At 37.7% G+C, this 60948-nt stretch overlaps 5 protein-coding genes across 5 annotated transcripts; 3 read left to right on the top strand and 2 right to left on the bottom strand.

Annotated features, from left to right (window-relative positions):
* Positions 1-939: 939 nt before the first annotated feature.
* On the bottom strand, positions 940-26106 carry Vps15 (vacuolar protein sorting 15). The gene is made up of 28 exons (XM_073091940.1): positions 25800-26106; positions 24502-24682; positions 23941-24111; positions 22843-23031; positions 22335-22420; positions 21780-21989; positions 20560-21016; positions 19158-19350; positions 18514-18623; positions 17626-17734; positions 17132-17280; positions 14951-15094; positions 14400-14516; positions 13852-13986; positions 13242-13320; positions 12971-13047; positions 12376-12506; positions 11221-11315; positions 10505-10645; positions 9645-9720; positions 9124-9219; positions 8555-8677; positions 8052-8162; positions 6792-6958; positions 4087-4245; positions 3396-3556; positions 2555-2721; positions 940-1709 (listed from the first exon to the last, which is right to left on the bottom strand). The coding sequence occupies exons 1-28, from the start codon at positions 25889-25891 to the stop codon at positions 1502-1504; spliced, it is 4134 nt and encodes a 1377-aa protein (XP_072948041.1). The 5' UTR covers positions 25892-26106; the 3' UTR covers positions 940-1501.
* A 297-nt stretch (positions 26107-26403) lies between these two features.
* LOC140756342 (stromal membrane-associated protein 1) lies at positions 26404-37783 on the top strand. Its single transcript, XM_073091810.1, has 5 exons — positions 26404-26625; positions 31277-31407; positions 31794-31972; positions 32306-32414; positions 32620-37783. Exons 1-5 carry the CDS (start codon positions 26508-26510, stop codon positions 33328-33330), a joined length of 1248 nt encoding a protein of 415 aa, XP_072947911.1. The 5' UTR covers positions 26404-26507; the 3' UTR covers positions 33331-37783.
* A 719-nt stretch (positions 37784-38502) lies between these two features.
* On the top strand, positions 38503-48865 carry LOC140756681 (sister chromatid cohesion protein DCC1). Its single transcript, XM_073092239.1, has 5 exons — positions 38503-38624; positions 46044-46234; positions 46746-47554; positions 47933-48096; positions 48695-48865. The coding sequence occupies exons 1-5, from the start codon at positions 38614-38616 to the stop codon at positions 48798-48800; spliced, it is 1281 nt and encodes a 426-aa protein (XP_072948340.1). The 5' UTR covers positions 38503-38613; the 3' UTR covers positions 48801-48865.
* On the top strand, positions 38677-41375 carry LOC140756680 (protein DENND6A). The gene has a single exon (XM_073092238.1). The coding sequence runs from the start codon at positions 38918-38920 to the stop codon at positions 40595-40597; it is 1680 nt and encodes a 559-aa protein (XP_072948339.1). The 5' UTR covers positions 38677-38917; the 3' UTR covers positions 40598-41375.
* Tim23 (translocase of inner mitochondrial membrane 23) lies at positions 43173-45779 on the bottom strand. The gene is made up of 3 exons (XM_073092240.1): positions 45433-45779; positions 44770-44877; positions 43173-43682 (listed from the first exon to the last, which is right to left on the bottom strand). Exons 1-3 carry the CDS (start codon positions 45644-45646, stop codon positions 43423-43425), a joined length of 582 nt encoding a protein of 193 aa, XP_072948341.1. The 5' UTR covers positions 45647-45779; the 3' UTR covers positions 43173-43422.
* Positions 48866-60948: the final 12083 nt, after the last annotated feature.

The raw sequence follows: 60948 nt of genomic DNA, 5'->3' as shown, positions 1-60948 counted from the left end.
TATGAACTTACATTTATGTGTAGGTAATTTTAACATGAACATTTATAATTCCCCGGTATATAGCGAACTGAATCTTTTAATAGTACCTAAATATTATACTTTATAACACTAACAAGTATACAACAAACTAAAATAAATAATATTTAACAAACCCTTTTATGGTTTTATGTCTATTTTCTATATATTTTTTATCTTCGTGTTAGTTACCGTACTCCTCCGAAACTGCTTTACCGATTTCCACCAAATTTTATATATATAGTCAGTAGGTCTGAGAATCGGCTACTATCTATTTTTCATACCTCTAAGTGATAAGGATTGTTCACCCTTTTATGTATATGGCAACACAACGTTTGCCGGGTCAGCCAGAAATGTAATAACTCTATTCCTAGAGTCGCACCATGAATTTTTATCAACATATTTGATTAGATTCGTGATTGACTAATGTAGATGTACGCAAAGTATAGTATAGTATAGTATAAAACTCATAAGGTATTTCCTACCGCTTTTTATACGCCTTTATATGTATAAAAAATAACAAACAAAAAAGAGATCAAACAATACATTAACATTAACCAATTCATTATAAAATATTTGTTTTTATATAGTAACATATAATTTTCTTATTCTCAATAATGATTATAATGGAACATTTTTTAATAAAAATCAAAGCAAATGGCCGTCCGATTTTATAAACGTCTTATTGAAAATTAATGGCAGTTCTGTCCTCAATCCAATTCCAGATCACTAGACACACTACTATAAACTGCAAAGTCTGCTATGATGTAATCGATACAAATGTATGGACTCCAATATGTGGCGACTTCCCGCTACACGTATTCTGAATCACGCTATCGGAGTTTTCTCAACATCTTGCATATATACACAAGCTTTAGAAATTTGGAGCGTGGCGGCTCCCCGGCCTCACCTAGCCCACCTATCGGGACATCTCCCATTGCCAAAAATATTAAAGAAAAACACTATAGTTATAACTATAAACAATTTAAACACTATATACATATTACATACAATACAAAGTATTAATTACATAATAAATTTATACCATACAGTTATATAGTAAATAACAGTTGTATACCAATGGTATAATTTCTGTTCGATTTTCCAATTCTAGAGATGCGTTTTCACTTCGATAATATCACTTTAGCAGTGACGGAAAATGTTCAAACTAAATGTTTAATGTTTCATTAGTTTTTAGTGTTGCTATCCATGAGTCGTTTAAGTCTCCTATATCAAGTTAGAACAAACATACTGTTGTAATAATCAGAAATATGTACGACGATGGTGCGTGCCTCCGAAGGATTTAACCTTTATGAGATTTAACAATAATATAATAATTTTCTAAGAACGACTATTCGCAACTTGTCAAGAGATGGCGCCACAACTGTCTTAAACACGCTATCGAAGTTTTCTTAACATCTTGCATAAACCGAACCGAGTCTATCCGAGTATGTCTTTTCCTTAGTATGATCGTCTCGTCCTTTGTTTACTTCCAGACATTAATCACACCGTCCGCGGACGAGCTGACCAGGTAGCACTTGTTCGCCTCCACGACGGTCACATCCGTGATCGGTGCGGTGTGATAGAAGCTCCGTGACTCCACCAGGCGGTACACGTTATCTTCTATCGTCGGCGCGTTTTGATTAGGTTTGCAGCACTCTTGAATTACTGTTGTTCCGTCTATTATTCTGCTTCTGAAATTAAAAAAAAATCAACATCAGTGTTAGGCGATGACAATAGTCTCGGATGGGTGACCTCTGAAGAGGTTTGAGCGCGGTTCCGTGTTACCCTACCCTCTTTATTAGTGCTTGATCCCCCCAAAGTGTTTTTACAGTATATAAATAGCAAATTAACATATAGTCCCACTAATGCTGGCTATTGTCACCCATTAACATCTGTAATTAATCCCGGATAAGTCTTACTCATAGTCATGCGTTGCTACTTTTGAGCGCACAAATTTGCAGCTCTTAACACTGCTGTAAAAGGCAGGAATAGGTGGTTTGGTGGTGCCTCCGGACCTTCGGGGTCACACCATCAAACGTTTTGACTACATTCAACTTTAAGGGCATTTTCTATTTTGCATCTCTCTTGCAGTTGAGAAAAAAGACCCGATTCACCGGTAAAGTCCCTCCCCCGGGAACCCTGTCTTATCCTTGATATCCTGTAAATACAGGCAGTTTTGGCCCAGTAGTAAAACTTTTCCTTACCCTCTCACTTCCTCCCCTGACCTGTACTTGACCCCCTACAAGTGGCCCAGTAGTAAGACCTCTCCTTACCAACCTCCCATCAGCCCATCTCCACGCCTGTACTTGAATCCCTGCACGTAATCCAGTTAAAACATCTGTTTCACAACATAACAGTTGTGTACATCTATGTGTGTTTATGTACTTCTTATATGTTAGCTGTCTTTATTTCTAATTGAAATTCCATGTTATTATTTTTGGCCTGTGTTATCTATAAGTTTTGTTGCATGTAATTTTGTTAATGAAGCAATAAATAAATAAATAAAACCTCCCCTTATCCCCTCACCCCCCCTCACCTGTACTTGACCCCCTGCAGCAGGTCCCCAGGCGCCTGCAGCACCACGTACGAGTCCTCGGGGTGCTGCAGGTCCCAGTAGCGCAGCCGCTGGTCCGAGCCGCCCGTGATCAGGAAGCGGGCTCCATCACGAGTGCCACAGTACGCCGAGCTTATGTAGTGGGAGGCCTGGGGATATTTCATGTTATACTATAAAATTCAATACGATACAAGTAGTTTTTGTGTAATAAATACTTTCAAAATCTTAGACCTAGGCTTTGCATATAGGGCAGTCGTATTTGACTAGTTACTTTTAATATGTAGAAGTAGGTAAGATGGTGCCTACGAAGTCCAACCTATTATTCATCAGTTTTTTTGTGTACTTTGAATTAGACCCGATGTTCATATTTATAAGTAAGCCAATGGTCGTAACACAGTTTGTTTTGTGACGTCAACTTGCTGCTTTATTACGCACTCCGCAGCAATGATCCGGTTTAAACCGGTTCAATGCTTGCACGCGTTCCTCCGCACCTATCCACTTTGTTACGCGTCGCACGACTCCGCTGTAACCGGATTACTCCGGATCTAGTTTATAACGCTACGGGCCGTTCGCCCAGTTGTAGTCGGATTACGCTGGATCCAGCACATGATGTGATGTCACCGGCTCGCACCGGATGGTGCGTGACGTCACACGGGTGGTACGTGCACTGCGTGCTCTCCACGCATCGGGCGGGCGTGACGTTACAGCCCCCCCCCCCCCGCAGTACACGTAAAGCTCGCTCCACATCTTCGCGAGAATCTTCTGCGGCGACTTAGTCGCGGGCCAGAGCGCGTGCGTGTGACGTCACGCGGGCGGTACGTACCGGCGCGGCGTAGTGCAGCGGCTGCGGCGAGTTGGTCGCGGGCCAGAGCGCGTGTGTGCGCTGTGTGCTCTCCACGCACCAGGCGGCCGCGTCGCGAGCGCCGAGCGCCCACACGCGCCCCGCCGCGCCGCCCCAGCCGACCACGCGGCGGACACGCTCCGCTGTAAAAAACCGGTTTATACCGGATTAATATCGCAGTACACGTACACGCGCGCACGCTTCGCAGGCAGGTAGGAACCAGATTATACTGTTGCTAGGAACCGGATTGCAACAGATTAGTGTTAAATGCTCGTAACGCACGCGCGTTGTACAAACCGGATAAAATTAAATTCATGTTGAAAATCTTATGAAAAGTGCTGCAAGCGTGTGTTAAACGAATAAGATTACTTTTACTAGATTTTGCTTAATGATCGAAATTTGACTATTGGTCATTACAGATAATTTGATTATTTTTAAATAACATTAAAGCTCAAATCAAATACCTAAAAACCAAAAAAGAAAATCGATTGACTAACAAAAGAGAAAATGGTTTTTAAGTTTGGCTATAACGCATTTTTATACCTACCCTATCTCGAAATTTAAGAATTTTTCGATTTGATACGATTCATATCAAAACACGCTCAAAAATTTCTCACATGCATAAATAAGCACATACACTTTTTGATTTTTTCATTCAATCCCCTTTACTCACAGTTAGGATGCCTCAACGTCGCTATGGGCAGCTGGAAGCGCAGGTCCCAGGCGCACACGGCGCCGCCAGACGTGCCGGCCGCTAAGTAGCCCGCCGCGTTCGCGTAGAGGCATGTGAAAACGCCTAATTTCAGATCGCCTTGGAGTTTCCATGCGTTACCTGGAATGTATGTGGTTGTAAGATACGTGTCGAATTGTGTGACTGTTTCGAAGTGTCGTAAATTTAATTTAGCAAGCTAATATACCGATGACAGCCCGTGCTAACGACAGCACCTACCTTAGCCGTTTATAGTGGGTATTAAAGCTTGGAATGGTTATAAAGTTCAGCACAAATAATACAATGCAATAGATTTATTGAATGACATCCAAATATCATAAATTAAATAAAAATGTAAATAGATGTTTCCCCGTATTATCCTTCATTTTACTCCTCTGCCGCCACTGTGACCGTTATAAATACGACGCCCTATATTCCTCCCATCTCCGCCACGCATCTATTGCGCACACTTCCAAGTCTCCTGCAGTCGACATTGCAATAGCAATACATACATATGACGTTCCGTTGTCCTCCGCCGTCCCCTCGACATAAAAACACACGTCATCACCGACACACACACACACACACACACACATGTGCCACTAAGCGCAGCGTGGTGTGGTGTCGGAGTGCACCCGACCCCTCCGTAGCGTAGTGTAGGTGTAGCGTGTCAACGGCACCGCGCAGCCGCTGTCCCCCTGTTCCCTACCCCCCGTACCCACGCATTACGCGAATATCCCCCATACCCCTCGCACACCCAACCGGCGCGCGCGTTGTCCCACCGACCGAGGCGCACGCAGGTCCCCCCGATCCCCCGCACACCCACCCAGCGCGCGCAGGTCCCCCCGACCCCCGCACACCCACCCGACCCCCGCTGGTCCCCGACCCCGCCCCCGCACACCCACCCGGCGCGCGCAGGTCCCAGCCGACGAGCGCGCCGGCGAGCGTGGCGTACGAGATGACGCCCGCGTGCACGCCCGCCGCGCTCGCCAGCGCCGCGCACCCCCCGACCCCCGCCCCCGCACACCCACCCGGCGCGCGCAGGTCCCAGCCGACGAGCGCGCCGGCGAGCGTGGCGTACGAGATGACGCCCGCGTGCACGCCCGCCGCGCTCGCCAGCGCCGCGCACCCCCCGACCCCCGCCCCCGCACACCCACCCGGCGCGCGCAGGTCCCAGCCGACGAGCGCGCCGGCGAGCGTGGCGTACGAGATGACGCCCGCGTGCACGCCCGCCGCGCTCGCCAGCGCCGCGCACCCCCCGACCCCCGCCCCCGCACACCCACCCGGCGCGCGCAGGTCCCAGCCGACGAGCGCGCCGGCGAGCGTGGCGTACGAGATGACGCCCGCGTGCACGCCCGCCGCGCTCGCCAGCGCCGCGCACCCCCCGACCCCCGCCCCCGCACACCCACCCGGCGCGCGCAGGTCCCAGCCGACGAGCGCGCCGGCGAGCGTGGCGTACGAGATGACGCCCGCGTGCACGCCCGCCGCGCTCGCCAGCGCCGCGCACCCCCCGACCCCCGCCCCCGCACACCCACCCGGCGCGCGCAGGTCCCAGCCGACGAGCGCGCCGGCGAGCGTGGCGTACGAGATGACGCCCGCGTGCACGCCCGCCGCGCTCGCCAGCGCCGCGCACCCCCCGACCCCCGCCCCCGCACACCCACCCGGCGCGCGCAGGTCCCAGCCGACGAGCGCGCCGGCGAGCGTGGCGTACGAGATGACGCCCGCGTGCACGCCCGCCGCGCTCGCCAGCGCCGCGCACCCCCCGACCCCCGCCCCCGCACACCCACCCGGCGCGCGCAGGTCCCAGCCGACGAGCGCGCCGGCGAGCGTGGCGTACGAGATGACGCCCGCGTGCACGCCCGCCGCGCTCGCCAGCGCCGCGCACCCCCCGACCCCCGCCCCCGCACACCCACCCGGCGCGCGCAGGTCCCAGCCGACGAGCGCGCCGGCGAGCGTGGCGTACGAGATGACGCCCGCGTGCACGCCCGCCGCGCTCGCCAGCGCCGCGCACCCCCCGACCCCCGCCCCCGCACACCCACCCGGCGCGCGCAGGTCCCAGCCGACGAGCGCGCCGGCGAGCGTGGCGTACGAGATGACGCCCGCGTGCACGCCCGCCGCGCTCGCCAGCGCCGCGCACCCCCCGACCCCCGCCCCCGCACACCCACCCGGCGCGCGCAGGTCCCAGCCGACGAGCGCGCCGGCGAGCGTGGCGTACGAGATGACGCCCGCGTGCACGCCCGCCGCGCTCGCCAGCGCCGCGCACCCCCCGACCCCCGCCCCCGCACACCCACCCGGCGCGCGCAGGTCCCAGCCGACGAGCGCGCCGGCGAGCGTGGCGTACGAGATGACGCCCGCGTGCACGCCCGCCGCGCTCGCCAGCGCCGCGCACCCCCCGACCCCCGCCCCCGCACACCCACCCGGCGCGCGCAGGTCCCAGCCGACGAGCGCGCCGGCGAGCGTGGCGTACGAGATGACGCCCGCGTGCACGCCCGCCGCGCTCGCCAGCGCCGCGCACCCCCCGACCCCCGCCCCCGCACACCCACCCGGCGCGCGCAGGTCCCAGCCGACGAGCGCGCCGGCGAGCGTGGCGTACGAGATGACGCCCGCGTGCACGCCCGCCGCGCTCGCCAGCGCCGCGCACCCCCCGACCCCCGCCCCCGCACACCCACCCGGCGCGCGCAGGTCCCAGCCGACGAGCGCGCCGGCGAGCGTGGCGTACGAGATGACGCCCGCGTGCACGCCCGCCGCGCTCGCCAGCGCCGCGCAGCCGCCCTCCGCGCGCGGCTCCAGCTGCCGGCACTGCGACAGCGACATGCGCGACGAGCCGCTGTCCAACCTGACATAAACAGATAAGTATAGATATATCACCGCATTGTAATTGAAGGAAACCATTAAATGACTTGACTGACTACAACATGACAGTTATTCAACAGCTGACAGAATCGTCAGCCATTGAATAATGCCGACATGCGCAGTTAAGACACGAAATCGAAGAAAAAGTGCGAAGAAATATCGTTTCATTCGTAAATGATCTAAAAACTACATTTTTTTATATTATATTCATACACGAAAATAATTGACAGTGTCAATTGTCAAAAGGTTACATTTGCTTGTTAGGAGCGAGTAATCTTTACTAATCTATGCCCTGACATGCATAGATAATGAAAGAGTTATACGCGCTCCACGTTCACGCGAGAAGTTCTCACCGAGAATCACGCGAGAATGTGGAGCGGGCTTTACAAAATGAGGAAAGTGCTACAATGATATGGACAGGACACTCCGATGACGGGCCGCCGCCGCGATGCATCATATGCATCGGCTCTTTCGACAAAACGTGTATTATAGCGCTGCGCTAAGGCATCAGCGCTAGAAGTAAATCCTGACGCCGCTAAATTTCATTATACTGAGTTAGTAGTAAGCGCTACATAAACTGCGTATGCGCGTACTTCTTTCTTTTAATTACGTTAGTACGTAAATCTATAAAATAATACAACGGCAACAAGAACGCCTAGCGCCGCGACAGCCGTACGCGCTCTCTGTGACCGTTCATTACTAACTCAGTACTACACAATTCGGCGCTAATCTGTGGCGTCAGGATTTCCTTCTAGCGTTAACGCCTAACGCGGCGCTCAAATATGCGATCCGCCTCGATGCCGCTTCCAGCCGGCATCGATATGGCGCTCGTCTTTTATTTATCTTATATATAAAATTCTCGTGTCACGATGTTAGTTACCGTACTCCTCCGAAACTGCTTTAACGATTTTCACCAAATTTTATATGCATATTTAGTAGGTCTGAGAATCGGCTACTATCTATTTTTAATACCCTAAATGATAAGGTTTGTTCGCCCTAAACATGTTTTTATTTATATGGCAACACAACGTTTGCTGGGTCAGCTAGTATATGAATATATAAAGACGAGCACATACCTTAATACAAATATGGAGCCCTCCTGAGTGGCCGCGACGAACGATTGCCCTCCTTCGCACGCCGCTAGCGATATAACTGGACCTGCGCTCCTATTGTACATTGATTTTGACCTGAAAATAAGTTAAAACACTAGATAACGTTCTTACAAGTATTGTAAGCTTATGAGATAACGCGATAAAAGAATGAATGAATATAAATTAGTGAATGAATGTACAGAACAATGAATGAATGAATGATTGACTTTTATATAAATGACTTTAGAATGAATAGTTTCATAAAAAAAAACATGACAACGAATGAACGCTTGAATGAATGATTGAATGAGTATGTAAATAAATAAACAAATGCATGAATAAATGATCCACAAATGCATGTGATCAGCATCGTGGCGACTACCAAATACACTCGAATACATTAATTACACGCTTGTACTCACGTCTAATCGTCTGTATTCGGCGCGTATTTAAAAGTTTCATAAATCAACAAGTGTACGAGAACATACTTGTTAACGTAGGCGTGTCCCTGTAAGCGAGATGCGTCCCACAGCCTCACAGTACCGTCGTCGGAGCACGAGCCGAACAGACTCTTGTGTGCCGGTAGACGGACTAGCTGGTTTACACGAGCCCTGTAAATAAAACAAAAATATAGTTTTTAGGATTTCGTAGGGTAAAAACGTAACCCTATTAGTTTTTAAGGTTCCGTACCAAAAGGGTAAAAACGGAACCCTATTACTTAGCAGCCACTATCTGGCCGTCTATCTGTCTGTCACAGGGCTCTGTCCCCTGAATCGTAATAGATAGACACTTGATATTTTCACAGAATATGTATAACAATGGCCACTATAACAACAAATACTAAAAATAAAAAATAAATGGGGTTCGCCATAGGAGGTAACACACATTGTGCGTTCATATTCAACGATAAAATAGGTAGACACTTCAAATTTTCTGAATGCACTTCACTTCACTTCTATGGCTGCCATGATAACAAATACTAAAAATAAAAAAGAAATGAAAATTTTCAACCACCAATACTTTTTTTTATTGTTTTAGAGTAGCAGACGAGGATTACTTGTGTTCATGTAGATAGGCCAGCAGCTGGTTTCCCGGTCTCCACGATACGGGCGGTTGGACATCCTCGCTCGCTTCTAAATTGTCGTCGTGAGTTCTGTAAAAACACACATTATTTATTACAAACACATTATCTAAAGTACGAGTATATACTGGTTCTCTTGCAGTTTCCATACCCAAAGAGTAAAAACTAAACCCTATTGCTAAGTCTCAGCTTAATAGAGAAGTGGCAGAAGAGCTTATATTCCACCTGATGGTAAGTGGCTACTGCCGCTCGTGGATATATGTAATCAACCGCAGATAAAATAAGATTTCTACCTGAGATCGGTCACAGACGCGCCGCTACACCTGAGGACTAAGCTAGAACCCCTCGGAAAAGTATGTCTCCCTTACCACACCCTTCAAACCAGAACACAGTAGCGCTTAACACTACTGTTATAAGCGAAATACGTATGGCGGTGGTGCCGCCGGAGTTGAACCAGAACTCGCTTCTAACATCTTCAAGATTATTCAGGAACGTACCTTAATGATTTCTGGAATTTCTGTTGCATACGCGCTGTTAAATTCCTCAGTTCAACCCGACAGGGAGCCATGCTATCTGTAAACGAAATATATATTGTTAATGTATTTGAATAAAAATAATATTAATTAATATTTTATTGTTGAAAGATAATTTTAAGTATAAGTTTTTTTACATCTTGTGATCAATGTAAAGTGCTTAACTAGGTAGAGTCCGCGCGAAACTAGTAGTCCGCTCTGAATATAGAAATGAGTCGCGTCGCAACAACAAATTGTAGATATTAGCGGGACGAAGACAGCGCGGGTCCCCCGGCACCCTCCGCTGCCCGCTCTCGCCCGCGGGTACATAGCGTTAGTGTGCTCTTGCGTTGTTACGAAGTATAAGCTTGTAGTTATATTCGTCCGCATTTGCTGCTTAATACATCTGCGCACAACTACTTGAAAGGAAAGCGGATTAGAAGATTGGTGCAGACTGTGCATACCTACGTACACATCTATTAATGTAAATAATGGTACGTAAATGGGGAAATGTCGCTGATGTTGATGTGAGCATGAGTGACTCTGACTGTGTGTGTGCGTATGAATGCTTATATAAATGCGAGGTATCTGTGTGTGTGTGAACCCACGCGCGTGTGTGTGTACCCACGCGCGTGTGTGTGTGACTGACGTGTGTGAGTGTGTGCGAGTGTATCAGGAGTATGAGTGTAGGAGCACATGCTGACTGTGACATTGATATAGAATATACATTAAGATTGCCAGCCGTGTAACTCTCTGTGTACGCATGTGTATGTATGCCGTGCGTGCGTTTTGTATGTGTGTGTGCATATACGTATGTGTGTATGTATGTCCCTGTGTGCGCTCACACTGCACGTAGCTGGCGCTGTGTCCGAGCTGCGAGTGCGCGGGCGCGGCGGCGGCGTGCGTCGCGCTCGTCGCACCCAGCGCCGGGTTCGGGGCCGGGCCGGGCACGCCGGGGGACGCCGACTGGGAGGTTGACTCGGAGGCTGCCAATAGTAAGGATATTTTGTTTCTTTATTTATTTAAAAAAATAAAGATGCATATAACAGACAATAAATATTACTGATATTAAGAAAATATTTCTCATTTTCTATATTCTATCTATTTCTGATGTGAAATATATGGAATGCATTCACCATCCCTGTCTTCGGTGAGAATTTATTTAATTATAATTATTATGTAAAACTATCTAAATATTGAATATTTGTTTTCAACAATAACGACAACAATAATAACAAAGGAATGACAAAGTTTCTTTTTTGTATTCTTCTCAAAAAATCCTTTCATTTAATATCCACATTATGGGAGTGCATAAAAATAGTAAATTCGCCATCTTAAAACATTCCCCATATAAGATTTAAAATAACATCACTAATCACGCAATCACAACCAAACGTGTATGCAAAATTTAACTTAATCAGTTGAGATTTAACCCGCAATACATAAGATCTAACAAAATATATTAAATAAAAGTGTATTAAAAGTTTACCCTTTAATAACAAGACAAATTAAATATAATCTTGTACAAATTAAGGGTTATAAAAAATAAAACAAATATTACCTTTAATAGCAACCGGATCATGTGATTGTCCGAACATGTGTTGCCATTCCGTGTTCATGTGCGTTTCGTGGGAGAGCGACGTCTTATGGGTTCTTCTGGGAAAATACAAATTTTTAATGTAATACCACATAAATAAAATTATTTACAATCGAAATTTTGAATTAAGTAGAAGTAAACTGTTTAATAAAAGATTTTTGTTAGGTGCAAATGGTAGATTTTACACGATTCCTCACGTTTTTTTTTTCATAGATAAACTAGCTGACCCGGCAAACGTTGTGTTGCCATATAAATAAAAAAATGTTAAGGGTGAACAACCCTAATCACTTAGGGGTATGAAAAATAGATAGTAACCGATTCTCAGACCTACTGAATATGCATATAAAATTTGGTAAAAATCGGTAAAGCCGTTTCGGAGGAGTACGGTAACTAACATTGTGACACAAGAATTTTATATATAAGATTAATTGAATATTGAAGTTCACTGCAGGACACGAGTCCCACAGTTGACGGAGGTCTCTAACACACTCCATTTCCACACCAAAACGATGTACACAATGAGTTTCAACGCATACTCCATCACATTACTCTATAGTCCGATTCATAATTAGGTGTCCAAAATGTAAACAAAGGTGTTGACCTATCAAGAAAATATGTGTCAAATGGCAGTGTCTTATTTTTGACAATATTAAATTAATACATCGATAATAAAATAATAATCTAAATAAATTAAACCCAATTCACATTTTCCAATATTTATATTAACTCAATTTAATTTTATACAGTAAAAATAATAAAAAACAAGATTTAGGAGAGAAAATTAAATTCTGATAATGGTCACACAATCGGCATCCAAAACATTTTATGTGCCGCCATTTTTAAGTTTCGTAGTTGATATTATTCATTTTCGTGATCGTGATCGAACTCGAATTTTTTCTAGTTTTCTTAGCGGGTTTTTTTTTAATTGTGTGCAGTTATTAAGTTTTTGTTTTATGTTGAATTTTGTGAAATTTTTCTTTTCTTGTTAATTTGTTAAGGTTTGCAATACCTGTAATTGAATTTTGACAATGACATTTCTTTGTTTACATTTTGGACACCTAATTATGAATCAGACTATAGAATATTATTGATATATAACAAAGGGTGTCAACTCCTCACCTATTCTGTGTAGACGTATACAATTTGTCAGCGAGGTTGTGTGTGATGGCATCAGCCCCGGCGTCCAATTGCACCGACTTGGATATCCCGCCCCCCGCTAGTATTAGCCGCCCGGGCGCGTCTGTTATATGCTGTAGATAATATAAGGAACATTAGATAAATGTTTTCTCGGCAAATAACAATTTACTGTAAAATTACATTTTTAAATAGGCACTGATTCCTTACGGGTAAGTTTCTCACACTAGAGATTATTTATATTTTATATTTATATTGTCTAAACTTCCTTTTTATTTTATTTTATTTTTTCTATTATATTCTATTCTATTCTATTCTATTCAACTCTACTCTACTCTACTTTACTTTATTTTAACAACTGTAAAAAAAGGAGGTTCTGTATTCGACCGCTATGTATGTATGTATTTATGAATGTATGTAAGCATGTACATCTGCGAATTTTTCAAACACTACTAATCCCATTTGGACGTTGTTTTAGTTTTAGCTTATTTATTTATAAGATAATCTATGAATAGTCTTATTTATTATAGTTGGGCCGGTTTTGATTAGATTTATTTATTCGGTAGATCATTCCACTAACCTGTGTAGCTGAGCTCTGTATCTTGATGAGATGTGCGCTCATCGCTAACAGCTGATTCTCCACGTGTTCTGTCATACCTACAAAAATACAGGTGGTTGATTATTGAAAAAAAAAATATTTACATACATGAAAAATTATTTGTTATCATCATAGAATCATCAAAAAAAAAGCAAATTTATATATTTTCGTATAAAGTCAGTCAGTCAGTTTATGTATAATATTAACTACTATTATATTATTGTAAGACCGCTTTTTTAATTTTAATAGTTACCGTCTGAGGCTAATCTCCTGAACAGATTTTTCAGTTGTTGTCCCATTTCAGAGTAAACTGGTGCCATTCCTTGTTTTACCTGAAAATAAAATTGTTAGAGTAATGGATAAATTCCTTTTAAAGATAAAGCAGTAGAGTATATCAATATATGGTATACAAACCGTAAACTTAGTATGGTGCAACTGGAAACCTATTTCTACTACTCACATATGAGGCCACCTATTTCTGCCTAATAACAGCAGTGTTGGGCGCTGCTCTGTTCCAGTTTGAAGGGTGTAGTAAGGAAGACATACTTTTCCGGACGTTCCAGCTTAGTCCTCAGGGGTAGCGGCGCATCTGTGGCCGACCTCAGGTAGGAATATTTGATCCTATCTGGAATTGATTACAGATGTCCATGGGCAGCAGTAGCCACTTACCATCAGGCGGACTGCATGCTCCTCTGCTACTACTATATTTTATAAAAAAAAGTGATAATTAATTTCTAATAAACACGTAACTTTGAAAAATCAGACCTCAGACCCTTCGATCAAGAGGCCGAGTTTCTTAACCATTAGGCTATCACTGCTTTTTAACGATTAATGATCTCTACCATGACATAAACAGTCAATACCCTAAGCCGAGCGCTCCGTCTCTCCCTCAGCGTCTGGACCAGCCGGTCTACATCACCATGCCTCAGCACTGCGTCGAGCACCTTTCTCGGAATGGGTTCTGCGAGACTCTCCAGCAGGAGCTCTGCTCTCTCCACCTGGGAAATTCAATACTTATCTTATCTAAATACTTAAAAATTAAATCTAAGCTATTGTTGTGTGGGATGCACTAATAGTATAATATATTTTATTTTTATTGAACGAAATTTCATTAAATGAAAATTAAACAATTGGTGGATTCGCAAATCTCTAAACAAAGACGCCTTTAGAGTTAAAAATTGGAAAATATGTGATATATGACTACCGTTCAATTTCGACCACTGGACGAATTTCTTAAGAAAAAATATTGTAACTGGCAATCAAATTATTTAAATTCCGTAATGTATAAAGAGTGTTTTATATTTATTTGGTTACTTATTTATTTAAATTCAAACAAAGTCACTACGGGTCTCTACTCTGCGAGGAAATCTCGGGGTTATTAAATTATTTAATTTATAAAAATACAACCAACCTGTATGAGCTTGTGCTTAAGGTGTGGCCACACTAAAGGTAGGATTTTGCAGTTCACATCGATCGGGTTGAGGAGGCTCGCCACACACGATACTAAGCCGCAAACCTCGTGCCTGATCTAGAAAATCATATGATAAAGAATAAAAAGATATATTAAAGTATAGAGAATTGCGGTAATCGCGTAAAACAATCTCGATTTGGATAAAAACTAAAGCTGTATTTCTTTTAAACATATTCTAGGTGGCAATCAATTTTGGGAGGTGTTTTTTTTTTACAAACACGACAGATAAAAATCGAAACCATGAACTAAGCTAGTTAATATTGTAAATTTTACAGAAAAAAAAGGTATTTGACATGATACGTAACGTTTTGTGTAATATAATATCGTACCAGTCATTTTGTATTACTTTTTGTTTAGTCCTAAGAACTTTCAGGATTCAAAACTAAGATAAATATCATTACTTTATCAAAACTAAATCAAAACACCCTCAAAAACAAAAACAAAAAACAATATTTTCAACACTAAATTAGGTATAATCTTTGATATCCTACCCACAAATTAGGATGCGCGAGATATACAGCGCTTTCAGCGACCAGATCACAAAGCGATTGTTTCGGCAACAAACCCAGCTCCGCTAAACTGCTCGTGGCACGTAGTGCTTTAGCTATTATCCACTCCGATTGGTCTGTTAGTCCCTGGGAACAGAACATTTACTAAGCAATTAAAGTACATGCACATAATTTGTTTTTGTTGTTAATAAACTGCCACTAATTTACAAATAAATATACCTTTGTTATTCAATTGAAAATACAGGATTTCAGCAGGTTAGGGTCTGCGCTTACTGCCTGCAAGACACGGCAACAGACGTTTTATGCGACGAATAGAATTACAGTATGAATATTACGTTGAAATTAGAATGTACGACATATCTTTGTCGTATTCATACAGCCAAATTGCTATTCTATTAACCTTACAAAAATCCCTGCTCTGCCGTGTGGGCAATGAGTGTAAGCCCTTCGGTGCTTAACCCTATACTTGGTAGAGAATTTTATCCTAAAAAAATTATACTTTTGCTACTTCCCTGCGTTAATTGGGTTACAAGGATATTAGGAAAAATAAAATAAAAAATCTCTGAATTTCAGTTTTCAGAATATAGTATGTGTCTTTAAGTGCACACTGCCAGGTTCACAAGAAAAAAATATGTGTCTTTAAATGCACACCGCCAAGTACTCACTAAACTAAGAAATAATTAAAAAATATAAAAAAAATATCATACATTTTGAAAATACTAAAGATAAAAGTCTCGGAAGTTATGACATGTCAACAAGTTTTGAGATATTTTAGTTGAGTTGAGAGATTAGAAGACCTCCTCCCAAAAAAAGGCTGTTCTCACATAAAGCGACTCAAAAATTTTTGAGTGGCAATAATTTTTGTTAACCGCTGTTCCCATGATGAAACAGCAACCAGGAATTGCAAACGAAGATGTCCAAGATCTGTGAAGACAACACTAACGATGGCCTATCATATTTGTACGCTATAAAGCGACTTGTCTGTTTAGACCTTCATCTATGTTTCCGTTAGAATGTTGTATTAAATTTAAGCATGGGATTGGACTTTATTACACTTGTTTGAAGGATGTGGTAAGAAGATATACTTTTCCGAGGCATTTCAGCTTAGTCTTCAGGGCTAGTGGCGCATCTATGCCCGACCTCAAGTGGGAATTTGGTCTTATCTGGGATTGATATTGCAGATTTTCTGGAATCGTCATTATTGGAGATGTTTACATTTTTGACAGAAGACGCTATTGATTGGACAGGACTTGAGTTCAGGGACGTCTTGATGAGCCCTAGACATCTTGAATTCATCTTTCTAAGATTTGCTGGATTCTACATCAGATTTAATTACGCAATTTAGATACCAAAGCTAGAATTTTTCGGTCTCCAGTCATCCGAAAAAAATATTGCAAGCTAAGGACTGGGAATTTAGTGGAAACGGGGAAATATTAATTTCAGTCATGAATTATAAAAAAAAACTCTGTTTGAACTTTGTTCACGCTACCCCTACCTTGTGTGCAGAACCTTAGTATATAGTAGCAAAGTTGGCAGTGTGCATTTTAATGCACACATAATTACTATATATTATAGTCATGAATTACTATATATTCAAAACATTATATCCCAAAAAAATATCACTAAAACATTGAATAAAGCTTGCAGAAAGTAAGATTATATAAATTTCGTACATATAACTTAATTTCATTCAGATAACATAAGATACTTAGAGAGCGTTGTGCAGGCGCTGACCGACGGCTCGCTATTTTGTTTACCACTGACAATGTGTGAACGAGACAGATATAGATTTCATTTTCTGACATAAAGAAACGTTTGCTAAGTCGCTTTGAGTTATTATTAATAAGATTCTATGTTGCATTTTCGAAAAAAAAATATCTGATTTGAATGTGCATTTAAGTGCACAATGTCAAGTATAGGGTTAAATCTTGTATTTAAAAAAAAGAAGTGATAAATCATTCATAATCTCAGCTGTTTATGACACAAAATTAAAGATATTGCGTTTTGGAATATTGTATATTTGTCCGAGATAAACTTAAAAAATACAAAACCGATTTGGTTACACAATACGAAAGAACTTCTCCTATGACTAACCACGTATCTTTTTAGGATTCCCATCCATTATGAATTAAATTTATGAAAAATACATATTATGTATGTCACCTGTTGCAACAACGGCAGCAGTATGGGCGCGGCGTGCTGCCCCACGTACGAAGCCACCCCCACCACGCGCTCGAAGAAACAACCCCTTAACGCCACCTCCTCTTTGTCGTTCAGAAACGTCACCATGTGCGAGAGGATTACGTCGTTGGCTGTCGGAAATTTAAAAAATATTGGTTACTGTTTTAATTAATTCCAATCGAAAATGGCGGAATGTGGGAATAACAAAAAAAGTATTAGTTACTGCCTTCATTGGTTTTAATTTATAATTCAAATTGGCGGCATGAATTATTGCTATTTCTTATAGTTTCAGTTTTGACCATGAAGGCCAATTCACAAAATTCAAAATTCACTCTGTATATAGAAGTAGTGAACGAGCATACAGTTCAACTGTCAGTAAGTAAATGTTGTTTCTCGTCGGTATCTATAATGAACCCTAGATAAGATAAGAATTTATTGTAGTGTTATAAAGTTATGACTGGTGCTTTAATTCTTACCTTTCTGTTTTCCAAAGAATATACAAAGCTTCGTTATACCATTCTCAACCAGAGCGCGTTTGACAACTGCCTGTGAATCCGTCAACAGGTATGACACTGTAGAACGAACCTATAACAAAACATTTTAAGGAATATAGTTACATGTTTGTTTTACATGAACGTCAACAAAAAAATATTTCCATTTATTTTTAATTTAAAGAAATCAACTTTAGTAACGGAAGATGTCCAGCCGGGCTAGGTGATCATTCCCGGGGAGCGGCTGTGCTCCAACAGTCATAGTATGGAGCTTGTATAGGTATATGTAAGAAGTTGAGAAAATTTCGATAGTATGATTCAAAATACATGTAACGCCATCTCTTGACGAATAGCGATAGAACCCTTGAAGGTGGTAGAACCCTTTGCGGTTCGACTCCGGCGGCACCACCGCCACACCTTTTTCTACTTAATAACAGCAGTATTAGGCGTTGCTGTGTTCCGGTTTGAAGAGTGTTGTAAGGGAGACAGACTTTTCCGAGGCGTTCCAGCTTAGTCCTCAGGGGTAGCGGCGCATCTGTGGTCGACAGATGCGCCGCTGTTCAGATAGGAGTATCTAATCCTATATGGGGTTGATTTCAGATGTCCATGGGCGGCAGTAGCCACTTACCATCAGGTGGACCGCATGCTCGTTTGCTACTCCTATAATATAAAAAAAAATAGCGGGAATGACGAAGTCGTCGCAAAACTGTTAAAGGTGAGGACTTATTATGGTTTGAATGCGACACAATAAATTCGGCCTTTCTTTGTCTCAATACTATATTCTATTTCGTGGAAAGCGCTCAACCAATACTTTATAATAGCTGGCCCTTTGTACAAAAAAGGGTATCAATCGCTGTATTAAAGGACACTTACCATCTCGTGTAGCGCCGATAGTTCAGTTTCGTAGTTAATGTTGGCCGCCTCCTTGTCGACCATGTTTTGAGTCTGGTCGAGGAATCGCACTGCGGTCTCCGCTAGTTTTGCTGCAACAAAAAATATTTTATTTATAATATAATATGGGGTAAAGGTACGCAGGTACATGATACACTTTATCACACATTAAATTTTGAATACAGCAAGAAATATTATTTATTAACCTACCATTATTGTTGGGATTGATTTTCACAAGAATTGTTAGGTAAAAACCTATTCAAAGGTATAACTTACTAAACGGAGAGAGTTAAGGCTCGAAATACAACCTTATTGGGCTTCAAAATCTATAAAATAATAAAATAAAATACAAATGTATTCACTTATTATTCCAAGGTTACTTATCGATATGGGAGGTACCAATCACGCTGGTACGAATCGATCTATCAATTTTTGTGAAACACTAACTGCTCCTCTAACCTAACTTACCAATATTATTAGTATACGCGATCCGAACAGGCAGTGAAGGGTCGGAGGCTCTAGGGGACAGCTCTGGTAGGATGTACTCCGGGAACACATTACAATCTTGCGGGGGAAGGGTTCTCACACACGCGACACATCTCGTCACACATCACCACATATCTTACCAATATTATTAGCGTATGCGATCCTCACAGGCAGCGAAGGGTCGGAGGCTCTAGGGGCCAGCTCGGGCAGGATGTACTCCGGGAACACGTTACAGTCTTGGGGCGGAAGGGTCCTCACACACGCCACACATCTCGCTGCACACCACACCGCCGCCGCACGAACACGTGCCTCGGGCGCATGGGAGAGATAGATCTGTAATTAATATATTGTCTTACTAGCTAACCCGGCAAACGTTTTGTTGCCATATAAAAAAAAATGTTAAGGGTGAACAACCCTTATCACTTAGGGGTATGAAAAATAGACAGTAGCCGACATATGCATATAAAATTTGGTGAAAATCGCTAAAGCCGTTTCGGAGGAGTACGGTAACTGACATTGTGACACGAGAATTTTATATATAAGATGTTGATTAGAAGATGGTGCGGTAAGACTAACAAGCTTTTTGTAAAGGTGGTAGAAACGGTTCACCTAGGTAGATAACTACACAAGTATGACAAGCTATGGAGTCGTTTTGTGTTGTGAAAGGGTGTGCATATCTCATGAATATTTTGGTTTTCTAAAATATAGGAGTAGGAGACCAACATAAGTCATAGTAGTCATGGACCATGGGCATCGACATCTGCAATCAAATCCAGATAAGATTAGATTCCTACCTGATGTCGCTCTCAGATGAGTTGTTACCTCAAAAGACTAAATTAAAATGTCTTAGTATATGAGGCTGCTAGGACCAGAGTGACGTAACTCCATTTCAATGATTTTATACCTATCTGTAATTTTGTATAGTCCGCGTAATACTACTAGTCCGCTCTGAATATAGAAATGAATCGCGCTGCCATAGTAAATTGTATGACTACACCTCCTCGCAACAACTTCAGAGCGGACTATTCACTTTTAATTTTCTCCATATTTTAAATAGGTTTTTGTAGTTAGGCTACTTTGGTTCTAACAGCCTCACATCATTCTTACCCTTCAACATAGCAGCACTTAACACTTTTATTATTATTAGAAAGAAGTCGAAATAGATGGTGGTGCATCTATTGCATTTTTTTTAATAAGGAAAAATTGTTCTTCAGGCATTTATCTTATATTCATAACTAGCTGACCCGATAAACTTTGTACCGCCTCAAAATCTATTTATTAAATATATTTCATATAAAATATAGCCTATGTTACTTGTGGATAATGTAGCTTTCAAATTATGAAAGAATTTTTAAAATCGGTCCAGTAGTTTTTGAGCCTATTCATTACAACCAAACAAACAAACAAAGTTTTCCTCTTTATAATATTAGTGTAGATAAAATGATGATAATGATTTTGGACCCTCCAGTTAAGAGAGATCCATGCATTTTTTGTCTAATGAATTAACTGATGTAGGATATTTTAATTTCAGACAATACTTACAATATACGGTAGTATCCTGTCCAAAATGGTCTCCGAGCTGGAGTTCTCACACAACAGCTGCAATATCTCCAGGCAGTACAACTTCGACGTACAATGATGAAGCCCTCGGATGGATGACGTCACCAGCGACGTGATCAGTATCAACCCTTCACTATCCGGCCCCATTTCCCTCTTCTCTGAAAGCTTCTCAACATCTTCCTCATAGTCAGTCACATTCACATTCATAACCTTATAACCCTCTTTGACCAAAGCATCAATATCCACTTTCTGGTTATCCGTTGTCTCATCGACCAAGTCTTGGTAATTCTTAGTATTTGAGGGTTGAGTGAAGATTTTGATTATGTTCTTTATGTCTTGGTGAATCCGGAGAATTTTCTCGTCGGCGGGTAATATTGGTTGCGCGGAGAATATCAGCATGTACGACTGGAGGAACGAGTAAAAGTATTCCGGGAATAATCTGAAACAATTTACATAAAAAATTTCTAAATGCGTTTAATAATGCTACTTGTATGGTCAATAAATTATTATCTTGTGTTAACTGTAATATAATTTAATTATTTATCGTAATTGACACGTGATTGTTGTTTTCGTCCTTGAAGCCAGATTTCTAAACCTTAGTTCATGTATAAAGGTACTAAAAAAAATTACAAGCATTTTCAAATCGTTTAGTAATACTCTATAAATATCTCATAACACAGCCTTATTAATTAATAAATCTACTTCTAAAATTTATTTTAGAGAGAAACAAATTTAAGAAGTCGATTTTGCAAATATTCCCTTTCTCACGCAACATATAGAAGCATTTTCTGTATTTAATTTAATGTATTTAACATATATTTTATTCATAATGTATATTTTATTCAACGAAATCTAATGTATTAAATGCAATGAATTGTATTTAACGTAATATAATGTATAAAAGCCTGTATGTAACTCACTTGCCACGCGAATCATCTCTTCTCGGCACTCTTCCGATCTTTCGGATTCTTCTCGGTCATGGAGTGAAGTAAACTCCTCAATATATTTAACGAAATGTAACGTATTTAACGCAATGTAATGTATTTTAATAGTAATTTACTTGCCACGCGCCTCATCCAGGTATATCTCGGCACTCTTCCGATCCTTCGGGTTCCTCTCGGTCATAGAGCGAAGTAGACTCCTCAATATATTTAACGAAATGTAACGTATTTAACGCAATGTAATGTATTGTAGTAACTCACTTGCCACGCGCCTCATCCAGGTATATCTCGGCACTCTTCCGATCCTTCGGGTTCCTCTCGGTCATGGAGTGAAGTAGACTCCTCAGCTCAGGCTCACAATTATCTGGCAGCGTCATGGTGGCCGGACGGTCCTCGCTGTTGCGGTAGGCCAGGAGTCCCGGTAGGTCCAGAGCTGGAGTGCCTTCGTTCCAGAGTTCTAGGAGCGCACAGCTGGGAGGGAATTAGAAGAGTAATTAATACTATTGCAGGCAAAATATTTTTGGTATCATATTTTTTTTGAAGTAAAACCTAAATAGGAAGAAAAAGAGGAATAAGTGTTGTGTAATAAATTGGTACAGCAGTTTTTTTTAGTTCAATTCCCTTTTTCAGCATATCATATTTGAAGAAAAAGAAAAAAATAAAATCTCTTTTGTACATTTTGATATCGTGTACTTATTCATACTTCTGAAGAAAATGAAATTTCATATAGATTTATTTATTTCATATAACATTTCAACTCTAATCACATATACTTTACAACATGTGAAGTTATATTTTAAACAGAATTCAACTTACCCAGTGGAAAATATATCCATGGAGGGTACTAATTCACCCACTTTACATGGCGACTCGCTTAGCAGTAGACCTGTTCTATCATCTGCCTGTAAAGAAAGTTTTGCTTAAGTATTATAAAATTTAAATCGAAATAAAGGTGAAATTTCGTCTTTACACCTGTGCACGCATGAACTGCATATTTTTAGGCTTCCCTGAGGGTATAAATGGAACCCTATAAGCATTCACTGTCTGTCCGTCTGTCACAGGGCTCAATCTCTTGAACCGTAATAAAGACACTTAAAATTTATATAAATAAAAAACGGTTAACTATAAGATCGAATACTAAAAAACAACAAATAAAAATGTGGTGATACAGATTTACATACAGAATCCGTTATATTCGAGTACGACTCGCAGTTGGCCAAATAAGCCACGATCCGCTGTTATTATTAAAAATAGGTTTGCCGGTACACTTTGCAAGTAAACTACAACAGGTTCCACAACCAGTACCAAAGCTTAAAACACTTACCGCAGATCTACTACTAGGGTCCGGAGCCTTAACGAATCTCTCAGGCGCCACATAGCAGAGCCTCCTTCGCGACGTATCGAAGAAGTAGCTGAAGTCCGCCGGATTGTCGTCCGGTAGAAACGTTGGCTTGAACGAGGCTATGTCCGTTAGCAGCACCCATAGCCACGATGTTACCATTATGTTTTCTAGCTGAAAATTTAAGAAAAGCTGGTCTAAAATGTGTACAGTTTCTTTAATATAATGGAGGTGAATTGTTTATCATTTCTTTTATAAAATTGATGAAGCCAATGAGCATGCAATCCACCTCATGGTAAGTGGCTACTGCTGTGTGTAAAAAACCTCAGATAAGACTATTCTTATCTGAGGTTTTTTATTTATTATTTTTATTTTTTTATTTATTAGATTCCTATTGGAGACGTTGCAACCCCTGAGGTCTCACTACCTTTCAAACCAGTTGCGCTGAAGGCTGCTGATATTAGGCAGAAACAGGTGTGGAGGTGGTGCCACATCGAATAACAAAGGGTTCTACCAGCTTCAATTCCTATGTATAATATTTTGTGTTTATATTAGTGCAGTAGTACATACATATTCAATTAGATGGTTACCTCAACATATTTACAAACAGATCTAACGTGATTCTAAAAAACCTGTTGCAAATAACATTAACAGTGATGTGATGTGTGTATCTGTGCATTATGTAAATTTTTAGTAAAAACACTAGCTGACCCGGCAAACTTTGTACCGCCTCCGAATCTTTTTATGAAATATATTTCATATTTACTCCCCTTTTAAACCTTCCCTGGACCCCCACAAATTGTTCTAAACTAAAATTAGCCAATTCGGTCCAGCCGAGCTCGTGTTTTAACGAGACTAACGAACAGCAATTGATTTTTATATATATGCATAACATGCTATGTATCAATGATACCTACACATATATATATGTGTTATGATTTAGTATCAAATTATTCCTAACATCATGTAATTTAAGTACAAACGCCATCTGGTGTATACATAGTATACTATAAACATTGTTAATTTATAAATAAATGTCAGTCTTTAAAAGCAAAGGGCATGTATTATTACATTATATCAGACCTTAATATCCCCATGACAGATCCCAAGCTTATGCATCCTGTGCAACGCGTACAGGACTTGGAAAGTGATCCACTTTTTCTCGAGCAGGGTTAGAAACGGGCGAGTCGACATCCTGTCGTAGACGCTGCACTTGCAGTACTCACGCATCAGCAGCCCTGCTTTGTCTGTTAACTGAAATGATAAAATAAAGCTTGAAGGTACATATAAGACATATATTATACTGGATTTTTCAAATAGGTGCCAAATACATAAGTATAAGGAATAGTGAAAAATAATCAAGTAAGTGACGACAGGGCCAGTTACGATGAAAAATGAAACAAAATAAAAAAAAATGTATTGAATGGATTTATTTTAAAAAAAAACTCCTATACACACTTATAGCGTCATGTGATAACGGACCTTAGGATCAAATTCTGGAAAGTAATAATAAATGAAAACCTCTAATTTTTTCTCAATAAAGGGCTCATTTTTATGAAAAAAATCACATCTTCATCATGAGCTTAAGTGTCCACATCTTAGAAGCCATAGAATCTTAAACATGGGATACGAAATAATACTTACAATAACTCGTTGAAACGGTAAACAGTTGAATGCTGACGCCAGCTGCTCCTTTATCTTCAGAATCCGTTCCTTGTGTTCAGCTAATGGTAACGATGGATCATGGACAGCAAACACCTTCACCACAACCAGGCCCTCCCGGGACCTCGCTCTGGCTACCTTGAGGAACCTCGTTGAACCGAGGCTGAAGGCAAAAGAGACATAGTGACATGAGACAACGAAACAATAATGTATGGATATCACACTAAAAAAAAATTTTACAACCCACGTAGCGAAGCAGTCAGCAATCCGGTTTGACATGCAAAGGGTTTCAGGTTCAATCCCCGGCCAGACAGATAGCTGGATTATAATTTTAGGTATCTGTTCAGAGTCTGGGTGTTTGTGTATTTGTCCTTGTGTGTGTCCATGGCACCCACAATACAGGGAATCCTAGTGTTAAGTAGTAGTAAGAGTTAGAAAGCGTTTTTTATATTTATTTTTATTTAAGTAGCAAATAAGGTCCATATGTACGTGATTACTGACACCCAAGGACATCTGTGTAGTCATTGTAATCAACCTCAAATAGAATTGGATGTTGGCCCAGATGCATTGCTATGTATAAGGACTTCATTAGTCTTATGTATCTCATCTTTTTCACACCATTTAAACCTGAATACTGTAATATCAATAGTATGTGTAAATTAGTGCATGTTATTAGTTTTTTACCATGTTTGTTACCACAAAACTGTAGTATCAGGCAAATATCAAGCAATATAGAGTGCATTAGCAAATAAATGTATAATAGATTGATTAGATAAGATACACATCTTGCAGCATAATGGACTAACAATTACAATACTGGAATATTTTTCTTTTTATAAGATTGACTTAGTAAATGAGCTACACTATAAAGAACAGGGATTCTACCGAAAGGAAATTGCAGGTGCATTGGAACTCCTGTCTAACATGGATGGTCACAATCCTCTACTGAAGTGCAAGAACTGTTTCCTACTAAAAATAGATGTTATGGTGCTGTCAGCTTCTGTGTTGAATTATATTGGTTCTACAACCTATCTATCAATTAATTTTATATTAATAAATTGTAAAAAGTGGGAGGTTATATGTTTTTTATTCATTTTATATTTATATTCATGTTATACTTATATTTATTTCTTTCTCTATATACATTCTTCTTTAACCCGATGATACTATATCTATAAATAAACTACAAAGCAAAAATACATACAATAACAATGAACAGATTGAATTAAAAATATATTTTAAGTGCTACACACAAAGATTTGTTTTTCAAAAAATCTTACCTTTGATCAAAAGATAAGTCGACATGATCGCTAAGATAGTGCTCCACGGGGTAGATTTGTGAGGGTGCTACCCCCACAAGTTGGTTGCCCATTTTATGACAAAAACAAATAAAGTTCACCTATAGAAACACGCAATATTTATTAAAATAAGTAACGTAAATGCACGAAATTAATTTAACACTAAACAGAATTTGGACAATAAATAAATATCAAATCATTTTTGAGATAACTATAGGAATAAAATTAGTTTCATCTACAAATATTCAATTATTCAAAGTGAAAGAAATTGCTCAAATTGCAATTCGTATTATTTTGACATAATATGTCATTTCACTTCCTGACATTGACAGAAAAACAGTCGTCAGGGATAGATTATCAAAATCCTTAGCGTGGACATATATTCAGATTTTATGTTTAGATTGTCTAAAAACCGCTATAAACTCCTGTAAAAATATATAAACGTTAAAGAATGTGTTAAATTTCACGTTTCACTACCAGGTATTGCATATTATTTTTCATGAAACGCAGTTTCATAAAAAGAAAATATTAGCCGTCGTTATCTGTGGCACGTTTCATCATAGACGATAACTCTATACACCTCATCACTGAAAACGGCTGTCACTTTTGTTCTATGGTCTCTTCTTCAACAAACAATCATCAGTATTTCGACCACCCTTTTTTCACGTTATCAATTACTGATTCACAGAAATGACTTCCAAAAGTGACAAGGATCGGGCCAAACAGATCCAGGATCGATGTCAGAACATATTAATGCAAATGTTGAAAGATGAAGACAACAAATATTGTGTTGATTGCGACGCCAAGGGTGAGCAGAATTTTCATTTTTGTTTTTTTTTTTATTTCAATATCCGTCCTAGAAATTCTTGCTCGGGTCCTGAATATGTATATGCATTCCACAGGCTATAAAATTTAACGAGTGTTATTTTATCATACGTTTGAGAAATATGATCTGATATTTCCACATACATTAAGTAATTGGATCCCTGAATAGCATTTTTTTATCATTCACCAGAAACTGTATGCGTGCTGTACTATTGTGTTGATATTATAAATTATTTCGTTAATTATTCAACTCACCAAACTGCACTTAAATAATTGCCTAATAAATGTAATGATTTGCATTAGTTACAAAACTACCTTGACCCATACATCTTGCACAATTTTATTATGAATCTATTTTCTTAAGTTATAACTGTAAGGCTTATTAAAATACAAATAAAATATGATTAAAACACAGTTAATAAACACTGCTACTTCTATATGAATCTAAGTTACATTACTTGTATACCAAAACCATCATAGGTCAGGTCAGTTTTATTTCCTCCTTAAAACAGTAAAATATTCCGTCATACACAGTTGAACAAACTTAAACCCTTATTGATTTTTCGCTTATCCATTGTATAAAACCAACTGAAATTGTCATATTTTGCTTAAAAAGTTAAATTTCCTGCAAAAAAGTAAAAGTATAATTAAAATAATATTGATGTTAGTAACCCCCCAGGAAATGAATCTGAAACCTCTAAATCAATCCTGGCATTGTAACTATTGTGCCAAATAGGTCACAAAACAAATTAAAGACCATTTAAAGATATGAACTGAGATCCATTTCTTTTATTTGACCAAATTATACTTAATCCACACTTAGTCATAAATAAGAATGAATCATGCCAGTTTGGGTAATTTTTATATGAAGTTATCTGCGTAGCAGGAAATGTTATTTTAATACAGGATTCCTGTAACATTAAATACTATTTTTTTGCAATAAAACTAATAAAAACATACTTTTCATCATAGATTAGTAAAGATTACTTACTCCTAACAAGAAAATGTACCCAGTTTTGAGAATTGAAATAGTTGTGTAAAAAAGTTTTGCCACGTCTCCATGCTAGAATGTCCCTAAAATATTTGAAATAATCATTTATTCATTATGTAAATTACGCAGTATTAGTTATTTATTCGTAAATTTTCTCTAAAAATGTTTTTATTTGTCGAGAATTCAAAAAAAGAACTTACTAAGAAGCCATTTGTGGCTTCATTCAATTTCAACGTGGCAAAGTATCTTTACTAATCTATACTTTTCATAGACATAACTTAGGATATAATTGCAGGATCAAAACTTAATTTAGAAAGCTATTAAATTAAAGGTATAATCTTAGTTATCTTAATGACTAATCCCTATGCAGGCTCTCCATTTAAAACTGCTAAAACTTGAAATAACATTTAAAAATATATTGAAAAATTGCACCTCTTATCAAATTATCTCTTAAAATGCTATCACAAACTCTATGAATAAAATACATTTCATACACTATTTAGGGGAGATGTAAAAAAATAATATGATACTATAACAATATGCACAGAAAATAGAATAAAATGATGTATACTTTTTAAGCACCTATTTTTATGTTTACCTTTGATCTATCCTTTGAAGTGGTGAAGTCTGGTTCTTAATTATGCTAATTAATCTAATTTATAATAATTCAATGTTACCTGTCATACTTTTATGGTATGGACAGCAGTTCAGAATTGTAATCAGTTATGTTTTATTTATGAATATTAATTATAGTTTGTTGTATACTAGAGTTGACAACAGCCCAGTGTGAATTGTTGTATCAGATTTGCAATAGCTTACATTTGAACATTGAAACAATTTACATTTATGTTAAAAAGTAGTCAATGACATAATAGTATAGGGATTGTCAATTAATTTAAAGTATTCAAATCAATTTGGCATGATAGGAATCTTTCAATCTAGAAATAAAAATAGTTTGGTTCTAAGATTTTTTAATTGATTGATTTGTCAGAAATACAAAAACAACATATTATCAAATAGAAAGGCAGACACTCCTTATACTGTTTAATCTACCAATTGTGTATTAATTAACAGCAAGATTTTTTGCACTACATGTATCACTACTCAGATGCAGTGTGAAATGTGAAAAAAAATTCTTACACCCTTTACATTTCTTATAATTAATAATCAACCCACCCCAATTTTTTGCCTAAAGATTGATTCGTAGATTAAAATTTTATATATGACAGTAATGTCATAAGTAAAATTGTAATAATACCAATTTTGTTATCAGTAAAGATATCATTCTTATCTGCAAACACTTAAGTGCTTATTTAAGTGATATTTGTTGTAGCTCTTTCTTTTTATAGAACCAAGGAGAAAATACTATCATTATTACTGTAGAAATTAAAATAGTACTCTTGAAAAATGTAGTAATTGAATCTGTACTAAACTCTAATAATAGAAAACATCTTTAATAGGCTGACAGCAATTTCTTCAAATGGTTTAATTCAAAAATATATGACATTCAAGTTACCGCTGTTATTAATAAAAATGCTACCCAATTTTTGTCTATCATAATATTTAAATTTGACAATGAATGCCCACTATAAATTGTCAAATTTTTAGTAGCAAAAAATTGATTTATTAATGGATGTTACAGAATCCGAATAGGGCCAATATTTTGAATGTACAGTTTGTAAATATCGTACATAGGAGTTGGCTGACCCCTAGTGGTTTTTATGCGCGCTTCCGTACTTCGGAGGGCATGTTAGGGTTTCGATCCCAGTCGTTATCTTTGTATAGCCGTCGTAAATCCTTGTTGGACCTTATGGGTACTTCAAGGACATGCATGCCTTTGTTTACTAATCTACATAGTATGGAGGCGTGTGTATTGTTTATTCCTTACCACCGTAAAGGAAGGCTGGTATAGTCCGCGTGAAACTGCTAGTCCGCTCTCAATATAGAAATGAGTCGCGTCGCCGTAGCAAATTGTATGACTACACCTGCTCGCAACAACTTCAGAGCGGACTAGCAGTTTGACGCGGGCGATACAGATGATAAAAATTTCAGCCATATCGAAGTAGTTCCCTAAATATATGCATAAAAATATAAGCAGTTTGACGCGGGCGATACAGATGATAAAAATTTCAGCCATATTGAAGTAGTTCCCTAAATATATGCATAAAAATATACATTAGCTGTGACCGAAGGACCGGAAAAATATAATAGTTTTTTGTTGGTAGAAATTTACTGGGAATAAAATTATATAGAAAATTTCATATAACACAAAGTAAATAACTTTGCGTGATCGTACCAAGATCGAAATAGAATAATGGAAAGTTCAAAGATATTTTAAATTACACGTGAACTTCGAATGACGTCATTCAGTTTCGCAATATAAGGATATCTGTAATACTTATGTGGACGACATAGACCTCTGTATAGGTAGAGTTTATTTTCTTTCTTCAATTTCCTTCATGTTCAATAAGGCTGGCTATAGATGTTACGTTACAAGTGGTATAATTTCCTGTGTTCGAAGAATGTGTAGGATGATTGATGATGGAGGATTTCAAACGACCCTAAGATGTTCGTGAAGATTTTTAACCCTTCGATTAAATTGAAGGTTTTATCACAGATGTCGTTAACGCTTTGAACGCTTGGTGTGGTAAGGGCGACATATTTTTTTGAGGCATTTGGAATGTCCTCTCAGGAGTAGCAAACAACCGTATTTGTGGTCGACGTAAGATGGCTATCTATCTGGGTTTGATTACAGATTTCAGAACATAAGGGGCGTATGAAAAAAATTACAAATGTCGACTTTTTGTAGGCAAAACATTTAATGGACGTAAAAAATCTACCGTACCGTTTACAACATGTCAGCGCTACAGTTGTATGCACTCGATAATCGATTACATGCATATTAAAATGCATTAGTTTACAGATCAACACATCATTAAACCTGTAACATAGTAAGCCACTGTTTTACCAATTAACACTCGGTTAATTGATCTAACAATTAGCTGAATTCCACAAAACGGGGAACTGCGAATAATTCAATTTTAATTCAATGACAGGGGTCTGGCAAGGTCTACCGAAATGTGGTCCGTTTAATTTGCTTAATGTTTCAACCGTGACGTTACCGGGACGAATTTATTTAGTAGCCGATCGCGTGTCTGCGTATACTTTATTTCTAAGTCATGTTATTCTTTCAGCGACTCCGCTCGCGTTCTTTGTTTCGATTTTTGGAGTCCTAGGTTGTTTTTGAGACGAAAGGGAGCAGCGACTCCTAAAATTCGATGCAATAGTCAACCCATTTTTATCTTACTGCTAGCTATGGTTTCTCTCTTAGATTAACACTTTAGACCATAGTACACCACGCTGGCGAAGTGCGAATTAGTACATATTCATACACCTTTGAGATTTTTTTAAAGAACTATCCGGTGGGTAGATTTCCTCACGATGTTTTCCTTCACTGTAGCAAGCGATAATTAATTTCTAATATGCACATAATTAGAAAAATCAGAGGTATCGCAAGTTACTCGAATAAATTCGCTAAAGAACGAACAAGGAATATTCTACCCTCTACATATTGAACCAGTAAGCTACACGGATCATTTTATACATTATTATCTTCTCAAAAAAATCCTTCTTCACATTTCAGGGCCACGTTGGGCGTCATGGAACCTCGGCATATTCCTGTGCATCCGATGCGCTGGGATCCATCGGAATCTCGGCGTGCACATCTCCAAAGTGAAGAGTGTCAACTTGGACTCATGGACTCCTGAACAAGTGGTAAGGGTTCTTTGCAACAGTGTTTTTTTTTATATAAACGTAATACTACGTAAGTTGAGGTAGAGTTGTACTACTATATTTATGCAAGTTGAAATTACATTGATAATAAATTTAGATATGGATTTCTTTTGGCCGGTGTTTCTGCAAAAACTGCGTTGATTAACTTATTTAATGGACGATGGAAAAAGTTGTGATAGAAATTGATTTTTTTTATTCTTAACAATATAATAATAGTAAAAACATAGGGGAGGTAAGAGTAAAAATTAGGAAGATATCTTAGATACACTTTCGATCTAGTTGATTGTGACCCTAATGTTAGGTATCATCAGCATTTACATTATCAGTAATTTTCACATTACGATTGCGTGTGAACTGAACAATTCTAGGTATCCCTCCAACAAATGGGCAATTCACGCGCCCGGGCAGTCTACGAAGCGAACCTGCCAGACTCGTTCCGGCGGCCACAGAACGACTCGTCTCTCGAGGCGTTCATCCGCGCCAAGTACGAGCAGAAGAAGTACATCGCTAAAGAATGGGTGCCACTGCCATTGCCCAAAGTCAACTGGTAAGTGTCGTATCGGTTTTGGTACAATCATCCTTATCGCTAGCGAAATATATGGATTAAAAAGGTAGGCTATTCGTAGTTGAAGAGTTCTCTATCCGAGTAAAAGGATAAACTGTCGATAGAGACGTGTAATGTAATTCACACTTTCTAATTATATTAATACTGACATTTTATTATTAATTAATATCCATACCTAGCATATATCATTTGTTTCAATATAAATATTATTTGCCCCATTTACCATCACTTCATAAACTTGTAGTTCAAAGTACATAAATATATGTATACGAATTATCTCACAAGGTTCTAAGAAATTGATGGTTATTTTTTCAGGGATAAAGAGATAGACGAAGAAATGGAGAGACAGAAACGAAAAAAGAAGTCCACATCATCCGGACTAGGTCCTCTACCAGCACCGACAGCCAGCGACAAGAAATACAATGTAAGTATTTATTATTTATTATGTAACAAGTATAACTTATTAGGCGTTATTAATAAAAAAGGAAAAAAGTACTCATATCAAATTAAATTAATATTGGTAAAACCATGTTACCAAACAATGTGCTACAAAACCTGCAAGAATTACTAGTCAACTTTATGGCCTGTTTGGTTTTCAAAAACATTAACTGGTAAATGTATAATTACAGAAATCTGACGTTATCCCGAGTTTGCCGAAACCGAAGTCCTCAGTCAGTCCCAAGCTCGGTCGAAGCACGCCAACCAACCAAGCAGACACCAGTAGGTCCTCGAACGGTTTAGCAGACCTCCTCGGCTTGGACACCGCCAAACCAGACACCAAAACGACGAACAACGACGACATATTCTCCAGTTTCTTCTCCGCACCACAAGAAAAACCGGTCGAGGCACCAAAAGCTGAAGCACCCAAGACCGACTTGAAAACTGAGGAAGAAAACTTCTTCAAACAAGCCGCGCCGACGGAGAAGGAGAAGTCTAAACTCACAAAGGACAGTATACTAGCATTGTACAGTCAAACGCCATCAACTAACTTAGCGAATCAGTTCAACCAAGTTCCACCACAGCAGTATCCGTTTGGAACAGCCTACCAACCCACTACGAGCCAGCAGCCGATATACAGCAACATAGGAATGCAGAACGGCATGCAATCACATTTCAATCAGTTCCAGCCGATGAACAATCAGTTCCAGCAGCAGCCGTTCGGTGCGCCCATGCAACAGCCGATGCAAGGGCAAGCGTTCCAAACCAACCAGTTCTTCAACCAACAACAGCCTCAACCGAACCTCTCCCAACAGTTCGGGAGCCTCAGCTTAGGTCAAAACTTTCCAAACGCCTTCGCGCAACCCAACAGCAATGTCGCGAGCAACTCCACATGGCAATAGTTGCGGATAACGGTCGCATTAGAGATTTTTTATCCGAATGTGAGATTTTTGTTTCAAGCGTTCTTGATATGTCTGTGCTGAGTGTATTTTCCTGATTGGAAGGTTTGTTCTGACTAACCTTGATATTTCCAATAGTGTGATATTTAGCAGAGCAGGTATCAAGTAAAATGGTAACTTTACAGTAATTGTAAAAAGAGGCTATATTGCGCGAATAAAATTGAATGACTTTCTGACTTCGTTTGGTGTTAAGCTTGTGATTGCTTCATTATACTTTCAGATAAATGAAATGTGGGAAAATATCCTCCTATCTATAGCTGTTGCCCGCGGCTGTGCCTTCGAACGAAAAGATCTCCCTGGCAGCTTTTCTAGGTACACAACAACAAAAATATACACGGCTGTACCGTCTATTCCAGGGGCTGCCGACCCAACGATCGCGACCAAAAAATTTGGCGATCTTTTTGCGAGCTGCAAAATAAATTTTCAATTTGTAGGTCGCACAGTCAATAGTAGATCTCAGGTAGCACAAGTTAGCAACCCCTGCACTATTTGATATCTGCTCTGTACCTTAACATTTGCGAAGACTAGTGCCGTTCATCGACAATAATTATTTTCTTCCTCTAGGATACCATTATCCTGTGTTTCGAAAATTATTTAAAACCATTAAAAAAAATGGGCCAACTATATTTTTATTTCTGCGAGAAATATAACATGTGCAATGAATGTATAAAATTTTATTTTTCAATATTCATTATACCTATAATTGTAACATATTTAATACTTCACGGATTTATTGATTGATTTGCACATTAATAAAAATTAATCAAACTATAATACATGTGTGTGTATAATTGTTTCGTTGTGTGCACTATGTATTAGTGCTGTCGATATGTGCATTTGATTGTGGTGATTCAAATTATTTAGTTTAAGTAGATCATTTTTATTTTTTTATGTATAATTTTATTCCGTGTCATTTTGAAAAGTATATGTGTAATGTGAGGTTAGTTGGTAATTTGGAGCTGGGGTGAAATCATACGATTCAAATTGTAGGTGTTTGCTTTACAATATAGAGTTATTAGCAACGAGTAAACAGTCTATCTGATGCTAAGTGGCTACTGCCGCCCATGGACATCTGTAATCAACAACATATAAGATCAGTCTTAAGTTGGGCTGAGCTTTGCTACAAATGCGCTGCTACCCTGAAGACTAAGTTGGAGCACCTCATAAGTATAGCCTTAGCGCCCCCTTTAAATCAGAACATAGCAGCGCTTACCACTGCTGATATTAAACAGAAATAATAGTGGTACTGGCGCCACCAGACTCGAATCACAATGAGTCCTACTGCCTTCAAAATATGGCATTACACCAATTTATAAATATATGGCCGATTTAATTACAATCTCAATCGTATTGATTTACTCCAGTGCCAATATTCCAATCAACCTTATTGTATTAATTAGATTTTTATAGGTGTTTTAATTTTTCGTGGGTTTCAAACTATCATTGGGACCTTGAAATTGGTGCAAGCAAACGAAGTAATGGAATGAGAAATTGATTTATTTACGCCAATTGAAGCGATACAAAATGTATATAATAGCCGGCATTGTAATGAGAGTCAACTTTATTTCAATGTATCTCATCATGCGATTAACGTTGCTGTAATTATTTGAGCAGTATTTAGATTGGTACATTATCATTTAGTCGTTTTTTAGGATTCTTCCAAAAGTAAAGTTATCGATTCGAACATTTTCTTTTACTTAACTTGGTAAAAGATATTTTTTATGATTTGGTGGTCTACACTACCTTAAACTTATATCATGCTCATTCAAATCAAAGTTATACTACCATATTGCAGCAGTATAGTGTACAATATATTTAAATATTGAAATTAAATAAAGTGTGACAGAAACTAAATAAATAAACAGAGTTTTCAATACATAGAAAACGGCTGGCTTTGACTTTTATTAACGACTACGCCCACTTTTGAGCAATATGGTCGCTGGAAGACTGACGCTTAACGTCACATCCGTTTTAAAATAAATTGAATGCAATAGATTAGTGTCATGTTATTATAAATATCGCATGATGTGATTTTGTGTATACCCCTTGAGACTTATTATTCACTGTAGAATTTTGAGTATTATACATTCATAATTTTGTAATCATATTTTATTTAACTTCGTGTATCGTTTATGTTCTTAATCCATTTCAGTTATAAAAGGTAATCTGAAATTATTTTCGTATATTTCACATACAAAAGCTGAATGAATCTTATTTTATGTATTTCGCAAAGCATGTAAGAGTTATCATACATTTATAGTAATGCTCCCGCCTTTTTTTAGGTATGTTGTCGTGCTAGGTTCCTTATAACTTAAGAAAAATCCAGACCAAATCGTTACAGTACTTTGATTAACCCATACACATTGACACTCCGGCAGTATTTTTATAAAATGTTTTTTTCAAGTTTATCGTGAAAATAGTCATATGATCTTAGAAAATTGCTTTATGAAATTCAATAGACGATTGGTTTTTGGCAAAGGGATATCTCCCGCCGGGCTAGGTGATCATGCCCGGGGAGCGGCCGCGCTCCGACAGTCCCAGTTCGGAGCTTGTATATATGCCAGATATTTAGAAAACTTCGATAGCGTGATTCAGAATACTCGTGACGCCATGTTGGAGTAGCGGGAGATCGCCACAGATTTATTCATTAGCATACATTTGGTCATGTAAGACTGATTTTTCCAATATTCGTTTGAACAGGGTCCCATTCATCTTCAATTTAGTATTCCAAAATCTGCCGATCATGTATTTTTTTCAATTACCATTGTATGTTTAAATATTGTGCGTACATTCATAAGGAATAATTTGAGAATTCTAGCTTTTCAAAGTACCTTCTTTACTTTGAGAAAATTATATCTCTGTCACTCCAAATGCCACAAAACTATATGAAAACTATGTAACTGTAAAGTAACTTACTTTAAATATTACATCTAGTTGAGAGGCATAATTTATAAAGCATATAATTAACCGAAAATGCGATTTTTATGTAATTTTCAAGCTTAGTTCTTCCCACTCTATGCTCTCAAAAGTCAATATGATACATAAATTAAAGCAGCAATTTTTGTGTGCTAAAAAATGTGTGACCAATCTATGTACTGGCCTCCATGAGGGCTTGTAAGTGAAGTCACGACGTAAATTTAACCCGTTGTTAAAAATCAATCTATCCGATGTTTTGCCTAACAAATATCTACATTTGACAATCTCTACATTATGAATTCAATCTACCCAATTAGTCCATATCTGACAGAAATCGCCAAATTTCGATCTTAGATAGGTAAGATTTGGATAGATCGATTATTAATAACGAGCGTTATAGGGATTAAGTATGTATGGCTGATGGATGATGCTGTAACTGAAATCTTAATTATTTTGTTATAGTCCCCGTCAAACTGCTAGTCCGCTCTGAAGTTGTTGTGAGCAGGTGAAGTCATAAAATTTGCTATGGCGACGCAATTCATTTCTATATTCAGAGCGGACTAGTTATTTTACGTGGACTATACATATAGATACCTACATATCGTTTCCGAAACTACTGAAGTTCTGTGTTCCATTATTCGCCTTATTTTTTGGAAGATAGAATGAGCCGGCAATGCTTAGTTTGTAATATTTTTGAATGTTCACTAATCTACGTTTGGTGTATTTAGTTGAATTTCAATGTGATTGATTATAGATAATGTTATATAATATATGTATGTATATCTATCAATACGTAATAAGTATGGAAAGAGTAACTTATAATTGGATGCTATAACTGCTCTTATTTAGGCAATTGCAACAATTTATTTTACATTTTTTTGAGTGGGTAAATCCTATTTGTTTTTCCTTAGGTTTCAATTTTTTTCGATGCATCTCCATATTACAGTGATACCGCGTGTTTACTGAAATATAAATAAGCAATACATTTTGCTGTAATCTTGCAGGCCTACTGCAAGATGGAAATTAATTGCTGTAAAGAATGTTGTTGGAAATACAGTTGTTAGCAATTTTCTATAAACATGTAATATTTGTTGCTCTTTTATTATCACCTTTAAAAGTTTAAATATGTCAGTAAGATGGTATTGTCCGCGCCAAACTGTTAGTCCTCTCGGAAAATTGTGAGGAGGTGTAGTCATACAATTTGTCATGGCGACGCGATTCATTTCTATATTCAGTGCGGACTATACCAAAATAACAGAGTATCTGTATCTTTTATATGAAAAAAGTCTACATATTGTGTGTGCTCATAAGTACATACTAAATTGGATCAGAAGTCGATCAAAGTTACTCTTGCATACTTAATATGTACTTGATGTATGTAATATACTTAATTAAAGTGGGTCGTCAGTCATATTGGCGTGATATGACCCGCGGCGAGTCTGTATTTTCATTTACAAATAAATATAATGCCCATAGTAAATATTGTTTTTATGCAACCAACCTTTATGCCATGATCAAGTACTTTTAGGTGATGGTGAAAATTTATATTAGAGAAGTAATAAGCGAGTATATTATAATAACTCAATGTTAAGTGATCACTACTACCCATGGACAGATTTGTACCTGATGGCAAAAATTTAATACCAAATCTTTCAAATCCTACACCTGAACATAGCAGTTTTACATTATATTATATAAGAGGATAGACAGAAATATACATGGTGAATACTATACTCTGATCATACACATAAAATTCTTCGGTCCTCGTTAGAGTGATCTTATGAAAATTGCTCTCCCAGGAACTATACAAACGAAAAAAGCCAGAAATACCGAAATATGTGTGGATCCTCCAAAATCAAATGAAATAGGGTTCTGATACAGTTAAACTTTTCGTTTTATATCTTTTAATAAGTGGCTTTACAAAATCACGTTGTTACTTTAAAAGTTAAAATTAAAACGCCTGTATGTTTTTTGTTCGTTTTTTAGATAACTCATTACTCAGTGAATATTAAGAAGTACGCACACGGTAGACAATTTGTTGATTAAAAAATCATGTGAAAATGTAACTTTAATTTGAAAATATGATAATTTGGTAACCATTATATAATTAAATCAAAGTAGATAGATTTACCCAACTAAAACCTATAGGTAATGTAAAATTGGATTTAAAATTTACGTTACAAATTGTAATAAACGTGAAACGGAACGTCAAGCGGTGTACGAAAAGTTCTTGTTATTATTTTCGTCATTTTATTGTTTAATTTATGATTTAATGTGTTAAATTTGTTATTTTATTTCGTCCTTCATATAATGGAGAAAAGGTAAGATTGTGTTATTTAATTTTTCGTTCAAATTTTTACGTTTTTCTCATTTAATTACTTGAACCCACAACCAAACTTTTGTTTTGGCGCGCGCGGCCATGTTGACGGAACAGCTGTTCTGTGCGTACATTCTGTTGTGACCTCTGTGAATTTTATCGGTGTTGAGAAAAAAATACGTGATGATTGCATTATTTGTATCGAGAACAATGTCAACAAAGTGGGCTTGTAGAGTGGGGCAGTGTAGTGCATGAGTGTTATTACGGGATGTGTTTATGAAATACCAGGTATAAGCAATGGCTTGTGGAATGCAAAGTTTCGAAGACATTTCTGAGGCAGAAAGGGAGTTTAGGGCGAAGTGGGGTCGATTTTCGGACTGGTTACACTGTATTTGTGTGGTTACGTTCGATTTGGAGCTCGGACAGGCGATGGAGAGCGTGTATCCGCCTGGCGTTACACTTACGGATCAAGAGAAGTGCAATATTTGTTATCTAGCGTTCCCAGATTCTAATTCGGGATGTATGGGTGACACGCAGTTCCACGTGAGGCTACGGTCGCGTGCCCCACTCACGCGGCAGCAGATGATCTACAACGAAGACAGTGTGGCGACTCTCCGCGCGGATTCAACGCACTATTGGGGCTTCGTGTATTTTCGTCAGGTCAAAGATCCCTCGTTACCGCGAGGTTACTTCCAAAAGAGTATTATTTTGCTCACCCGTCTGCCGTTTATCAATTTATTTTACAAGGTTATCCAACTGATCGCGCCGAAGCATTTCGAGGACGGTGAGAGTAGTTTAGAGGCGGCCTGTCACGATATCAACAGGTGGCCGACACTGGTCGCTGGGCAGAATGTCGTGCTGCCCGTATTGGGAACTGTTTTCCAGTCATACATTCCAAATCAGCAGACAGGGAAAGTTTCAAGGTCAGATATTGCCAAACAAGTGCACTCTTCTAATGTACCTCATATCTTAGCTTCTATTCAAGATGTAAATGTATTTGATGCACTGGCCAGTGTTATATCTCATCTGCATTTACTATGGGAGCTTGTGTTGACCGCTGAGCCTATTGTTGTGATGGCCAGCTCTCCGACTGAGTGTTCTGCCTTAGTACAGGCACTGACATACTTAATCCAACCGTTATCATATTCTGCAGAGTACAGACCGTACTTCACAATTCATGACAGTGAATTCAAGGAGTTTACTAGAAAACAATACAATCCCCCCTGTGTAATATTAGGTGTGACTAATCCATTCTTCACAAAAACATTACAACACTGGCCGCACACAGTGAAGCTTGGTGACTCGAGTTCTATTAAAACAAAGTTAAGGAAAGTGGGTAATTTAAAACTATTAGACACGGCACCTGGTGTTTATACGCAGTACAAAACGTTTTTAGAAAAAGATAAGACTATAATTAAGAAGCTTCACAATGGAATGAAAACGGACAGGCCTTCAGAAGTCCAGACCGCTATGGTCAAACGACACTTACTAGAGTTGACACAGAGTTTCATGATTCCCTTAGAGCGGTATATGGCATCATTGATGCCGTTACAAAAAAACATATCACCATTCCGATCTCCACCAATACCTAACCCCTTTAATCCTGAAGACTTCTTTGCTACACTGCAACAAGCAGGCCCTCATTTGACTACAGGTATCAAAGGGGATTGGATCGGTTTATACAGGAATTTCTTCCGAACACCCAACTTCAGTGCCTGGTTCCATCAGAGACACCGTAACTTGACAAATAAGTTGCATGCGTTGCAATTAGAAGCATTAGCGGAGAGTGACTTAAAGAAGTGGTCAATAGGAAAAAAAGAGGTAGAGATTGTCGATATGGTGCTTAAATTGAGGGAGGTCTTAAAGAGTGATCCCCCAGTCGCAGATAACACTCGGACATTGTTAGCGAGGCGGTTAGAGGACCTCAATTGTGTCTTGCCGGACGATATGAAATCTATTTTGAAAACAACCTTGTGACATACAGACTGCTGCGCCTCGGAGCTGAGAGGTTGCAGCGAAGACTGCAAAATCCAGTTAAGATATAATTGTAGATTGGTAGCATGTATGTAATGAACTGGCCAAATGTTCAGCCTATTATTTTTCTATGCTGTTTATCGACTATGCAGATTATGTCTATATTTCTTAAAACCTTGTATCCAATAGTGTAAATATAAAATTCCATCTATTGCTATCATTATTTATAATCGATCTATCCAATGTTTAGCGTACCAAATATCGGAATTTGACCATTGCTAGTAGGCAGAGATTGTCAAATGATTTGTTGTTGACAAAACATAAGATAGGTTGGTTATTAATAATGGCCATTAATTGTCCTAATGTGCTTCTGTTTATTTATAGGTAGAATCGTAATTGAATTCTCGATATAGTTCAACAAATTATTCATAATGTTGATTATGTTTTAAAGGTGCATAAAAGTCATATTTGACGTGATGTGGAAACAATAGGTGTGAGTATGAATTCAAACATAGCTGTTTTATTTGCCTATTAATTTCTATTGTTTAATTGTTGTGTTTTCTAATATAATGTACAATAATTCAGCCATAAACAATATGAGCTTGTGTTTATATTACTTTTTAAATCAATGTAATTGTTATATGGTATTTTCACACTGCAGTTATGTTATATTTTATTGCAATTTATTGAACATAATGGCTTATTTTAATGATTAATCTTCAACTGCTTTACTGGCAATAAATGAGGCCATACATATAATAAATATACAGTTGTTTGTATGGAATAAATTAAAACAAATTACTAATCAAATTTAAGTTTAATATTGTTATTTATGAACCCTGTTATGCTCAAAATATGAGTCAAGATTTTTGATGTCTCCAGTTACTTTAAATTCGCAGATATATTTTATTCTAAAGGCAATTTACCACCATGAAAAGAGGTACAATTTATGGAATAAAGTAGTGAAATTTTCGTATTTGTATAAAATATGGCAATGTTATTATTATACTAAATGACTTATTCTTTAAAACAGTAAGTGCTATAATTTTATTCAGAGTAGATTTTTTATGATTTTTAACATAATAACTGCAATGTGAGAACACCATAAGGAGTGGATTGACTGAAATGCTGCTGTTTAACTAAATTTGTATTGTAAGTTAGGTAGGATAGTTTATAGTTAGGCATAAAATTTAAAACTTTGTTATTGTGTCCAGTGTTAGTTACTTTAAGGGACTTAACACCCAAAAGCCCTATGTGAATGTCCTTTTCAAAGCCATAGTGTAGATAGTCCATTATTTGAAAAAATATTATTGGCATACTTTCGAATTAATTTGATTATTAATTAGAATCTCATTACAGACATAAATAGTGCAATGTAATATGTTACCGCTGAAATCCATTAACTTCCATAATAAAGTTTTATTCAATTTGTATAAATACCTATGTAACATATACTTGTATAAGTTGTAAGTGCAACTGTATAGATAACACGATATGTGGGTTTATGATAAACTGTTATCATCTATGGCATCTTATTGGTGTTTTTGCTGTGTATTAAAATCACTCTTGACAAGACTTAACATGAATGTATTGAAATTTATAAAGATTGGTGCCAAATTGTTACGTATTTCAAAATTAACAACAAAGGTATCCACAAGGTTTTTTTAAATTAAATATTAAATACTATAATATGGGGTTAGGCATTACAATAATGCTATGATAAAACTGTATGCTTGAAATTGTATACTAAATTGGGTGTATCATAAAAATTGGCGACATCATACAAGACTCCATGAAAATTAAGTTGTTAAAATATAAATACATGGTCTAATTATCCTGCTAGATAGTTCAATTGCACAGTTTTACGCCAGGTTTAATATTATCCCAACATATAACTAACAATTTCAAACGAAATGCTTGGAAATTACTTATGAACTTAAATTTTTACTTTTTTTTTAATGAATTTAAAAAAATGTACTGCTCATTCATACAAAAATATTGTTGTGTTGTGTGTTGTTATGTATGTAAGTTTTAAATAAAAGTGTGCTAGTTATGTGCTATATAGTTGTCACTGTGTATGTGCTATCTAGCTATTTATACGTACTAAAGAGATATTAAAATTAGTGAAACAAGACGTCCCAAAATATAACGAATACTTAATATATAAGTGAAATCTAAAAAAGGAAGTGTATAAAACATTGTTAACTTCTATAAAAACTTATATTTCTTAACCTGCCGCGATTTAAATAATACAAATGTAAACCATCCGTCACAGGTTACCTTAGATTCAAATGATATTCTGTGACTTTTGAAGGGATTTTCTATGGAAGTAGAATCCTCATTTTATTTTCTATTCTAATGATTTTTTTTGTTATAATTAATGCACCCAATACGGAAAGGAGTTGCTCAATATTAGTCATGTCAATTTGTAATGTAAATAACTAATATTCTGCTTTACCTTGTAACATATCCCATCGTACGACCCCTGTTACAATTGTAACATACTGTAAAATTGTAAATACAAAGATCACTACAAACTCACTTCACCAATTGTAAATGCTAATAGAAATTAAATACATTTTAATTTTTCAAAAACATTGTTTTATTTTTAACCTTAGAATAATTGTGCTAAAATCTGCCCCAACATGGAAAATAGTATCGAAGGCAGAAAACCATATTAGGCTTGCACTCCTAGTCTAAAAAGCGCTGGGGACATGGCAAAATAAGTCCTGAACACTTCACAGATCCTTTGGTGCTAATCATATAACATAACTAAAAATAACAGTCTATTTATGTACAAATTCTAACAAGATAGGCGGGTGATTCAATCACAATCGGTTATATCTGGTCTTGCTCCAAATGTTGTCGTTATCTGTTGCTAAGGTGTATACTCCGGCGAGGATAAGGCCTGTGGCAGCTCCTAGTCCCATTGAACGGAGGCCAGCTGTGCTCTTGTATATCAGGCCGGTGGTAGCAGCTGCTATGAAGGTGTTAGCTGTGTCTTCCTGGTCACGTACCCAAGTAACTCCGAGAGCGATACAAGTATAGAAAGATGCGATGATTCCTAACGTACAGCCAGTAGTTGTGCCTGTAAATAAGGAAATTTTAGTCATTATGTCATGATTGGTAACAATTGATTTGTTTATATTTCTGAGCTGAATAATAGACCGACAATATTTATTATTGCGTATTATAAAGGCTGATATAAATATGTAATGTTGACGTGACTAACAATAGAATAAACCATTTGTATATTATTATGACTTATGTCATGATATCTAATATTCATGAATTTATTATGTATGATAGCATTGTCATCTCCTTACTGTCCCATTGATAGGCATGGTCTCTTTAAAGTAAGAGGCATTGAGGCTTTAGTCCACTGCACTGCCCCGTAGACTTCACATACCTCTGAGGATTTTTTTTCCAAGGGTTCTGGTGTACAGATTTCTTCACAAAGATTTCTTTCACTCTTTAACCGATTCAATGCGGCGGCCTTTTGGACAAACTTTAACGCCTGGCGGCGAACAAATATTTCGTGGCACCACTGTGGGTTTAGGGATCTGAAGTATGTGAAATCACGTGATCTGCTGAAACTGACATTCTAGGATGGATCTACGTGATAAATAAAGACACTTTTGTTTTCAGAACAACTTTGACAAACGTCAATTTATCTGAGTTTTATGGCTTCAAATTTTGGCACCTCTCGGGTGCCACCTGCCATACACAAAAGAAATTCATGGCGCAACTGTGGTGCCATCCGCACGGAATCGGTTAAATAAGTGATAATCAATATTTAATATGACATAATTTTAAAAATCAGAGGTTGTGTGTCTGAAATTTGAACCTCCAACCCCTCATTTGAGAGGATGAGTCTATAACAATGTTTAAGTTGTTGTCAGCGTAATAACTACTACTGATCACATCTCTCAAGACTAGGTTTAACCTCTTACTGCGAGGTACAAATGCAGTCTTTCTGATATTAAATGGTCATTAGTCGTAATCTTTACCTACGAGACTAATAAACATCAAATTGCTATTAGCCAAAGCATAGAGATAAATATTTTATTGTATATACTAATATTTGAACGATATTGTAGAGAATAAATATTTGTATTAAGTTATCAATTTGGTTTGTTGCTTCAGTGTTTTTGAAAGACTATTTTGTGTCTTACCTTGCTTCATAATGTAGTTGACGACTTGTGTCCTTCGAACTTTGCCAACCTGTCCTGCTAGGGTTGTGGCTCGCAGCCCTTTGTACAGGCCGGCCATGCCACCTATACCTGTTGAACATATTCAAATATGTGCATGAGAGTTGTGTTATGTTTATCAGCATTGGCATGGTGAAAGATGAGCCTAATTATTACATATTAAATTTTGCTCCTTGAGACAAGTTTTTTAGATGATGACTCCTGCAGCTCAGTTTTTTGTGGTAGTTAATGTAATAATCAGTTTTCAGATTTGAACCCTAGTCGGGCTTCATGTTTATGTCTGTTAAGGGCATTCATACACGTAACATAAAAATTTTGTGGGAGGGTCGCTATTGGTCTACCACACCAAAGCTTTCAGAAATTAATCCCTAATCAGTCAAATATTATCTTTTTGACATACATATATCAAAAAAATGTTATTAAAAAAATTACAAATACCTAATTTACACATTCAAAATATATGTGTATGTTTTTGTGTCCATGGTCCTCATAACATAAGGAATCCTGTCATGGGACTATACAACATTTTGTTATATTTAATATAAACAACACCAACATACATCCTTAAGTCAACAAGCATAACGCAATGTTATGTAAAGTTATTTGAGGTTAACACATGGGGGTTACCTGATCCTGTCATGAAGGACATTCCGATGATGGGCAGAGCGACGTTGGAGCGCCTCGCAGTCGACGCCATGTGGCTATCATCAGGATAAATAAACTCTGGCTGCATCTTCGGGATGTAATTCGGATCAAAGTTGAGATACGGCGAAAGATTAGCCTGTTGCCGTTTCTTCTCCTCACTCTTGTTTATAGGAAGAATGTCCCCGAAAAGAGACATTTTGGATAATATTGAGCACTATTTCACCTAAACTAAACTAGAACCGCGGTTTGGGGATCACGTAAAATTTTACGCGATCGAATCGAAGTCGATCGAAAATATCGAAACGTCAAAAGGACGTGACGGATGACAGATGATTGGAGGGTTGCCATTTTGTGTTATGTGTTTTTTGTTGAAGGCAAAGATAGTAACATTCTGCCAAACCAAAAATGAATATATTGCGTTTTATATTTTAACTACCTCTGGACCGCAACTTGGTTCATAGGTTTGAAACATAAGTAATATGGTTACTTTAAGTAAAATTGATTGCATTTAGATTTCTTAAGTCTCATGTTGATTGGTCGAATAATCTAAAGTTAAAAATTTAAAGATCTATATTATTTTATTTCTTTTTCAGTGCAGAAAGAGCGCCGGAAGATGTAAGAAAAATAATAAAAATAGCGAAGTTACATGAATCGGAATTGACTGAAATTACGCAAGTACTCAGATTCCCAGATCCAACACAACTTAATGATAATATGAAGCTAATGTTGTTAGACGATAATCTCTTGAAGGAGATAGAAGCCGGCAACCAATTGGTATTCAAAGGTTTGTAAGTATTTGAAATAAATATTACAATTCTATCAATTCATAAAAAAGCGTTGCGAAAAAATCTAAATTAGTCGTTTTTGTCTTAGTAAATTTGCCCTGTAAATATTTTTTTACTATATTAATGTTGTTGTTTACTTACATTTTTACAGTTAAATACCAAAATAAACGATGAGCTTTTCTGTATTGCAGTGTATAAGTATCATTTCATTTCTTTTGTGGCGACTTTCCGCTATTCGTTAAAAGATGGCGCCACGAGTATTCTGAATCACGCTATCGAAGTTTTCTAAATATCTGGCATATATACAAGCTCCGAACTGAGACGGTTGGAGCACGGCCGCTCCCCGGGCATGATCACCTAGCCTGGCGGGAGATCTGGCCCTTTGCCAAACTTTCAAGTACGGAAGCTCTGTAGGCTTGCCTGTTGTTTAAAATAAGATAATTACCTACTATAATTTCTTCAATGTATTACTAGATGGCGCTGTACACAAAAACTAACATTATGTTTTAGGCGATCCAGATGAAAACGTAGTTTTATGCACCAACAACAGAACGTACGATGTAAAGGAAGCTGAAACTTCTAACAGTCTTCTATTAGTACCAGATTTACTATTCGCGGCATCTACAGGTCTTGATGAGACGGTAAATAACTCAATGGATGGCGACTCGGATTCTTCATTCGAAAGATCGAATACTAGCTTGAATAAATCTACTGAGTCCGATGAAGGGACTAAACCACCTAGGAACGTAGAACATAAAGATATTTTGAATACTTTCTTCACGTATTACGAATTAAAACCATGCAAACCAAGGTTAATGAAAGTACGGAAACTTTTAGACGCAACCAAGTATCAAGGACCGGAATTAGAATTTAATGTAGACAAAAGTAAACTACTAAACTACGAAGCTCTATTCGATCTGATCCAAGCATCTAAAACAGAGTTAGAAGCCGAGTTAGAGAAGATACAATCAATAAAAATAGATGAACACTACCGTTTATTGGAGTTCGATTATGAATTTCGAGTGCTTTCATACATGCTGGATTTGATTGATGAGAATTCATGGGCTTTGAACAGGATATCAAAAGAAACGACGCTAGAGAGTCTTAAAGATCTTGTACCTTACCCAGTATTAGAAGCCATGTTTCGGTTTTACACGTTAGAATCAGATGTGGAGGATGGTATACAATATTACCAGTACAAACAAGATAAAGTGTGTCAGTTCTTAGCAAGGGTGCTTCTGAAAAGCGCTGGGAGGTTCAATTTGGTAGAGTTTTTACAGGCGTGGAAGGATTCTGTGCCGGAGGGAATGGAAACGCATGTATGTTATTTGTATTGTATATTTGTAGTGCTTTTGACCACAAGTTGTTTTTTAAGCGTGGTTGTTTGGCAAAAGGTTATAATATAAAAATTAGTTCATTACTGTCACATTTTTTATAAATAAACTCTTTCGGAATCGAACATCTATCGAGAAAAAGAGAGAATTCTTTTAAGTTCTTTTTTTATAAATCTGTTAATAGTTTGTTTTTTTTTTATCAAAATCAATGCTTTCAGAGTTTCCGCTGTTGCCTATCGATTTGAGTTTCGCCATCCACACCTATTATAAAAATAAATCCTGTAAAGCAATGTTACATAATTCATTTTTGCTAAAATAAGAAGAAAATGGTATAACATTTTCATAAATTCTCTTATATTTTAGGAGTCATTATTATCAGGCATAGCAATAATAGACAAGACCACGACTCCACAAGTCATATGGGGATTTATTGAAAGCGATCTGCCAGAGGACATCAACGAACGGTTCAAGGTTCTGTTCCAGACGAAGCCAAAATGGACTGTCAACGAAATATCACCATACATAGAGTAAGGCGCTAAAAAATTTTAGGGTTCTGTACCGAAGGGTAAAAACAGAACTCTATTACTAAGCCTCCGCTGTCTGTTTGTCACACGGGTTTATTTCTTAAACTCTAATAGACACTTGCATTTTTATTTTATCAAAGTAGCGAAGGAACATGCTGTCAACCTAATGGTAAGTGGTCACTGCCGCTTAAGGACATTTGAAATCAACATTAAATTGACCTGATGTCAAATTTTGTGATAAATATTAACTCTCCACTCTGAATATAGAAATAAATCGCGTCGCCCTCTGAATATAGAAATTCTGTCAGCCTTTTAATGGCGACATGCGCAGTTAAGAGGTGCAAAAACACGAAATCGAAGAAAAAGTGCGGAGAAATATCGTTTCATTCGTAAATGATCTAAAAACTAGATTTTTTTAATATTTTTCAAACACGAACATAGATAACAATTTCAATTGTCAAAACTGGTTATATTTTCTTGTTAGGACAGAGTTATCGTTACTAATCTATGGACTACACTTGCTCGCAACAACTTCAGAGCGGACTAGCAATATGGCGCGGACTATAACAAGGAGTTGAATGAGTCTATTTGTTTGTTACAGATTGTATGCAACAGAGAAATTGAATGTGAACGCGCTTTTAACAAAATATGCGCGCGCGTCGACACAAGATGGCGTTAGAGTTTTCTCTGCTAAACATATGAAATGAATATCTTCATATTTTCTGTTATAAGATTTGTCTTAATAAAAACAAAGTGTAATCATAGAATCAAATATGTGTTTTATTTAATACCTAATTTTTAGTGCAAAATTTCAAACTTTATTTTCTAATGACTGGCTAGGTTGCTAGTATGCCATATTCCTATGAGTTATTATTTTGGGATTTTTTTAATATAGGAAATAAGTAAATCGATTTCATAATAAATTTCTAGAATCGCAATACTCCTATTTTTAGTTATAAGATTGATTTACTGCTTACTGATAACTATTGTATGCCGCAGCCTAGTGGTTAGATACTCGGGCTCTTAGTCGAAGGGTTCGACGTTCGAATCCCAGGCACTTCTGATTTTTTACGTTATGTGCGTATTATTTCCAATAATAAGCGAACGAAAACACCTTGAGAAAACCTACACACCTGTTTTTAAAAAATGTTCTCAAGGGTATCATCATCATCATCATCATCATCATCATCATCATCATCATGAACCCATTACTGTCCCACTGCTGGGCACGGGTCTCCTCTCAGAGTGAGAAGGATTAGGCCATATTGTGTATCACGCTGGCCAAGTGAGTATTGGTGCAGTTCACATACCTTTGAGTTTTTTTTATAAATCTCTTAGGTATGCAGGTTTCCTCACGATGTTTTCCTTTACCGTTTTAGCAAGCGATAATTAATTTTTAATTTCTAATACGCACATAATTTCGAAAAATCAGAGGTATCGAGTCTGAGACTTGAACCTCGGAACCCCTCGCTAAAAGACCCTGCTTAGTAGTAATGCGTTCGTGACGAATTCTCCATTATCTGCCTTTATTTTCTTAGACGAAATGCTTTGTCCTTTATTTTCTTTACTCGAACACGTCTTATTCGGAGACAAACGAAACATTGTTTAAAGGTGTACGTGATATTTTTGTTCGGAGACATTTATTATTACAGCAGCGTAGTTTTGGCACCTGACGATATTTAATATGTATCACCTAGAACGAGACGTCTCATTTATTTGTAATGTCTATGTAACGTCTCATTTATGTGTTAATTTTACTATTGTAGCTACAAGTTTCAAGAATACAGTAAATATTTCATTGAAACAATATAGATATGAGTTCATCAGAACTAATATCTAGATATTAGTTAAAATAAACGCTTTCTACACTCACAGCCCCACACTAGGATTCCCTGTGTCGTGGGTGCCATGGACATACAGATATACAACTATGAATACTTAAATGTTCTACCTATTCATCATTTTAATTGTCTCAGCAAATGCGAAGATCATAAGATGTATTATTCGAACGATAGGCGATGCATCAATGTCACACGTAGATATTAGAAATGCATTTTACTGCTCACATTTACAAAACGCAAAGAAATTTCCCATACATACCTCGTTCATCATTATAACCATCAAAGCATGTTTGTCCAAAATCTGGGCACCAAATTTTTTTTCAGAATCTGATGGACTTAGGCCACAATCGTCCGCGCTGGTCCAATGTGGATTAACATAAACTTTTGAGAGCTTACTTTCCAGATCTCTCAGGCATGTAGATTGTAGGTTTGTTACGATGTTTTCCTTCGCCGTTTTTTTTAAATATATATTACGTCATAAGTCATATTTCAAGACTAACTGAAGCCGTTCTGAATCGATATTAATAAACGGTGAATTGGATATTTATCTACGAATAATAGGTAATGCAGAATTCCACTATGTATTTCAATTTAAAGTAATATAAATCGACAATGATTTGTGATATTGGAGCGCTCAACGAGTCCCTTAGGTGTATTTACGGTAATGTTGCCATATTGCAGCAAAATGGCAATAAAACAAATGGACAACGCCTGAAATATATTTTACTTTTCGTTATTTTGCAAAGTAAATGATTTAGAGAAATATTCGTGTTGGAAAAATGTTTCAAATTGAAAATATAATACCAGACGGGTCGAGATGGTAAAAAAAATATTTACAATAGAATCTATACTAATATTATAAAGAGGAAAACTTTGTTTGTTTGTTTGATTGTAATGAATAGGCTTAAAAACTACTGGACCGATTTTAAAAATTCTTTCACCATTACCGAAAGCTACACGATCCACGAGTAATATAGGCTATATTATATTAAATATATTTGATAAATAGATTTTGAGGCGGTACAAAGTTTGACAGGTCAGCTAGTAATTATATAAACAAAAATCCTGAGTGTTTTCACAAATGTGGACGAGTCTTAGGTACTATGTTAAAACCCTTCAAGTCTTTTCCTTTCGTTTGTCATTTATCATTATTTGAGATTATCCCACTTCTGAAATTGTTGTAATAAAACTATATATTGATCCAATTTATAACATTTATTATTCCCGCGTAAAATACGACACTAACGTCAAGAGCGTTCTTCTTCTTATTTATGATAATGCCTAATCTATGGATAATGCATACAATCGTGAACACATATCAACAGCCAGTGACTATATAAATTGGCACTTATTATTATAAAAATCATGAAAATAACATAAAATAATGAATTAAAATAATACTATAATTAAATAATTGAATATATCTCTAACAAGTACTTCACGCTGTTTCGGGTCTGTCTGAAAGTTATTTGTTTTTAGCATCTATAAAGACATTATACAGTAGTCACATTCTTTTTTTGTCGGTTTTAGGATACACTGTGGTACACAGTAGGATTAATCTGCCAAATTCAATGTTATATCTCTTTGTAACTAAATATAAATGCTTAATCAAAGCCTTCCTAAAATCGAATGAAATTACAAATCCGAGCGTATAGACAACACACAGACTAATCCTTTGCTAAACAAATCACTGACACTTGAGGACATGTTTCTCGAGTACCTAAAACTCCTTAAATCCTTAGGGATGTTATTTAATCAGATTAAAAGCAATTCCAGGACTCAGACTCCTCAGTTTAGAGCGTTTCATCGTGACGTGAACAAATTCATTTTTGCACGAACCAAAGAAAGCTTTTAGGACTAATTCGAGTACCTTAAGTGACGTAAGCTTTTAGACATTTGATATAAAAATACAATTCATCATGGTATAACGGGTATGGGATATAATGATACGATACTAAGGTTAGTACGAAGTTAGTTATTTGTTAGGTTAGTTATAAAAAGTTTTGTGAAGTCTGCCAATTCGTACTTGGCCAGCGCAGTGAATTAAGGTCTAATCTCTTTATTCTGAGAGGTCCGTGACCAGTAGCGGGACAATAATGGGTTGTTGCTGAAGATGATGACGATCCACGAGTGAAAACTTACGGAGCGTCTGTGCATCTATCTTGACTAAAATCTTCCTCATAAGCCTATGTAATTTCACTTGTAATCTTGTATCACACCATGTCTTTGTCTATACCTATAATACGAGTAGGTATGTAGGTATTATTTTTGTTAGTATACATTACAATATATTTTTTTTTAGTATTATTGCGTATTGAAGTAACTTCAAAAAACGATTATATTTACTTACTAAAAAGAAAGATCTTACTAACCCCTCAAAAGTTTTTAAACACCTTAAGAAGCACCCGAGCATTTTTAAAAAGCTTTAACCTTTAGAAATCCTGTTAAACTTTACATTTCTTCCAAGAGAAACTTAAGCTAAATAGTAAAATCTTGACAATAAAAGAGTCGGCTTGTAAAAAATAGCAAGTGGAAACGAAGGATATCACTCCCTCGGGGCACAAGTTCGAATCAAGTTTTGAACAATTCTACTGTTGTGATCTTTTGTCCTTGTAAAGCTCTAGAGAGGTATTTTATTTGTAAGTAGATATAGTAAGTAGTTTTTATACGCTTTATATATTATTTGCCTCACTAACAAGAAAATTATAATATACGAGCTTTATCCCGCGGCTTCACTCGCGTTACGAAGTAATATTTTCATCCCCTATTTTATCCCCTTGGGGGTAGAATTGATCAAAATCCTTGCTTAGCGGATGCCTACGTCATAACATCTACCTGTTAGCATGCCAAATTTCAGCCCGATCCGTCCAGTGGTTTGGACTGTGCATTGATAGATCACTATGTCAGTCAGTCACCTTTGAGTTATATATATTTACATTCAATTAAATATGGGTAGTCAATTTTAACCTATTTCTAAAATTGTCATTTGCTCTTTATGATAGTTAAAACAGGGCGGCGCAAAATGAATCGTCCCATTTTGTTTTTAAATAACTTTTGTACTGAATAAAAAAAATGAGTTTGAGTAATAGAAATATTTACCAGGACCTGTAATGTTTTTTTGCTAATTAGAAAATATGATATCTGTCAAGTGTCTTCCACCAGCGTTGACACAAATTTGCGCCCGTTTTATTATATTTTCCACGACTTTCCTTAAGATTTTCGCCGGTAACACTTCGCATTCCAGTCGAATATCCTCCATCGATTATCCTTAAGAGCTGCGATTGTCTGAGGCTTCTTGCTGTTGTTGAATCAAATGTTTGTGAACGCTGGTGGAAGACTTGACATATATCATCTTCTTTAATTAGCAACAAAAAGCTACTCTTAAGTACACTAAACATTAAGAGTTTGGGCCGATATGATTTGTTTTAAAGAGTTAATGAATGAATAACAAAGGTCTGATCATAGAGCTGATACAGTAGAACTCTTTATTGGTTCTTGACAAAAATTACTTGCGTATCTCAAACTCAATTCTCTGTGACAGCTATAAACATATAACGGAATACATAAACGTAATACGTATGCCTAGAATCTAAATTCATCATTCACGGTGGTTTCGAAGGTGTGTCGTAAAACGTTTTCAATCTACTTCAGTCACGATAGTTAAACCATTCAAGATGAACCTGAATCCAGTTTCTCATTAAGTTAACAGCTTGATTGGTGGGGATTTATTAACATTTTATAGTACCTTAACCACGGCCTTATTAGACTTTAGGTTGGCATTAGATTACGTTGCTTAGCTCTGAGCTGAGCTTTTTATAAGATTGAAACAAGAAACGGGTATGTCCTAATGGTAAGTAACCATTGCTGCCCTTTAAGATCGGTAATCCTTACTAATATTATAAATCTCTATCTGTCTGTCTGGTTGTCTCTTATTCACGCCTAAACCACTGAACCGATTTTAATGAAATTTTGTACAAAGATAGTCTGAGACTCGAAAAAGTACATAGGATAGTTTTTATCCCGTAAATCCCACGAGAACTAGGGATAGCAATCTAAGATCAATTAATCGGAGAATCGATCTCTTGGACTCAAAAAATCGATTATTTTAATCGATATTAGTAAGGATTGAATCGTAAACTATGCATTTGATCAAGTGATGATCTTTAGCAAAGTTGAAGGTACGAATTTACAGTTTTATGTATGTTAGTATGTTATATTATTTTCTTTTAAACGCGGGCGAAGCCGCGGGCAAAAATTAGTTATCCATATAGCTGAATCCAGATGCGTGGAAACTACCAACTAAGATGGTCGCGGTCAGCCGGCATCCACACTCTAACTCCTAAACGTGACGCCTCTAGTGGCGGAGCGGTCACCATACCGGTCTGACGCAGAGGGTACCGGGTTCGATTCCCGTCTAGACAGACATCTGAATGATGAATTTAGGTATCTGTTCTGGGTCTGGGTGTTTGTGTATTCGTCTTGGTATGTGTCGGTGGTATTCACGACACAGAGAACCCTAATGGGCTATGAGTGTGGGAAGTGTGTAAACGCAGAACATAGAGTTTCACACTAGATTCAAACTAGAAACAGGTATGGTATCTCCGGTGGCAAATCTTAACCTCATAAGGATTCTCTTTTAACTCTGTAAACAATATAAACTTCCTAAAACTGGTGTTATATTTTTAACGTATACTTTGTTTTTAACAGAGCATTGTTAATTTTAAGGGCCGCTCCCTTTCTTATATCGTAAACTTTTCCATTTATAGACGCAGATGGGACTTTTCCCGCCTTACAAAAATGTTATCTTAAATTGGAGACGTTAGGAATTTTCACTTAATTTTGGGTAATTTTTCCCGGAAAACAGTCTGTGGATACAAATGTTTGCCACAAGAAAGTTTATCTTGATGATAATTAATCGGTAATTTCGCTTTTCCTCGAGTGAGCATAAATAAGAATAACCGTAAATGGAGCCTTCTGTCAAAATAAGTAATTGCTGTTTATTTACTTTCAGATTTGACGACGTTTGATTTTCATCTCGTAATGTTTTCGTTTATCGCAACTTCATAAAAATAATAAGCTTATATTAAGTAATAAGCTGCTGTCTCAAAATATCATTGATCAACATATCTGTCAAATAGCTTGAATGTAATTATAGCAATAAGCTCAATGTAATTATAGGCAAGATAAATATTATCAACGTCTTCTTGACGGTAGTCATGTATAAATATAGTCACATATACGGTACGGAGTAACGATATTACAATTACACGCAAGTAATTACACGCTGGTGATTAGAGGTATTATAACTATATCCCCGTTATTGAACTGTTCTTGCTGAAGTCTCCGACCAGAATGCCGCTCTCTGTTAACTCGAGCGCCGCCATGATATTATCCCCACTTGACATCCCCACTGCATCTGTGCTTAAACTTAGCCTTCCAGCTTAGTCCTCTGGGGTAGCGGCGTATCTGTGGCCGACCTCAGGTAGGAATATCTAATCCTATCTGGGGTTGATTACAGATGTCAATGGGCGGCAGTAGCCACTTACCATCAGGTGGACCGCATGCTCGTCTGCTACTCTTATATAATAAAAAAAAAAGTTTAAAGTTGTATGAACTTCCCCCACTCAATCTGATCGGGCTGAAATTTGGCATGCAGGTAGATGTTATGACGTAGGCATTCGCTAAAAAAGGATTTTAATCAATTCTTCCCCCAAGGGGATAAAATAGGGGATGAAAATATTACTTCGTAATGCGAGCGAAGCCGAGGGCTAAAGCTCGTTAGACATACGCTCGAAAGCATTACCCTCCGCGGGAGAAAACTGTTCATAATATTTTTGATATAATTTATTCAATACATACCTACATATCCTTGACTTATTAAGTCATCAGCAAGCAGCCTACAGCCCGTAGGAGATAATTTGTACGTACAGTCAATAGCGCCGATCTGTGAAAGCTAGTGTAATGAAGTTACAGTTTCCACGGCAGGTACAGTCAGCAACATAATCTGCTTTATATTTAGAAGTACTACGTTTTTTAACTTTCGTATTTTTTAGATATTTAGTATGATTTTTTTACAGTAATAAATTGTGGAGTATCTTATATATTCTTAGGTATTCTAAGGCTTTTCGGACAAGTCAACCTGATGGTAAGTGGCTACTGCCGCACATGGACATCTGTAATGAACCCCAGATTGGATTAGATTCCTACCGGAGGTCAGCCACAGATGCGCCGCTGCCCCTGTAAACTAAACTGTAACGTCTCAGAAATGTCTCCCTTACCACACCTTTCAAACCAGAACACAGCAGCACTTAACGTTATTATTAGGCAGAAATAAGTGTGGCAATGGTGCCGCTGAAGTCAAACCGCAGCGGGTTTTACCATCTTTAAATCCTTAGTTCTGAACCTCATGTTTCATTTTCGTTCATCAATTTCATTTCATTTTTCACCTTCCCAGTGGCGGATTTAAAAAAAAATAAGGTCTAGGTCAGTTTTTGCCGCCCCTGCTTCTACAATTGTCATGTCTTACATTTTTTTTAATCCAAAAATTTCGTTGAAATTCCACGTAAAATAATTTTTAGATAAATTTTTTAGCTAACCAAAACTCAATCATGTATGAGCAGGGTAATGTGTGCTACTTACACAATAATGTACATTTGGTAAACATGAATAAATAATCTTTATTGCACTGACAAACAGTTTAACAGTTAAAATCAATCAACTCAGTCAATTTATAAAAGTTTGTTACTTCGTTACAATATCTGAAATCAAAAATCATCGATAATGTCGTCGTAAATAATTTTGTTCATTAATTCCGACTCTATGCACAAATACATCTTCTGCAATTTCACTCTTTTCACTCATAAAGTGTGGGTAGAGGGTACAGAGGCCGATCACTGGTTGGGGGCGGCGAACTAGCTGTTTTACAGAATATGGAAGTCTGCTACTCTCGGAATATGCAATGACAGATGGGAAAACAAAGTCATCGGCAACATTTGTTGCAGACTTCTATCTGTAAGGCATCAGAAGACCAGAAAACCGTCATGCAAAAATCTTTTTGATTTCTATGAGGTAGCAAAAAAAAATGCGGTCCCCAAATTTGCCGCCCCAAAAATCTGCCGCCCTAGGCTGAAGCCTACTCAGCCTGCTGGTAAATACGCCACTGCACCTTCCATAAAATTTTCATGTGACTTTTCTGCTAACCATACCTAGTTAAGTTCGCCATAAGTGGGTCAAATTTATTAACAGCCTACACTGATCGCTTCTCAGTCACAACGCCTTAACCGACTCCTAATAAAGTTTACTTACACGGATTTGCTTTCAATGTACTCAAGTGGAAATTGTGAATATCATCGTGCGTGGTAATCCCACCACTGGGCATGGGTGATAGTTATACAAAGGTTTAGGGTCTAAAGTGCTAGCTATATTACATTACAAGCAATGTTTTTTATTTGTTTTTATAATTATTTTTGTTTGAAGGTGGTAGAACACTTTGTGGCTCGACTCCGGCGGCACCACCACCACACCTACTTCTACCTAATAACAGTAGTGTTAGGCGCTGCTGTGTTCCGGTTTGAAGGATGTGGTAAGGGAGACAGACTTTTCCGAGGCGTTCCAGTTTAGTCCTCAGGGGTAGCGGCGCATCTGTGGCCGACCTTAGGTAGGAATATCTAATCCTATCTGGGGTTGATTACAGATGTCCATGGTCGGCAGTAGCCACTTACCATCAGGTGGACTGTATGCTCGTCTGCTACTCCTTTAATATATAAAAAAAATCTTTAATTTAACACAAGAACGAAGGTGGTAGAACCCTTTGTGGTTCGACTCCGGCGGCACCACCGCCACACCTATTTCTACTTAATAACAGCAGTATTAGGCGCTGCTGTGTTCCGTTTTGAAGGGTGTGGTAAGGGTGAGATACTTTTCCGAGGCGTGCGTGCGAGCTTAGTCCTCAGGGGTAGCGGCGCATCTGTGCCCGACCTCAGGTGGGCATATCTAATGCTATCTGGGGTTGATTACAGATGTCCATGGGCGACAGTAGCTACTTACCATCAGGTGGACTGCATGCTGGTCTGCTACTCCTATAATAAAAAAATAAAAAAATAAAAATACTAAGACAGATAAGAACCAAGGGTTATTCATCGCAAAAGGACCATAAGAGCCACATCTGCAGTGTTTCGGAGATAGCACCCGCAATAAATCTAACATCCTTTGCCGCTATAAAACGACTCCATAAAGAAATCTATTACAAGGAAAAACGTTAGGGCGCCCGTTTGGATAACACCTGCTGACCTTAAAGGTCAAGGGAATATTTAAATTTAATGTAGATATATCGTCCGTATCTTTACTACCTTAGGAATATTCAAAATATAAGAGATGCAAGTATGGTTATGTTTCTTTGACTTTCATGACTCTTATATATAAAATTAGTTAGTTACTGTACTCTCCCGAAACGGCTTTACGTTTTCACCAAATTTTATATGCATATTCAGTAGGTCTGAGAATCGGCTACTATCTATTTTTCATACCCCTAAGTGATAAGGGTTAACCCTTAACATTTTTTTATTTATATGGCAACACAACGTTTGCCGGGTCAGCTAGTGTATGATATAATATCTCAAACAAATAATTAAGCCATGTATTTATTTAGGCTATAATCAAAATATCGCAAAATAATCCGTTAAATAAATTAGTTTTGAATTTCCAAATTATACATATATGTCAAAATATGTTTGATAGGCCTATTAAATAAAGCTGGAATTACTTTTAGTGTTATATTATTGATATTATTTTATTACCGATATTATTTAATTGTGTAGAACAACACAAAAATATGATCTATAGTACTGGAAAAAATTAAGGGATCAAAAAAAAATCCAAATTTTTCGGTAGTTTTCAACAGGCCGTAACTTTGAGAGAAATGGTCGTACAGGAAATAAAAAAAAGGAAATTGTAGCTCCAAGTGTCTAGTTTTTGGATTAGAACTTCAAAATTTTGTATCCTCCGCGGTTTCTGAGTAATCGTAGAAAAACCAGCAACAAAAAAAAAATCAAATTTTTTTTAGTTTTTTTTTGGTCTACGGGCGTGGAAAATTTTTTTTTAGCTTAACCACCATAAGGATCGGATACTTTGTTCATTTAGCTTTAATTTCTTGTTTTAAACACCCTGATACGTCCACTCCTCGCTGAGATATCGGTCTTCAAATGGAAAAGGATCTTTTTGTCTTTGATTATCGATATCTCGGCAACCAATGATCGTACAGAAAGTTAAAGTTGGCTTTTAAAGAACTTGAATAAATTCCCCTTAACGACTGTCCATTGTTTTTTCGAAAAAAATTTTTTTTCTTTCTGTCACATGAATTTGAAAATGCAACAAAAAAAGGGCTTTAGGTGGTTTTTTGGAAAATCAAGCACTGGATCGTAAATATTGAGGAAACCACTAATGTTAAGTGTGCCTTTTACAGTTCAATATGTCCACAAAAACCCTACAAAGAATCAAATTAATCCAGCCAGCCGTTTTTTTGTTTCACTTGATCGAATTTTTGAAAAAATTAAAGGATCATGTTTTTTGCTCTGAAAAGCTCATAATTTTTAAAAATGAGAAAAAAAATTATTTTTCCGAGCTTTTTCCACATTTTTGTTCCAGAAAGTGCTTACATTTTCAAAAAGAAAAGAAAAAAAACTCCGAAAAAACAATGGACAGTCGTTAAGGGGAATTTATTCAAGTTCTTGAAAGCCATCTTTAACTTTCTGTACGATCATTGGTTGCTGAGATATCGATAATCAAAGACAAAAAGATCCTTTTCCATTTGAAGACCGATATCTCAGCGAGGAGTGGACGTATCAGGGTGTTTAAAAAAAGAAATTAAAGCTAAATGAACAAAGTATCCGATCCTTATGGTGGTTAAGCTAAAAAAAATTTTTCCACGCCCGTAGACCAAAAAAAAAACTAAAAAAATTTTGAAAATTTTTTTGTTGCTGGTTTTTCTACGATTACTCAGAAACCGCGGAGGCTACAAAATTTTGAAGTTCTAATCCAAAAACTAGACACTTGGAGCTACAATTTCCTTTTTTTTATTTCCTGTACGACCATTTCTCTCAAAGTTACGGCCTGTTGAAAACTAACGAAAAATTTGGAATTTTTTTTTGATCCCTTAATTTTTTCCAGTAGTGTATTTGAAAGGATTCTTAATAAGCAATGTAGCTAATTTTGTGTATAAAAATAAAGTAAAACATACACCTGGTACACGCAAGGATACGTTGTCCGCAACCAATCCACCATAAAATGGTTTGCCATAAACCGACCCCATAAAGAAATCTCTTACACAGATGGGACGTCAAGACGTATTTTACGTCCTGCTCATCCATCCTAAGGAGCTGTAAATAATTTATTATTTTTGGAAAAGCGTCTTGTTGTGAACTAGAAGGTGGTAGAACCCTTTGCGGTTCGACACCGGCGGCACCACCGCCACTCCTATTTCTGCCTTATAACAGCAGTGTTATGCTACTCTAAGTCTGGTTTGAAGGGTGTGGTAAGGGAGACATACTTTTCGAGGCCTTCCAGCTTAGTCCTTAGGGGTATCGGCGCATCTGTGGCCGACCTCAGGTTGGAATATCTAATCCTGAGGTTGATTACGGATGTCCATGGGCGGCAGTAGCCACTTACCATCAGGTGAGATTTTTTTTATAATAAAGAAGTAGCACATTTGATGGGTGGTCCTAAGAGTTTACAGCCTGTGGCTAATCCCAGATAAGATGAGATTCCTCCCTCAGAGTGGCCACAGTAGCGTTGCTAACATTGGGGGCTGAAACGCCTCAGATAAGTATGTCTCACTTACGACATCCTTTCAACACAACAGCGTTTAACACTGATGTTATTAGGCATAAATAAGTATGCTGGTGATGGCGCCACTAAGGTTACTGATACCTTCGTAGGTTAGGTTAGTTTAATTTTGTCCCTGTAGTTCCGGGACTAGAATAAGCCTACGGTATCCCCTGCCTGTCGTAGGAGGCGACTA

This window comes from Epargyreus clarus, unplaced genomic scaffold (genome assembly GCF_041222505.1).
Source record: "Epargyreus clarus isolate Ecla_fem2 unplaced genomic scaffold, WU_Ecla_fem_2.2 ptg000035l, whole genome shotgun sequence".
Lineage (NCBI taxonomy): Eukaryota > Metazoa > Arthropoda > Insecta > Lepidoptera > Hesperiidae > Epargyreus > Epargyreus clarus.
The sequence above is the reverse complement of the archived record's forward strand: the minus strand, read 5'-3'. Positions and strand labels throughout refer to the sequence as shown.

Excerpts from the sequence above, each read along its gene's own strand:
- Tim23 (XM_073092240.1), bottom strand. The coding sequence starts at position 45,646 with ATGTCTCTTTTCGGGGACATTCTTCCTATAAACAAGAGTGAGGAGAAG. Across the intron at positions 44,878-45,432 it reads GTCCTTCATGACAGGATCAG|GTATAGGTGGCATGGCCGGC; the intron begins GTAACCCCCATG and ends TATGTTCAACAG. Across the intron at positions 43,683-44,769 it reads CAACTACATTATGAAGCAAG|GCACAACTACTGGCTGTACG; the intron begins GTAAGACACAAA and ends CCTTATTTACAG.
- LOC140756342 (XM_073091810.1), top strand. The coding sequence starts at position 26,508 with ATGACTTCCAAAAGTGACAAGGATCGGGCCAAACAGATCCAGGATCGA. Across the intron at positions 26,626-31,276 it reads TGTTGATTGCGACGCCAAGG|GGCCACGTTGGGCGTCATGG; the intron begins GTGAGCAGAATT and ends TTCACATTTCAG. Across the intron at positions 31,973-32,305 it reads CCATTGCCCAAAGTCAACTG|GGATAAAGAGATAGACGAAG; the intron begins GTAAGTGTCGTA and ends TTATTTTTTCAG.
- LOC140756680 (XM_073092238.1), top strand. The coding sequence starts at position 38,918 with ATGGCTTGTGGAATGCAAAGTTTCGAAGACATTTCTGAGGCAGAAAGG.
- Vps15 (XM_073091940.1), bottom strand. The coding sequence starts at position 25,891 with ATGGGCAACCAACTTGTGGGGGTAGCACCCTCACAAATCTACCCCGTG. Across the intron at positions 15,095-17,131 it reads TGCTGCCGTTGTTGCAACAG|GGACTAACAGACCAATCGGA; the intron begins GTGACATACATA and ends TTCTGTTCCCAG. Across the intron at positions 9,721-10,504 it reads CAGCGCCAGCTACGTGCAGT|ATAGCATGGCTCCCTGTCGG; the intron begins GTGAGCGCACAC and ends TTTCGTTTACAG.
- LOC140756681 (XM_073092239.1), top strand. Across the intron at positions 46,235-46,745 it reads CAACCAATTGGTATTCAAAG|GCGATCCAGATGAAAACGTA; the intron begins GTTTGTAAGTAT and ends ATTATGTTTTAG. Across the intron at positions 48,097-48,694 it reads GAAATATCACCATACATAGA|ATTGTATGCAACAGAGAAAT; the intron begins GTAAGGCGCTAA and ends TGTTTGTTACAG.